Source organism: Chanos chanos, chromosome 13 (assembly GCF_902362185.1).
Source record: "Chanos chanos chromosome 13, fChaCha1.1, whole genome shotgun sequence".
Taxonomy (NCBI): Eukaryota; Metazoa; Chordata; class Actinopteri; order Gonorynchiformes; family Chanidae; genus Chanos; species Chanos chanos.
Genome location: NC_044507.1, coordinates 22,514,405 through 22,584,881, shown reverse-complemented (window position 1 = coordinate 22,584,881; position 70,477 = coordinate 22,514,405). Strand labels below are relative to the sequence as shown.

Here is a 70,477-nt window from a genome sequence, read left to right as displayed (position 1 = left end):
AATAACAAGTGAGAGGGACAGCCTTCGTATACTGAGACACTGCGTTCTCTCCTGAGCCAAAAGTGAGGTCCTGTTGGGTACATCCCATATCTGAGCCATGCATCTGAGATTGAAACCACTCATGATCCGGGTGTGGGAGTAAGTATTTCATATAATTGTTATAAAAGACCTTTTTCTACAAAATCCAGCAAGAGGTCAGTTACAGGTATTATCTACCTCATCATAAAATTTCTAGTCAGTTACATTTCACTGTGTGTTTCTACAGAAAAATTAATAATTTGAGTAAAGGCAGTGTTCCTTGTCTAAGCATGAGGCCAGTGTGTGTAGACTCTCATTATGCACATCACATGGAATGAGTTGGTGAATGCATCCTCTGGTTCTTAATCTCTGTTGCATTGTGGGATAATGTATGCATGTGTTTGTTTCCAGTTTAATTATCTGGAAATTTCTTTTTCATTTTCTGTGATTTTTAAAAATCACACACACACACACACACACACACACACACACACACACACACACTCCATTCTCCTCACGTATCAAACTACCAAACACCTGTTGAGGTGCAACACTGTGACTTCAGATCTCTCTAAACAATGAATAGCTATTACAGATACACCATTAAAATAATGAAATGAAATCAAACGCCCAAAAAGAGGAGCTGGCCTTGCACTGGGTGCAGACAATACACATCAGCTGCAGAATCCACTGCCAATGAACACACATCTAAAAGAACAACAGTGCGACAACTTCAGGTAAGAATCTTCATCTTTATTATTTCACTCTTTCATGGAATCGCTGGATTGACATAGAACACATTGATAAGCCTTTAAAAAAAATCCTAGTGCAGCAGTTCGAGTAGAGATGTTTGAGGCTGGTGAAAGACCTGCAAACAAATACACTGACCAGTGAAATGACTTTTTAATGGGAATAAAAGAGGATGCTTAACCTTTGGAGATAATGACCATCTGAGCAAAGGCTATAAACTGTTTGACTCATTTCAGCTGAGTTTACACATTGCAGATTTCCATTTCATATTTGCTGCTAACTTGGGGCACTGGTAAAATATGTTTACCGCCTGCAGGATGTCATGTTTTCTAGACCCCTTACAGGGAGAATTGCCTTTAATTTCAAGATTTCTTCTCATTTTCATGGGTTACTGCCCACGCTAAACCACCAAGATGTTCAGTTTGAAATATTTATAAATTTGACTTAGCCATTTAGCTAGAAGCTTTCTGGTCTCTACCATAAACACGGCCTAAACGCCGATTATGTTTGTCTGTTACCATAACAACATAGTTTATGTGAGGACTGGATTGCACTTGGCTCGTTTAGGTAAGTAATAGAGACTTCTCGCCCATGTATAAGGGGAATAAACGATCAGTTGAATACTAAAAAAGCAGCAGAGAGTGAAATAAAAGTAAGTAGTTGTTGCTCGTGAATTCGTTAGATAAAAGGAAACCTGACCAGAGGCTTACTCTGCTCATGAGCTCCGCTCACGAATCAATGTGCTGAGATATCAGCATGTACGAATGTTTGTGGTGATATTGCGGTGAATATTGGATAAACGCACAGCTGGCCTTGCTTGTCTTACAGTTGTTTTCCACGTCTGCCAGTTAAACTGACACTTAAAAGCTGATGTCGCAAATTAAAGAAACCTCCATTTTCCCCAAACATAATGACGATCCAAAGACCGCTGCATTGTGTCATGGGCGACGAATGCTCCAAAGCGCCGTTACATTTGGTGACCAAACCAAGACAACGTACATCACGACACACGCACAAGTGCGGAGTAAATGAGAGAATCTCTATATATAAATTGTGTACTTTAAAAGTTAATGGCATCTGTTTCTCCATATGCTGCTACCTAAGTATATTTCTCTTCATGTCTCCTTCAATGGCTCTTGAAGAGCTACTCTGGGCTGAATGCCGATGGCCAGGCACTGATTTTTCTACCGCCGGATCCAAGTTTTCCATCGCTGCACTCCGGAACCCGGGACCAAAGCATTGTTCCTCATCTGACACAAACGCAGACACATAACAGAGAAATCTTCTGTCCCAAGACCGTCACTCCGGTAAGAACCATGACGGTTAATACACCGCGTGAGTCGTTTCGTTATGGACCTAATTTAGAGTTCATGCTACAAAGTTCAGCTGCTCAAACTGTAGCCTCTAGATGCAATACCTCAAATGAACAGTAGATGGTGGTTGTTAATTTACAATGGCAGCAGTGAGAATTTGGAATGGTGAAATTTACAGAGGTTGCACCACGGGGGTTAACAAAAATATTTTTGCAGACTAAGCAAAAGCACGTAACGTCTTTTTGTCCTCTCTTCATGCTGTGGAAAAGATTTTTTAGTAATGGAAATCGTATGAAATTACTGTTGTATTTTATGGTTCTGTTGACAGCAAAGTGTCCTCCATAGCACTGGAGTTAAAAACTGGATGAAAAATCAAGTGGGCTCAGCCATGAAAGAAGTGGTCAATCCACCAGATGCTACTGCTTACGACTCGCCTTATTGCACAGTGCATTCCAACACAGAGGGTGGGTCCAGTGCCACTGACCCCACTGGTCTGCCCACTCTCTGGCATCGACACAACATTATCACAGGTCTTTCAGCGCGCCGTATGCACACACACACACACACACACACACACACACACACACACACACACACACACAGAGTGTTGTGTGACGTATTTAAACTATATTGTTCGCCCTTCACTCAAAGTACCGTGGCCATACTGATAAATGTGATCTCTCTGTCTTTAGGCGAGGAGCGGGGGCCAGCGGGCCCTGGGAAGCCCAGGAGGCAGTCTGGAGAAAGGGCACTTTGGGCTTCCCGCCGCTGGGAAACCGACTGCTGTTCCCTTCGTCTGAGCTGAGCGGACGCCTGGGACCCACGCCACTCTCGAACCCTCACCTGGGAGAAAACAGTGCTTAAGATGTGTGCCAGAGCAAGAGCAATGACTCTGTTTAGTAAAGTAATGGTCCCAACAGCACCTAATCATTCAAGTAGCATTTCATATATGCATCAGTGAACATGGTGTTGGAGACAGAATTTATTGCTGGGAATAGCATTTGTGTTGAGAAAATTGCAAGACTTAACTGAGGACTGATAAAAGTCAAAACCGGTGAATGTTGGAAAGGTGAGAGTCCACAGGGAGGCAGGTGAATCCAGCGACACAGCTGAATTCTCAGTGAACCTTTGATACACTGATAAACACCAGAGACAACCAGCAGCTTTCCAGACAAAGCAACTGATGTGTGACCCATACTGGTGACTGCTGTGTGCAGTAAATATTGGAGTGAAATTTTCCAAATTTTAACCTGGATGTCCTGTGAACTCTCGTGTCCTTTATTTGTACGTCTCTGGGCCTCAGGCGACACTGGAGTGACATTCCTGGCATGTGGGTCAAAGTTAAATTTACGTAAGACTGTGACAGTATGTTCTATGAACAATTCTTTGGGTCATGAACTTTCTAAGGAATTTTACCATTTCATACAATCATAGACTGAAGGGGATGACAGAGGCAAAGGGGTGTGTCCTTCTCATCACAGGCTTCTAGTGGCCAACCACAGGTGCCTGGAAGCTCATTCCATCTTTTAATGATCTTTGGAGCTTAGTAACTTGGCCACGAATACGAAAATCTTTTCAAAGATTTTCCCTAACATTTGTTATGTGTAGTTATTTAAGAGATCTCCCCAAGATAACATGACATAATGCAGATTAAAAATAAACTTATAAATAAAATCATAAATAGTACTTTGAACAAAAGTACAACAACATTAAATATTAAAGTTTTGAGGAATGATGCAGTAAATTGAAACCTCTAAACATGGTTCAGACAAATTTTGTAACCATGTTTGGGCCTCTATATCTGTTCAACCATTCAATCCAGCATGAAACTGATTTGGAATCCCCTGGAAATTTTGAATCAGCATGCTCATTTTCAGAACTCTGGTCGTATTTATGGCCAAGTTACTAAACTCCAAAGATCAGAGAAATGCCCGTGACTGAAAAAACTTTAAAGGTAGTTTCCAAGAGTACTAAATAAATTCTAAACAGACAAGTTTTGGGAGTAGGAAACTAAAACTTTGGGATATGTCATGTCAGAGTGTATTTTTCAAGGGAAAAAAATTATCAGCCAATTCTGAGATGCTGTGGTGGAGAGATTTTCCCAGTTTGGTTGAAATGACACGGAATGACACGGAATGACATGGAATGACTCTGGAGTCTCTTTTGTGGCCTCTGTAACGTTCAAACGTCAACATCTCGAAACGTTCTTCAGACATTATTTCGTTTAACTCTTTTCATCAAACTTCTCCATTTAAATTGACAGATGCTCCAAATTATTCATGTCTATTGGAGGATAATTAAGCAACAAATGTTAACGACACAGTATTTTCCTACACTTGGTGTTGGAGCCGTTTTGAAATATTGTTTGCCGGGTAAATGCCGAGTAATTTTCATGATCACTGAACTAATTGTTATGTTTTGGTGAATATTCATAAGTGACATCTTGCCTGGGCATTTAGTTTAACGCAACCATTAAATGGGCGTGGTTGTCCTCTATAGGTCAGAGTAACAGGGGGCACAGGAGGGGATTAAAGGCTAACAGTTATTTGACTGTGTATATACAACCCTGCAAATTCAAATACAAAATTCTTCTGTCATCCCGCTGTGCTGTTTCTTCCATTATTGTAAATAAACCCACATAAAATGAGCACACGCGTAAACTGCACTGAACCACCCTCAGACGTAGCGTTGGAAGGCCACTACACTTGTGTTCAGGTCCGTGAGGTTAAAACAGCAGAATTTCAAACCGTGCAGTAATAGTCTCTCCAAAGAGACTGATGAACTCATATGGCAATAGTTTGACCTTCACAGATTCTCACCCATTTAAAAAAAAAAAACAAAAACCCAACAGTCAGTGGAACCTGTTTGATCCAGACTTTATTACTTTAATAGAGAGCAGAGTGACAGTTGAAATGAAGGAAAGTAGACAGGTAATAGGCATGGCCTAGACAGAAAAAAACCCACACACACACGCACACACATACACAGATAAACAGAAAAGGAGCATTGAGAAAGTGTATATTTACAGCGGTGACCAGCAGGTATGAGGGGGATCAGAAGCCAGGATAAAATAGCTAAGTCCAGAGGGCAGGCATACAGCAGAATGTTCTCAAAACCCCTCACACAAGTTCAAATGTCACCAGACAACAGCTTCTCACTCTGGTTATCTCTACAGTTTCAGTGCAATCTACAAACAGACATAATCAGCTAAAAGTCTCAGCTGATATGACTAAGGGTGAACATGAAACAGTTTCATAGCCATCCAAATCAAAGAGCAGGCTACAGTCCACTTAAAAATGACCTTTTCAATAAACAATGTCCTCTTACTTCTAATCTTCCAATGCTACAGCGTGATTGTTCAGTGGCTTGCTCTCTCCGAGAGAGAACAACTTTTAAAGCACATTATTCACCACAAGAGTTTGCACAGATCCATAAAGACTACAAAACATAAACAGGGAAAATGTCATTAATGTGAACTAGACTCATCGGTGTGGAGAGACAGCCAACAGCAATGTGAAACCTAATGAAATGCCAGCATGATTTCTGCTCACTCTGCAGGCCCAGTCCAGCGCGGGGCTGGCGTATGCTGGAGCACTGGCCAGTGCTTTACTTGGTCTTGTTCTGTGCACAGGTTATGGGTTAGGAGAAGGGGCAAAGCTCAATTCTTTATGTTTCCATCCGTCTTCCTCTTTCTCAGCACTTTCTTTTACTCATTCTTTTTCTCTTTCTGTTTGAGGAGTTTGTTGATCTCTCTCTTGGCCATGCCTGCGTACTTGGATATGATGCCGTGCTGGTTGAGGCCGGGCAGGAGGAGGAGGAAACTCACTGTAACACAGAGAGAGAGAGAGAGAGAGAGAGAGAGAGAGAGAGAGAGAGAGAGAGAGAGAGAGAGAGAGAGAGAGAGAGAGAGAGAGAGAGAGAGAGAGAGAGGCGAAATGAGAAGGCAAGTCTGAGCTCCTCACCCTACAGGCTATAACACACACACACACACACACACACACACACACACACACACACACACACACAACATCCCGTCTGACTCCTTTACCTTCCAATGTGCCTGTGTTCCCACAACAATAATGAATGTCTTACTCACTGACTCATTTGGTGACACATAAGAAAGAGACACAAAACCAAATAATCACACCTCATCAAACAAGTCCACTTGCATCTATTCAGGTGAAGTGCATGTGGATAATCTTACAGTTTTCATGACTGCTCCAGTCTCTGTCTTTTGTTAATATATATGTGTGTGTGTGTGTGTGTGTGTACACACACACAAAGGTGTGAGAGCAGCGAAAGTAGCTTGTTAAATTAGCTATGCGTGAGCCTTTTTTTGTCAGGGTGGATCAGTCCGTTTTTGGTATGTGGGGCCTGTTAAGTGGGGTGTGACACGCATGAAAGCGTGAAGAACCAGAGCAGAGAGACAGGTTCTCCTGGAAGTACTCCCATGGGGAGATGGATTGGTTGCTATAAATTTTTCTTCAGAAAATGTTGCACCCTGTCTGTTATAGATACCTGACAGATAATGCCAGATTTTACCATCACTGTTTAGATGCTTAAAATCCACAACTGAAAACAGTCTGTACAGGCTACAACCATAATCCAAACATGGCATCTATCATGCTGGCCTGCTGGTTTTTGTCAATGATTTTGTCCATTCAGTAACGAGTGATAACCATGTGAACGCATTTCAAAACACTGCTGTAAATCAGTGTCAAATCTTAATCACAAATATAACTCATCCCAGGCTAGCACTCAAACAGCCAGGTGGAGTTCTTTATTTAAAGTTAGTATCCAACTAAATACCCCCTTGTTGAATTCAAGTAGAAACTGGAACAGACAAGTCTTTTCCTTTGGGCATCATCACGGAATGTCACTGCACCACATAACTGTCTGATTTTTTTTTTTTTCCATTATTGGGCAGTTTTAACATGACACTTGTCTACCTGTAAATTGATTACTTCATCATAAATAAATATGTATTCTTACATTTCATACTGATCATGTGAACTGGCTAGGCACTGTGAGTTGTGAATGAGAACAGAGGCAGTGTTCAGGAGCAGTTAGAGGAATGACCAGACGCGTGAGACACACTCACAATGTGAAATATGTCTGATCATTCATTCTAAATAAATGTCTTTTTCAGGAAAACAAACAATCTACTGTATATTCTGCATATTACTAAACATATTTCAGATAGGAAATCCTACTGTAAAAAAACAGGTACGCATTAAGGGACAAAATGGTTGGCATCTGATTAAACGGGGAAATCATTGGCTAAATCTTGTGATTCCCATCAACCGCAATACAAAAAAAAAAAAAAGGGGACTTCCTTTCCTTAGTAGACAAGATGGGCTTAAGTCTGTCCTAATATCGTCATTACTGAAACTACAGCAACAGACACTCCCACTCATCTGGAAAATGTGTATGTCTCCACCCACTGAGCTATTCCCACAAGGGCTGAAAAAAAAAAATGCATACTATGACCTTAGACAATCCACTGAGCTGAGAGGATCTACACCTTGAAGTAATACAGACAACTTCAGCCTACTGATGAGCAAAGAGCTGTCTCCTCCATTGTTTGCTTTATCCGACACTGACTCAGACAGGGGAGTAAACATACCAATCAGATATGTGAGGAAGAGGTTATGGACTTGCTGTCCAATCCAGGCCACCACCAAGAGGCTGCTGATCACAGACAGGAAGTACTGCAGAGAAAGGAAACGAAACCATTAGAGAACAGAAACATTCTGTGTCAGGCAAAATCTGTACTTTCAAAGCTGTAATGATTGTATTTAACGTTCATTTTCACACTGCTTTCACAGCCACAAATAAACGGGGCGGATCAGCTGAACTCTTTAGCGTCTGTGATCTGATAACAAGGCCGCGGCTGTAAAGGAAACTATGCAGCAAACTGACTTCCTGAGTCAGCGCCACGTTTACAAAAGCGGTGTTTTGTGCGTTGTGAGAACCTGAGACGCTCTGTGCCTGCCCAGCTCTCACATTAGCCAAATCTAGAGGACAATGACTGTTTTCAGTCAGTCAATCTCTCCACATACCATTTTAGGCTTCTCCTCCTTCAGCGCAAACAGGCGCTTGCCCCATCCAAGCACACGGCGCTGGGTCTTCACCAGATTCCCACAGATCTCATGGAAACGCTGCTGCTGCTCGGTGGTCCTGGGGAACACAGTGTACGGACAGTTTTACACACACACACACACACACACACACACACACACACACACACACACACACACACACACACTCTCACATCCATCAATATGATCAACATAAGGACAACTCTTCAAGGCTGTCATCTTCCAATGTTAGAAAAAGCTTAGCTTCAAAAAAAGGTGGTTGTTTTTTTGTGGGGGGTTTTTGGCCAAAAAACCCTCAGGACCCATGTTTTAATGAATACCACAAATGATTAGTTCTGGGAAATCAGGGAGTTTTTTTAGTAGCCTGCATCTTGTCAATCAAATCCCAAAGTCGCTGTTGAGTGAAAATCTTGATCTTAGATTTAAAAAAATAATCAAATGACATTTAAAATGTCATTTGCTCTTCTTTGAGATGTAGTTCAAACTAATGTGAGAATTAAAAAAAAGTCTGCGACGCCAAACTCAACACACAGACTCAAAACCAAATGACTACAAACTAGTGACATACATGTCAGTGTCACTTCCTGATTACCACATACAGACGCCCATGTCCCTTTTCTCTCATTTGTATAGAGCACAGAAGCAAAGTACAGCTGTTCAAGACAACAGAGATTCGGCATTAATCAAAAAAAAAACCCCAAAACCTGCTAATCTACCTAAAACACACATATACGTTTCCCAAAAGATGACACAGGGAACACTAAAGGTGGTCCATTGACTTGAACCTTAAAGCAGAATAAGAAGCAGTGATTTTTTTTTAGAAAGTGTATTTAAAGTATTCCTTAGCTCCCCTTCACATCACACAGCCCTATAAATGTAGATCATAAACCAAATATATGCACAATCATATGCAAATATATGCACAATCTGTACGGTTTCTATGATCATACTCCATGCTTCATTCCACTGGCTCAGGGAACAAACCCAACACACCAGCAAAGCAAACAAAAGAACTGGTCTTTACTGGTCTTAAGGACCCGGTCTTACATTTCTGAACAGTGCACGTTACTGTATACATGTGGCTATAGCCAAGGACACGGAGCTCTGCCCGACTCTAAAATAACCCGCTGGGATCTGATCTGGACGGTCAGCACTCTGTAAGGGGACCAGAGGAGCAATTCACGGCTTGCCTTATGTCTGAGGGTTACACAGTAAGCATGCTGAGTCAGACTAAGGCTGTGTCTGACACAAGATACTCAACAACAACTGACCACTATCACTTAACACTGCTGCCAGGCAGAGCACACTAAACACCACCTCCACCAACGTGCAAGAGTCACAGGCAAATGTCACATTTTCACGAGGAAACTGCGGTTAAACACGTTAAAGCTGTAAAGAATTCAAACTCCAACCAATGTCTCATTTCATTCTCTAAACGACTTTGCTAACCTACAGTGCTGATTCGGACACAAAGAGCTGACACAAGATCCAACAGCAAACAGTGCAGGTGTAACTTTATATAAGCACTGGAACAGCAGTAAGGGCCGACCTGCTCTGGTTGACGACCTGATCCCTACTGGAGACTATTTCAACATACTGACTTAATGTAAGGTCATTTCGCCACACAACTGGCTCAGTGTCACCCTGGCTCTCGGACATCTACTCACCATTTGTTGGAGCCAAAGACTCGGGGAGCAAGGGTGGGAACCAGATAGTCAGCCAGACACAGGATCATCACAGTACAGGATAGGCCGGTCAGCACAGACGGGTCCAAGTAGTAGATGAGTCTACCCAGGGAAAGACATGAAGCTTGAGCTCAAGGGCAGTTAGAGTCAGGCAAACGCAAATCACGAACACAGCTGCGGCTGGAGCAGTGAATTTGACACACGGCTTCAGCCCAGCAGAATGGCATCAGCCGTCAGGTCAGAGATAAGACAGGGCATTTGGAACGGTGGGTCCAGCCAGAGTCTGCTGTTATATCATCTCTAGGCCATAGCTGGTAGTGCAAACTGTTAAGGTTTTGCTCTCCTGCATTTGAAACGTTCAGATAGATTTGGATTAGGAAAGATGTGAGCCTGCACTGAGACAGACTGGATCTTTTTTTCTCTTTACTTAAATACAAGGACACAAGTGACCTACATACTAATTAAACTCTTTTCTAATTAGTTTCTATAAAACTGCTATTTGACAACTAGAGAGTGGAAACCCATCCTTGAAAAGAAGAGTGAGATGCTGGACCGCCAGTAAACAGTAGCCTACTATACTCACGTGAAGAGGAGCGTGGTAACCCCCATCAGGGCACCAGGGAACCAGGCCTTCTCCCAGCGCAAGAACTGATCAGCGGCCAGAATAACCTCGCCCCATCCTTGCAGCTGTTCCTCCAACTGAGCTGTCTCCTGAGCCTGGAGGTAAATCATGTTTAGTCAACAAAGAGAAATAACAGCATTCTCTTTACTACAGAACCATTTCTATTACAGGACCCAGTCTGGAATCATGACCTATGGACTACTGAGATCAACCTGCATATCAACATGTCAAGCTTGCTGAATGTAACTTCAAAATGACATATTTTCTGACATGTGAATACACACAACTACATAAATGCTATTTCCTCTTGTCCAATTATTGCAAATAGCACAAAATATTAAACTATGGTAGGCAAAGCATGAGTCACTCTGTCAACATTTAGGAGTATATGAGAGAAACGACTATGCCACCGAACATTTTACGAGAACATTTCTGTAACAACATGGCTTCTCCCGTCCCGGGAGGACATTCTTTGAATTACTACTGCCACCGCATTCTGTCTAGTACAAAACAACAGACTTATTTCTCTGGTGAAAAATGTAGCTGTGGTCAATAACATTGTGGTAGGGAATTGCAAAAAGCTCCCTGTGTGATAGATGGTTACAAGAAGGGGAACAGTTTGTTATTGTGCAGATGTAGGCCTAACGGTTTCTCACGAGCTCTTAACTTGCGCAGTTAAATTCCAAGGACACTACACATTTTAATACATGGCCTAAAATCATGCAAACAAATAAAACATTTAAAATGTGGTGAAATTCAATTCAGCTCATGTTAAAGCCAAACCCGTCGACTTTAATCGGCCATAGTCTGAGATGTCAGCTATAAATAACATAGACCATCGATTAAGCTAGCTCACAAATTCTGTCGCAAGCGTAGCAATCGCAGGGATCAACCGTTAAATATCAGCGTGCAGGAAGCCCGGAGAAAGCGTTGCCGATTGACATGGGGGTTAAACCTGAGAGTCTACCATTAACTACAGAAAAGGTAACTTAGCTAAAGCAGTTAAATTTACGAATCCTAACTTAACCCTAAACTAGATTTCGACAACCTTGACCGGCACCTGACTCTACGGGGTCTCTTAATTTCTGTAGGTAAATATCATTGACTGAAACACACCAAGTTGACATTATACCAGTCGGAGTCATCGACAACTTACTTGCTATACAAAAATCAAATATCGCTGCTGGGCACATAACTAGCTCACAACCACTCCTAGTTCGCTACATGGCTCAGACTATTGCCTAGCTTCTGCGGTAGCTCTGCAGCTAAAGCTACAGCTACAATTATGGCAGAAACGTCTCCATCAGTGCTCAATTTGGTTACAGCTACCACCACCTGGGAATACGAGGTGTACCACTTGTAATACTAGTTAGCACTGCTAACCATGTTACACTAATGGATTATGCAACCCCAGGAAAACGAGCTAGCCACATCTGATTAAATTCGGCTACGTATGGCGCTAGCTATGTAGTAAGCTAGCGTAGTAAAATTTTATAAATCATTACAGAATTTGCTACTTACTAGAAGATTCGCACTCTTGTTATCGCCCTCTGCCATGTCTGACGTTTCCAAACGCACTTGACTTATACAACTTGCTACTGTCCCACTATGCAGAGCACACACCTCCTAACCTTAGCTTCCGCACCCCACACAAAGCACTAACGGCAAACAACCAGCACTGGCAGGATGTTTTTATATAAAACTCGACAAGGTTGAAGGGCATGGCGCAATGCTTTGTAGGAAATGCAGTTCTCGTAAGTAAACCATACGGCCAACGGACGGAATGAAAAACACCCACTGATCTAACGCCTAAGGAATTTAAGGTGTGGAAATAGCTGAACAAACATACCCATTAACAAGGTGAATACTTTTATTACACCCTGTACGCGAACATTCCATTACTGAACCATGTTGAGGAGAGGCTGTTATGTGGACAGCCATGTTAGATGATTCACTGAATGTAACCATTTTTTAAGTAACACTAGGCCAGTGTTATTACTAAAAGAACAGAATTGTGTTGTTTAGGTACTACTCAGGCATATTCTAGGAGGCCTGTGCCATAATTTTCACAAAACTGAGACACTAACATGTTTGAGCATATTTCAGTATTTAAAATGTTACCTTATTAGTTAATAACATTAAGTACGCTAGATTCTGGATTTTGTGGTTAAGAAAAACGTCATATGCAAAAATACATTATTCTTACATCAAAAAAGAACCCAAGGTCGAGGAGAGGAATTGAAAGGCTCAGTTCAGTCTTAATGGACCCAGAACAGTGTAGATACCAAGACACAGTACCACTCATCAGGCATTGAACACCTTATATTCACGTTTATTTGGCAAAAAACAAACAAAAAACTGAGAATAAAATCTTTAAGAAACAATTTGCACCGTCACCACACGTCACTATTTCTAAGGTCTCCCACTAAAAATGTAAAACTAGGTCAAGATCAGTAAAACGCAAGCTCAACAGGGAACACACCTAAGCACTGATGCGCTTCCACAGGTAATGCAAAACAAAGCTGCAGTCTAAACAGGTATTTAAAGAAGGGAAGGGAGAAAATACCTACAATACACAACAAATATTACAGATGCATATTAAGGGAAAAAAAGCATTTAGAAAAATCAACGGTCACATTTCATTGTGGACTGATTCTTGGCCTCCTATTTCAGAGTTCCTTTTCCACCTTTCCTTTTCTTCATTTAGGTCTTCATCCAGAAATCAAAGAAACTTCAGATAGTGAATTGGCAAACTGGAAGCACGCAATACATTGTGCCAAAACATTCATAAACACATTACAGTGAATTTCTCTTTCCAGAACCATCATGGTAATTCTCTCTTTAATTTTGAATTCTGTGAGATACATTTTAGATCAGTGTAAAATAAGTTTTTCTTCAATCTTTGAGAAATATGCAAGGGGCTGAAAAAAGGGTCTTAATTACATTTTTTGCAAGGATGCAATGACCCTCGGGTTGGCCGAAGCCGCTCCGGCTGTTAATGCAGTCCTGTGTTCCTGGTCATTCCTCAGCCAATCAGCCGTCTACAACCGTCCAGGTACACGTCAGCTCTGCTGCCGCTCGGTGACCATCAACGTGCCACCCCAAAAGAACAGACCCGAATATCCATGTCTCCAGGTACCTCCTAGAAGTAGTCCAGAGCCATGCTATGCTGGTCAGTACAGAGCTCTGCTCTAATCATGGGATCAGGATAAACTGGGCATTTAGTGACCCCACTTCCTGCAAATTCCCTACAGCAAACACTTTTTTTGATTGCTGATGGTGGTGTATTATTGTTGTTGTTGTTGTTGATAATACAGGGATGTGCCTTGTCCCTCCCCATCCCCAACACCCCCCCCCCCCTCCCTCCCAATCTCAGTGAGGTGCCCACACACTTTGAGGAGACAGGTGCAGACCCATTGCGTTGTGTTCGCTGGATCGCCAGGTACAGCTGTGCTGCTGTGTGGGGGGGGGGTGATCCCGTGTGGGCCCAGGGGAGGGTCTCTACACTCTCTCTCCACCCGCCCCACCCCCCCCCCCGTTTCCCGCATGGTGCTCTGTGGCTCTGTTGCCCCAGACCCAGAGGATTCTGGTGGATTTCTTCCCTCGCTGAACCAAAAGAGATCTTCAGGGATCCTGTTCACACCCATGCAGTCCACCCTTCATACAGCTGGGCCAGATTATCCATATTGGTCGCCTCTTTGATGACATAATCCACCTGAGAAGAGAGGACAAACAGCATGAGCTGACTGCAAGTCTTCACACACCTTCCTCAAACATCAGATTATCCAAGAAGGGAAAACCTAATGGAGTTGGCTAAAGAAAAGGCTTCAGAGACACACCTGCTCAGAGACACTCATTCTTCTGCTGGGATCCACATCCCTCCCCTCCAGCTTGGCCTTCACCCTCTTCCACACACTCACAGCATAGGAGTTCCTCTCTTGTACCGCTGTAGATTACACGTTTTTAATGGTTAATCTCACAGCATTACAAGAGCAGCACATTTATACCTTCTGTATACAAAGAGGAGTTGTAAGAGTAATGCCTGAGTGAACAACAAAGTTTGAAGTCTTAACTGTTTAGAGACAAATGTTGCTGCGTTATGATTTTGAAACACGCGTCACGTCTCTGAGTGCAGAGTATGCCAGCAGGCTTGTTCATTATATCTCACATCTCTGAGCACCACATCCTCACAAGCAGGTTTTAGAGACAAAATGACCAGTCATCGTTAGCAACTACTCATGGTGACTGACCTCTTCCTGTCTTGGGGTCGCGCGCAGCACGTTTGGGACTGGGGGCCAGGCCTTTGGTGGTGAGCTGCAGCGTGCTAGGGGGAGTGTCAGCTGGGGTCGCCAGGTTTCGGGGGAAGTTTTTGCGAGCGTTCTGGGACATGTTGTCCGGTTGGGTTTTCAGTCCACTGTAGCGCACCGCTATGTGTCAGATGAAAAATTTACACGTGAGTGAGTTGACTGAGTATAAAAACACAGGAGTGGTGGAAGAGAGAGTGAATGCAGTACCTGCAGCAAAACTGGTCTGAGCCGTAGAAGTGGGACTGACACAGTCACTTCCTCTCTCAGTCACCAGAGGAGACGCGAAGCTCACTAACCCATTATAGATGCTACAGAGAGAGAGAGAAAGAGAAAGATCATGATATAGGTACAGTGCACTAAGACACACTTAGTGTTGAACCTCAAATGAAAGCCAAACCGTGGCCCAGATATTGACTGAGTGGTCTGTTATGTGGCCTCTGGCCCAGGCCAACACATCTGTAACTCAACCATTTCAGACATTAAATAGTCCGATTATTCTGCCTCCCTCCTCAAACTTTGTCTTTACCTTCCAGCATGTAGCGTGCGGTATGTATTCACATGCTTCTCTGAAGAACTAGGGGAACTGGGACAAACCATTCTGTTAATACATTTACGTGAGTGGGTGGGTCTAAAATGAGTCCCCACCTCTGGCTCTGTCCTTTAAGCTCCTTCAGAGTGGCAGGGATCTCCTGCATTAGCTCCACCTGCTCCTGGCTTCGCGGCTGCCCTGTCGCCTGCACCACCGTGAAAAGCACAATCTGCACGTTGTCCTGCCAAGCTTTGTACTCAGACAGGAACTGACGCACGCTGCCTTCATATGTCACTTCCTCTCCCTCAGCTAGGGCGTTTTCCTCATCCTGTAAAACACACAGTTCAGTGAGGACCTTTCACTGACTCACCCTACCCTGGAGGAACACCTGAGGAATTTGATCATATCAACATTCACCTTTGCCATAGCACGCAGCAGGTGTTTGACATCAGCGAGTTGCCGGTTGTGATTGGACAGGATGCCTTTCATGGTGTCGATGAGGAGCTGCAGTGTCTCTGTGATGTTCTCCAGCTGCTGCTCCCTCTCCTCCTGCACAGCCCTCTGAGTCGACATCTCCTGCGTCAGGTGCTTCTGTGCACACACAAGCCAGTCGGGGCTGCTGATAGGCAGCTCCAAAGCAGGGCTCTGAAAAAGAAGAATGCTGTATTCAAACCCATGTTTTCCAGTTTTACTGCTTCAAAACCCCAACACCGAGTGAGCTGCTGACATGTACCACAATCACAAATTCCTATGCAAGATGACTGATCAGATTACAAGATGGCAAAGAGAGTGAGATTACAGCAGAGCACTCTATACTGCATTTACACAAGGCACTCTTAAACACAACATGAAAACACATTCTCGTTAGGGACTCACCAGCCTGTGCAGCAGCTGCAGTTCCAGGGGAGAGACTGACGTGCTGAACTGGGCGGCATAGGAACATGTTGCCTGGCAACGTTTGAGCAGGTCAAAGAGCGTGGCGTCCATGCTCAGAGCCTCTTGGGTGCGAGTGCGTAGCCCCTCAAAGTTCAGGATGGTGCTGCAGAGGAAGGTCACCTGACTGGTCCGCTGGCTCTCCTTCATCACCAGTGCCCGGCGCTCGTTAATGGTGCCCTCAAAGTCCTGCAGCACCGGTGCCAGCGCAGGGTTGGCACCGCCCGCCCACTTCAGCCGCTGCTCAATGCTGCCCTCCAATCCAGCCAACTTCTCCTGCACACAAGCACCAGCCAAAGTGAGCTCCATATACAATGGACATGTTACTGAACGCAGCGTGTTACCGAGCATGCTACTGAACGCAGTTAAAGGTATGATGAGAGTGAAGGTCCTACCTGAACAGCAGCAATAGCAGCCTCATCCTGGCTGAGTTTGAAGAGCTTTTTCTTCATGTTGCTGAGGATCATGGAGCGTGGGGGAGGACTGACAGTCATGGGCTGACTCCTGCTCCCCAAAACATCCTCATGCTGCCACTGTGATCAGAAAGACAGCAACTCAAAAACAAATACCAACCCAGAAGACTTTTCCAGAAAGGAAGGGTGCATTTAACCATAGAGCATGCAGACGTATGGTTTATAAAAAAAAGAGCTAAACAGCTAAAAACCAGTACCTTTCTGCTGATCTGGACTACCACGTCATTAACTACTGAGTATGTACACAGCTAATGAACTGAAGCATGTCTGTGTGTTTTAGACAGACGTGGTGTTGTGATTGGGCTGGGTCTTACCTGGAACATGGCTATGTGCAGCTGAGCCCTCTGAAGGCTGACCTTGCAGGCCTCAATGCTGACCTCTAGCCGCCGTACCAGGTCCAGCTTCTTCCAGGCTGTGTCATAGGAACTGGCGAGAACAGTGGCTCTGTTCAGCAGCAGCTGGGACAGCCGCCCGGCCTGCACCCCCTGCTCCACCGCTTTCTTACACAGGTCATCCAGTGCCACTTTCCCCTCTGCACCAAAATCTTTGGCCTCCACCTGAGCGATCAGGTCCATGCCCAAGGAGCTGAGGGCACTGCAGAGTGCCAGGCCCAGAGCCTGCGTGGGCAGACCCATCAGCATCTGCCTCACAAAGTCAGCGGTGAAGGCCTTGATCGGCCGCGTCAGCTGGTCCTCGCTCACCACGGCTGACCCGCGGTACAGGGGCTTGACCAGGGGCACGGGGCCGTTAGACGGGGGAGGCTCGTCTGTAGGCGAGGGGCACGTCCCTGTAAAAGAGGGTGAGGGAACATCAGAACCGGTCTGCTCAGCTCAAAGCAATTTAAAAATTAACAGCCTCTTAGAGGAAAAAAGCTGTCAATTAACAAGACTATGAGAGCCTTTTACAATAACACCATTGGTATTAATCTCAAGTTTATTGTGGTCTTACCAGACAAGGTTTGTGCGAAGCAGCCACAGAGGCGGAAGAAGTCCCGTATGGTCTGGAGCCTTTTTAAGAAGAAGATCTCATCCAGGATCTGTCTCGTCTCAGCGCTGTCGAAGAAATGGACCTGTGCGGCACGGGCCTCTCGGATCACGTCGACCTTCCTCCAGGCAGCAGGCACTTCCATGGAGTTCAGCTGAGGAGAGAGCACGTTCTACTTTACAGTCATTCACTGTTAGGGTAATAATACTGAAGACACGGAGAAGGGAATCCCTTTATTCTACAACAATGCACACCATTCCACAAGAACTCATAAAGCGTGATTTAATCACTGTGTGTTACTTTTCAGTGCATGAGAACCTGTAGCTCTGAGTTTACCTTCTCTGTCAGAAGCCCAAAAGCAGCCTCCAGCTGTGCAAACATCCCATCAAAGGCCACTAGCAGCATCTGGCCAGCGCTCATCTTAGGCGTGTCATGGACAGAACCATCCATGCTCCGCGGCTGGATCAGCTCCGAATACTGGACACGCAGCATCCTAGACCGCACACAAACACGGAGAAAAAGAGAGAGAAGAAAGAGTGATTAGTGGACATGCAGCAGAGCCTAACACACACAGACAGTGCTCTACACATTGAAGTTAAAAATGAGTGAGGTGGGCCTCTTAATGTAAAGGTTACTGTGTACCTGGTGACATCGAGGTAGTGAGCATCCACGTCCTCCTCCAGGCCCATGGTCGTGTTGCGAAGGTGAGTTTGCAGTCCCTCAACCAGCCCCTGCAGGGAGACCCCGTCAGCACACTGCTCAATGAGTGCGTCTAGCTCCGTCAGCATGGACTCCAGCGTGCTCTCGCCTTTCAGCATGCAGCGCAGTGCCTCTGGGAAGATGATCTGACGGAAGTTGGTGTTGAGCTCCTGTCAGGAACAGAGCATGGAAGTGGTAGAGGTTTTAAAACAGTGCAATCCCAGCTGTCTAAAGAGTAAGGGGACCAGTAAGGCGACTTCTAAAAAGTGAAGACAAGGGGTGTGTGGGTGGGACAGAAAACAAAGGAATCTAAACACTGTGTTGCCCTATTTAAAATAATAATTGCTCATTAGAGGAACTCTTTGGAAGGCTGCATACCTGCAGACAGGTGTATACGCTGTTGGCCAGGTAAACGGCCTGCGAGGTCTCAGAGGGACTGGGCACGTCCAGGTCGTGGGACAGAAGCTGGCACTGCTGCAGGAGCTGGACCAGGCAGGTGATGTTTCCACTCATGCTGCAGAGTTCCTCCAGGAACCAGGCTCCATCCCGAGACGTCAGCTCCACCAGCTGCTCTCCCGCACTGGCCGCTGCCCCCTCCATCACCAAATTACGCCTGTCAATCAAATCACACACACTCCAGCTCCATCACCAATGCTTTAACATAGTCAGTGAGACAAAATCAAAGCAGAACCAGGAAGAGAACAATATAAAGTTGTCAGCAAGCAATGTAATAAGACTATCCACAGGCAGTTTAGTTATGTAAACAGCTATTCTTCACACTGAAGTCAGAGGAACTGACCACACACCTTGTGAGGGAGGAGAGGGCAGAGACAATGATGCCCGCCAGGCTGAAGGAGCCAAGCTCAGCGTCTTCATGCAGGAAGACTTTAATACAACGCTCGATCTCTTGCAGCTGTTCCTCACACACGGGCACGCTGGCCCCCTCCGCCTTCAGACGCTCCACCTGCCGCAGGAGGCGCGTGTTGGTCTCAGCAGCGTGGTGCTGCAATGCCATCTCCATGTTGGACAGGAACTGACATGTGGCAGGAGGCGGCTGGGGGGCAAACTGCATTTCATACCTGTGAATAACACACGGCATCTGGGTTTGAGTTTGTGCTCCAGAGCTATGCTACAGCCAGGGGAGCTGGCATTTCTTCAGGCGGCTAAAACATACTTGTGGCCAGAGAAATGGTTATACGTGTGTAAACAGGCTATGAATGAATAACAACTGAAAGGCAGAGTTGGATGTCAGTTTCATTAAATTATAACTTTAATTTAGACTTGTTGGACTGATGTACGAGTGCAGGCATGCTTACTGGTGGTAGATGGTCTGACAGTGTTCCACGGTCATATCACACAGCAGTTCTTCCAGCCACTGTTTCCAGGCGTGGACTCTGTGTCTGTGGAGCACGGCGCGGGGGTACAGCAGGGCCACGGTGGCGTAGCTGTGCAGGTGCTCCAGACAGCCCCTCAGCACGGAACGCCGCTGCTGAAGCAGAGCCCCCACCTCCGCCTCCAGAGCCTCACACTGACTGATGAGGTGGGCCTGGCCGGCGTTCTGCAGGAAGGCCGTGGCCGGCACGTAGCTGGGCGGACCTGCCGCGAAAACACGACACTGATCAGCTCTCCCACATCACACAACGTTTTCATCAGAGGTCATGGGAAGGACATAGCTTACAAAGTCCCAGAACAAACAATGTGAACTATAGCACAGAGTGGGATATACAGTACAGCACACAGCACACCAACGGAGTAGACACCCTAAAGCAGTGACTGACAGGAATCAATGATTTACTTGTGCATTTCCAAACCAAAGAAGATCTGAATGCACACATAGGGAAAGGGGTCTTCACCTAAATCTATAGGGGTGCTGATCTCCTGGAGCAGGCTAGCCAGCTGTGTGGCTTCCAGGCTGGCGAAGGCTGCCTGGTACTGAGAGATCCACTGGTCCAGGTCTGACAGCTTCCCCTGGATGGCGTCCTGAACTGTCCTCTGTCTGGACTGAAGCTGCGTGTGCTCAGAGTACCTGAAGAGACAGAGGCCATCTGAGATTATGACCAAATAAGGCAAAGACTCATGTACAAACCAAGACATGCTGAGAAATCTTCCTGTATAGGAGGTGGCTGCAAAATGAATAAATGTAAATCACATCATTATAATCTTTATTCACTGGACAGTTCTGAACATGTTTAAAACCATGTCAGCGTCCCTGCTCCACCGTCCTCATCCTGTCCCTCTGACCTGTGCTCCAGTGTGTGGATTGGATGGTCAGGACGACTGTCTGCTCCTTCCAGGAACTCCATCTCCTCCAGCAGCTTTCCCTGCACTTTCTCCACCTGTGTCAGCTGCTCCTGCAGACTCAGATACTCCTCCACCGCAACCTCCACCTGTGGCAGCACGCCCAGCATCTCCTCACGGTTCTTAAACCAGTTCACCTGGTGAACAGGTCAACGACGACAGTGGTTAGTGAGAAAAACATTTTTTTGTTTAGGATGAGCACATTGTTGGGAAAATTATGAACAACCTACAAAGTGAAAAAAAAAAAAATACTGAGACCTGTTTCCAGTTGTAAGTCTTTACTTTCACTATACTTAAACCTTCATTAAAGAGAAATCCTACAGCAAAGAACATCAGTGGGTAGTGTTCAGTGAGAGAGAACATCAGTGGGTAGTGTTCAGTGAGAGAGGGGGTAGTGTTCAGTGAGAGAAGGACATGGAGCTGACCTTGATCTCTGCGACACGGGAGGAGAAGAGACTGCGGGTGATGTCTCTCTCCATCTCTCTTTTACTCTGTTTGCTTTCTGCCTGCTGTCCACCTCCTCCATACACAGCCCCAGCAAAGCCCACCTCACCCCCCGCCGTCCAGTCCACCAACGGGTCGTACACAAAGGCCTCCAGCAGGGTGAGCAGGGTCTCCCTGCCTCTACGCATCATCTGCACCACCTGCTCCACACAGCCAGAGCAATTAACCATACAACCTTCCTGTACAGTCTAATGTAAATACACCGTGTCTTTTCTGAAGTCATTAAGCAATACTGACCTGTTCACAGGACAGTCTGAAGATGCCTTCCACTCCAGTCACACCCAGAGCAGTCTCAATGTTATGAGTCATGCGGAACGGAACCTTCTCTGGCACTCTCAAACTCTTCCCTAAAAAACACAGAACGACCAATGTTCAGTGTACCAGCTCATGCATATTTAGCTACATTTTGGTAATGTCTGTTAATATAAAGACTCACCTTTCTCAAAGCAGACATTGTAATCAATGTGAACCACCTCCCCCGTCGTCATGTCGATGAGAACGTTGTCAAGGTGACGGTCGCCCAGTCCAATAATGTAACCCACCATCGACATCACAGCAGTGGATCTGGCATAAGACTAGAGAGAAGAGCCAAGATTGAGTATGGTACTGTTTCCCACAACACAAACACAGACCACAGGGCAGGGAGAACGTGCAACTTAATTGTAATTCTCTTATTTTCCTCTTTCTTCTCTTTCTATATCTTAAAATATTTCAACAACTTTACAGTAGTGCAAGACACACACTTCTCATTTTTATATCACACCTGGATACCTGTGTGACGATAACATTTGTGACAGGACTTGAGAGCGGCTCACCTGTGTCACACTCCACCACTCACTGGGCGTTGTGCATGAGCACCAGAGCTCCTTGGCCAGCAGGTTAGGGGGTGTGGCCTCCATCAGCTCTCGCAGCACATCCCTCATGACGCTGAGCGGCCAATCACGGCGAGACACATCAAGGCTCAGCCCCACAGCCTTCAGGGCGGGGCCTATCTTACTGTAGTAGAGCTCGCTAGGCCGGGGCACCATGGGAAGGTTCTGAGGCTGCTGGGGCGTGTCCTGCACCTGACACACGGCACACACACCTTAGGTTAACATGTCCTGCTCAGTCATTTTCAGCACTTTACAGCCAATAAATAACCACGCAGCTCTAATTTAAGATTCAGGAGTTAGACCAAAACACTGCCGAGGTGTCTGACTGACCTTCTGGGCCTGGAGCACTGCCTCCCTCTGCTGCCAGCGCTTATAAAGACCAAACAGGGGCGTGGCACCGTCCACCCACTGGATGAGCCCGGATCGGGTCCCTAGCGGAGTGACGGAGTAATGTCGGGCGTGGAAACATGGGCTCTCCTGCTGGTTCACCTTAGTGAACATGGTGTTGACAATGGAAAGGAACTGCATGATCCGCTCATCCAAATGCAAGTCCTCTAGTCCTGTGTGGAACACAAAATCACACTCATTACAGACTCTGTGGGTCCACTGGGAAATATGTAAAACAAATAAACAAACAAATCAGACTGACTGATACTAATGTCTGTTTGCTCACCTTTAAACAGGTATGGGTAGTTCTTCCCGTCCGAACCAAGGAAGTACAGCTTCTTGGGTTTGGTTTTCGTGGGCAGGATGGTGATGGTATTGCCGACATTCTGGATGGTGACGGCGTCTGTGGCAGAGACCTCTCCTGGCAGCGCTATTTCAGTGTTAGCCATAGCTGCCAGCCGCGGGCTAATCTCGTCCAGCCGCAGCAGGTAGCTGGTACGCTTCTGTGCTCGCTGCTGTAAACTCAGCATGATCTGTGGGGGGAGGGGATCCAGTTGGTCTGTTTAAAACTCAAATACCATCAAGAACACTCTGGATGTCCCTGTGCTAAAGTGACACATTTTCTCTTCCTGTTACACACACACAGACAGGAGGATAACCTGCTGACCTGTTTGAAGGGCATCCAGCTGCTGGCGGGGTTGGCAGGGTTGAGGGGACTCCTCAGTTTCTCCAGAGCGCTGTGGATGGCTTCTCCATACGTGTCCTGGAACAGGGTCTCGTGTGGCGTCTCTGCTGGCGCGGCCGTGATGCTGCGGACGTGATCCAGGGCGAACACCACGGGCCTCATGAGAGCAGAGTGTTTCTCCCGCATGATGGCCACCTTCTCGTCCCTGTGCAAACACACCCAGGGGTCAGCACACGTCATAATACTAAGTACACTCAGATTTGTGTTAAATATCAGTTTTGTGACGCGCGTTGAGGTTTAGCGGAAGAGACGGAGAGCCCTGAAGCAGCCGTCGCGACTCACTTGCGCAGCGTGTTGTTGTTCTGGACTCTCTTCACCTCGTCCTCCAGCTGCTGGATCCTGCGCAGGACGTGCATGTGCTGCTGCTGCAGGACACCCAACCACAACTCATCCCACAGCAGAGTGACACGCCGCAGCTCCCCGACCAACAGCTGCACCTACACACACACACACACACGGAGACAGAGACACACACACACACACACACACACACACAGACAGAGACAGACACACGAACAGAAACGTGCACGCACACACACACACACACACACACAGACAGAGAGAGAGAGAGAGACACACACACACACAGACAGAGAGACGCAGAGTGGAGAGAGACTTCTGTTTACAAGCCCATCTGCTTTGGGAACATCACAAATCTAGTAATGCAGACACTCAAGTAGTTCACAATTACATAGCCCCATTCTCCCACACATGCTCACACACCCCCACCCAAAAATTTACAAATGTAAGAGAGGCAGTTGTTTAAAGAGGGAGGAGGTACCTGAAGCACCATGGTAGGGTTGGCTGAGGAGAGCTTGTCCACTATCTTGCTGTAACAGTCCTGCATCATGGCCTGGTCCTGACTGGAGCAGAGCACCAGCTCCTCTCCACGGCTACTCTCCTGAGACGCAGGCCCACTGCCTGTCTCACTCTCTCCCTCACACAGAGCCTCACCCTGAATATTCCCCAGGAACGTAGGGAGAGCCGACGGCAGCTTGTTACCTGGCCGCAACAAGACGCGCATCATTAGTCAGAATCCACATCTGGTCCACATCTCAAACCAAGTAATATATTCACCACAAAGAAACGAGCTTCTGACAGCACGGAGAAAAGGCTATGTGACATCTGCACTCACTGCCGTGCAGGTTTACAGCAAAACACGAACATGTGAATGTAGCTGGTCAAAGCACTGGCGTGATAAGTTCAGTGCCAAGGTAGCTAGCTCATGTTAAAACAGATACATTTTGTCCTTTTGGCAAAGAAAATTATGCATTTTGCTCTTTTCCCCAAGAGTGTTTGACCATGCAGTCTGAATCACACTGTCCTCTCCCTTTAAATTTGACCAGGCACAGCAACCTGTGTGTTCATGAATGGTTTTTCTCATTGCATTTGACTATGGACAGGATATTGCTTTGCTGTATGCCACTGTTATCTGGTCAACACTTCAGGAGTGTGTGTAATTGTCATCAGACAAAGAGCGAATCCTTCTCGTTGCCCGATGTTTGTATTTCCAGAGCAGCTGAGCGAGCAGTGAGTCCATACCTGCGGCCTGTGCCTCTCCACCGAGGGAGATGGAGCCCACGATGGCAGGGTAGAGGATGAGATGGGGCGAGTCCTGGGCCACGCGGCACAGCAGGCTGCAGATGCTCTGGCGGATGTAGGCCTCTGGGTGGTTCAGCCTGGAGAACAGCTGAGGAATAATGCCTACAGCACAACAGACAAATTACACAAATCATACATGGGTCAACAAGATTAAAAAAAAACAAAAAAACAGCAATGTTCTCACTTCTGCGCAAAACCTACTCAACACCATCACAGCCTGAAATGATTTTTAACCAGTCAAAGTCTCGAATCACACATGGGCTAGCAGGAAAAAAAAAAGCTACCTCTCCAGGGAGCAGTTGGTGTGGAGGCCAGTCCCACCTCCAGGCCCTCCCGCAGCTCCCCAGCATGCTTCACCAACAGGCGTAGCACGCGCAGCGTTGCCATGACGATGACGTCGTCATTGCTCTGCTTGGTGGTCTGGTTGTTCAGCAGAAGTTTTGGATCATCCTCATCAATAGGCACCTACACCCAAACGACAACACAAAACACAAACATGAGCATGAGATGGTTCACTTAACAGAGGGAAAGAAAAGGCAAAGCTGGTATTTTCAGAATATTTCTATGGACTTAACCCAACTACTCAGCACATGAAGATTTTGTGAATGTTATGAATTTGTAAGACTTAACACTGGGGAGCTGTACTGAGCTGCTGTTGGACACTGCTTTAGGACTGACCTGTCCAGCGTTGAGCTTGAGAAAGGTGAAATATGCCTTGCAGGACACCCGGTACAGGCTGAAGATGCGGTCTACGACACGCCGCCAGACTCTGATGAGCCCCTCCATCACACTGTCCTCCACGTCAGACAGCCATGGGCAGGAGCCGAGAAGCTGTCTCCAGATGACATCCACCATATCATCTTCCTCATCCTCTTCATTCTGCAGGGCCATGTCTTCATCCTGGACACAGGCAGTCTCATTCAAACATGCTCTGCTCTTCACGCAGCACAGTTTTCCGGTTCCACAAGAATAAATGTATATTTGAAGGGATCAAGAATTAGGAATCTGTAAAACGGCAACACTTTCCCAACATTCTCCCCCAACCCTACTCAACCACACCTGAACCCTACTCAACCACACCTGAACCCTACTCAACCACACCTGAACCCTACTCAACCACACCTGAACCCTACTCAACCACACCTGAACTCAGCATTCAGACAGGGGTTTCTTTGGGATACTGATTAGCTAAAAAAGCACGTGTCTTTGTGTGTTTGTGTGGTACTGGGGCACTGTTTAAAAAACATCCGAGTCCTGTCTGAACGGTGCTAAAATGTCACTGCTCATACCTGGATCCCTGCAGGTCGACACATGGCCTGGCCCAGAATGCTGAATATGGTCTCCTTGTCCTCCTCACTGGTGCTTGAGGGAAGCAACTCCTCAATCTCCTTCTTCTCCACAGGGAGCAGAGGAACTCCCTCTCCTTGACTGCAGAGACACAGACCGGAGCATAAGGAGCAATGTGACGTCAGTGGATAAAGTTGGTGGTATTAAAAGAAGGCACGAGAGAAGTTTTGAGTGAAAACACAAACCTTGCATTATCCACAACCTTCCTGCCCCATCTGTAGGCCCAGCTGGCTAAAGCAGCCCAGGACTTGGCTACCTCCGGAGCCTGGCTGGTGGACAGTTGGTACAGCTGTCCGAGAACAAAGTCTGACTCTCCAACACCTACACTCACTGCACACCGACCACAAACAGAATGAAGATGTTTTCTAATTAAAAATCAATATTGTAAAAAGGGCAGAAAATATCAACTATGCTCCAGTTGTACAATGTACTAAAGGATCAGCTACTTTGTTCAAATGTTACAACTCAAGCACATTGATTCTGTTGACATTTTTAGAGGAAACTGGGTCAGTGGGGAAGAACTTATCCTCTGGATGAACCTGACACGTAAATGTACTGACCATCTGGGGCAGGATTACCTGTGGTTTCCGTGGTGATGCGTGGCATGCCCTGGTCCTCCAGCGGCAGCTCGAGAAGGCTGGCGATGTTCTTGCCCAACACGGACAGGTTGGCGGAACCCGAGTTTCGCTTCACCACCTGTTTGAGCTGAGGGGTCAGGTCCTTCCAGTCCGCCAGCAGCCACTTACACAGAGTGAGGATCGAGCGACTCGCCGCTCGCTCGCATTTTCCCGAACGACAGTACGAGAGCGCGCAGGAACTCAACATTTCCATCGCAGACGTGGACTGACCTGAGAACAGTGACAAAGATGACATTCGCTCTGATCTACAGCCCGTTTCCTGCTCTCTCACAATAAGGTGCCATTTTTCTGCTCTCCGCTATCAATGCTAATTTCAAATTTATTTACCATGGTCCCAAAAACAGACTTTACTGTTAAAAAAAAAAAAAAAGAAAAAAAAAGGGAGCTAGTGAACTACAGATGAATGAAATAAAACTGCATGTCCTGGCAACGCTCTACTGGACATTTATCAAGTCATGTCCACTTCACCTCAGCAGAGTTTGTAAGCCTGAGCAGAGCTAAGCTAAAACACTCAGTACATACTGACCTGCAGTGAACAGCACTTTGGCTTTTTCTATCTCCAGCTCTGGCCCCCACCTCTCCCCCACAGCCCCCTCCAGGTTCAGCTGCTTAAAGCTCTGGACCAGGTCCTGGTTCTCAGGCTCATCAGCAGAGGGCTGCCTGCACTGACTCAGGAGCCTGGTGGTGAGGCTGATGTTCCCCTGCTTCCGTGCAAACTTCACAGCCATCAGACAGAGCTCCACGAGGTGAGAGTCCACAGGGGCAGAGGAGCCTATGGGAGCAGAGAAGAGTACAAGAATAAAAACACTCTGCCGTGGGACTCCAGTGACGCACCCTCACTGAGGACAAAAACTGACCTTTCATTTTTAAGAGGAGCTGTCGTTGGAAGGTGGTGTATCGGAGAGCATGCAGCCATGGCTGGACGTCCTGCTGCTTACAGGTGCTGAGAGCCTCATTGTACAGAGGGATAACACAGTCCTACAGACCAGCAAACGACAGAAAGAGAGTGTCAATACCAAACAGTCCTTCAGACCAGCAAATGACAGAGAGTTAATGTCAGAGTATGATCAGTGTGCATGTGTGTCTGGGTAGTGTCTGACCTGAGGCGGGAGCTGGCCGCTCAGCGTGTTCTCCAGAGCGTAGGCACAGTGCAGCTGCAGAGTGCTCAGGGTGGGCAGAGAGTCGGACAGGGTGAGCGTGGACAGGCGCAGGGAACCCTGAGAGATACGGCCGGTCTGCTTAAGGTACTTCACCAGGGTGCTGCAAAGAGAGTGTAAATTATATCACGCAATAACACCAGGCAATACATCAGAGCCCATTCAGTTAACCAATCCTTCACCCAAAGCCAACAGTAATGACTTGCTGCAAGATCGTGTTCTGCTTAATCAGCAAATCCATATAACCAATCAAAAACTCAGGAATGCCAGTGCCTCCCGCCCGTTTAAGGTGCCTGCTGACTCACTCAGACGTGGGGGAAGCCTTCTGGTCCTGCTCTGGGTTGACAGAGGAGATCGCTCCCACAGCACTCCTCAGAAGCTGGACCTCGATGGCCTTCTGCAGTTCAGACGGGTCTGGGCTGAGCACAGCCGGCAGGAGCCTCTTCAGGTCTGTCACACACACACACACACACACACACACACACACCCTTCTATTACACACTAAACCAAATCTCTAGTCACAAGTGTTCACACATCTCTCCTACACTCTACCACATGCTAGACACAGGCATGAATACAGGTATGACATAAGTGTAAACAGGTGAGGTAGGAGACAACCGAACAGGTAAGGTGGGAAGTAACTGAATGTGGGAGGTGTTGTACCCAGCTTCTCTTTACTGGAGGAGTTGAGCAGACCATAGTCATCCCCAGGCAGGAGTTCTAACTGAGCCCGGCATTCTGCAAAATCTCCGTTCTCAAACCTGCTCAGAGCCCTGAAAGCACAGCACACAGAGAACACACACAGGACTCACAACAAAACACACTCATGAGCAAAGTCCCTCTCTGCCTGGGCCCCAGAGCTCTTTACACACCTGATGTAGTTGAAGTCAGTCTTGAGGTGAACAGCAGAGTTGCTGGAGTTCTTTTTGAGAGCGATCATGCTGGCCTGCCACTCCTGGACTGACGCCCAGTCACTCAGCGCCACGTAGCACTCACAGGCCTTATTGGCCAGGAAGTTCATCACCTCCTGAGAGCAGTCACTGGACTTCAGCAGGACCGTCTTCTTACCGTCTCCTGAAAGCCAGCAACCGCGTCAGTCAGCACTACAGCACGCCAAGACAGCAGCGCAAATGCCCTGGAGAATCTGGTAAGACGACCTCCACATAATCCCAAAAGCTTCCTTACCATTCCCCGTGTGTTTGGGGCTGACGGGATTGGTGCTGTTGGAGTTGGTGAGCTTGAGCAGGGAGCTATCAAAGCCTTTGATGGAACAGTCCATCCCTGTGACAGCACAAAGCTGCTCCTGATACTCCAACGCTGCCTTCTCAAACCTGACAGCGTAAAACACACACTTAAACAAGCCTGCCAACCTAAGGCCTAAACAAACCCGCTCACGTGAGGCCTGTAAACCACAGCACACATATAGCGCAAGTTTAATTACACTAAAATCTTCCATTTCAAATTAGTAGTAATCTGAGCTGTGCTTACTTTCCCTCAGCCTGAAGGGCGACGGAGCCCACCCATGCCAGGCTCTTCCCGCTGTTGGCCTGACTCCACGCTGCCAGGCCCTGTATGGCCTCTGGGCAGCGGAGCTCACACAGGGCCTCCACCAGCATAGTGATGGGCACCTCCATCTCTGGGCCCTACAGGACGAAGACAAGACTCACCATGTAAACCTGGATACAGACAACTATATTCATATTAAAAGGATTAAAACCCCACCAATAACAAAACCAAGTAGCTGCTATGAGCAGCGATCCGTCAGTCACTTGGTCTACAAACCATTAGAGGTTCACAGCAGTTGCTTTTCATGTTGGAGATCCATGCTAAAGAACACCTGTCACGCGATTTGGTGATCTTACCTGCACGTTGCTGTTCTTCATCTCAGTGAGCAAGTCGAAACCGTGGCGAACTGTGACAGCAGGCTGGCCTGACATAAGCCCCACCCTCATTAGTGCCATACGGATACGCGTCAGCCAATCCTGGCAGGTCTGACGATTAGTGTAGAAAAACGCTCGGATTCCCTACACACAAAACAAGAGGACGAGGGGAAAAAACGAATCCATTATCTAATCATGTCATCTAATGTTCTGTAATAACTAGATGACAGTGATAACAGACAGAGTGTGAGACTGAAAAACAAGGCATTTTTCTTTAATCTGTTTCCACTTGCTAATTTTCACAGGTTAGCGTCAGCTTGAGCAGGGCACTAAACCCCTGCACACTGGCCATGTGACTACACTGCTGCAGGTCTACCAGTGAAATGTGGTTTTAAGACCCAGGGCAGACCTTGGGAGGGGCGGTGAGGGCATTGGCGCAGCCCTCATACGCGTTGTACATGAGCTTCTCCAGATTCTCCAGGAACTGCAGCAGTAAAGCCAGCCTGAGCTGGTTAGTGTGATGGCCCTCATCGCTCTCCCCTCCACTCCACTGACTCAGCTCCTGCTCCGCGTTCAGGCTGTGAGCGGCCAGGCTCCGGATTATGCCTGCGGGACAAAACGCAACAACACAACACGTGACACTCACAATACAGGGCACTATGTCTGACCTGGCCATGCACCTGCTAACCCTGAATGAAGACACCTGAAAACAATTAAAAAGATCAAGATCCAAGGAAAAAAAAAAAAAAAAAAGCTTGGGTGTGTCTTAAAACATAACTGACCTTCGATGGTCTGGAAGGTGTCCTGTGCCCGGCCCAGTGGCGTGCGGAGTTTGGAGAGCACAGTGAACTGGGCGGCTTCCCACACAGCCCACTGCCACAGAACTGCCTCTGTTTTCAGGAGTGAACGAGGCACTGCAACCGAGTCCCGTTTCTCCAGCCTCTGGCAGCTGTGGTACAGCCTCTCCAACCACGGCTCCTTACTACACACACACACACACACACACACACACACACAGAGCATATTATGTACTGACACTTAAATTCCTGTCAATCAGTGGGGGCCAATATAGTTCTACCGACAGAGCACATGAATCAGTGCTGCTTTAGATCTGAACTGCCTCTGGGGCCATAGAGTATAACACAAACATATTGCATAACTGTTATGTAAATATTAGGTTCAGCTATTACTGACTGTGCCCATTCACCAGGCATCGCTGTGCAGCTTTGAAAACTAATCTTAAAAGCAAACAAATACCTATGAGTGAGGAAAACCCCATCTGAGTAGATCAAAACACAGTTTTTATCCTTAAAATAAGTCACAGGCGTGTCCACTGAATGTGAGCGCGTGCATTCTGCCCAGCGGGACTTGGAGCCTCTGACCGGTCTTCCCACTCACCCCCCGCGGTGCACGGTCCCATACAGGATGAAGCTGATCAGGTCAGAGAAGTCCTGTGGGTGGAAGGTGTTGCTTGGTGCTTTGCTCATGTGTCGGCAGATTGCCAGCGATATCTCCTGAATCTCAGAGTGGCTATGGTTACTGCTGTAGGGGAGACCAGAGGAGGGGTCATCGTGTGACCATGCCGACACTAAAGCCTTCATTATCAGAGCGAACGGAGGGAAGCGACTCACCTCAGGGCCGCGTGCAGCGGAACAGACCTCAGGAGCTTCCCATAGGCCTGCCTGACTCGGACAGCGGAGTGGACCAGTTGCACTCGACACACATCTACGCACCTGGACGAGACAGAAGGCGGGGTCAGCTGAGCAGACAGTGATAACACGGAGCAAACAGAGACTGCTCAGGGCTGTCCATGTCCCAGTGCATCAGTAAGACATAACAGGTGCTAATGTGGAGTGTGTCCGTACCTCTGAAGCAGCTCAGGGGACAGAGAGGAGGAGAGCACCTGCAGACAGTTGCAGGTTTGGAGGGAAATGACAGCATCTTCATTCAAAGCTGAAACAAACAAAACAAAACAAAGAACAGAATCTAGATTAGCAGTATAAATTACAAGGCAATCAAACACTGAATTATGATTTGAACTCAATCGCTTTCCCACAATCACTTCTTAGAAAGTCAGATTAAAATCCTTAAGCGGTTAGCGTTGTTGACTGGTGCAGGATTTCTGCAGTGTTCACTCTTACCGTTGGCAAGCAGGCCTCTACAGAAGCGGTGAAATGCAGGGAGAGAGAAGAGAGGAGCATAGGTCTCACATTTCTTCATTGTCTGGGACACTTCCAGAGACCAGGTGAGCAGCAGTCTCCTGCAGGACAAAGGGAAAAGAGACATAGCTCAGGAAACCAGAGAGAGGGGAAACTTTTCTTAATCACAGTGACACACAGTGAGTCAGAACATCAACACACAGCAACTGAGCAGTGAAGAGCTCCATGTTTAAATGATCTGTTTTAAACAAGGCCAGTGAGACTGGAGAGCTGGTCATATCAGGGCTCAGTGATTAACAGGAGGCATGACTGCTGTACCTGGCCTCTGGGTCCAGGTGCTCCTTGCTAAGAAGCATCCCCAGCAAATTGAGCAGAGTGCTAAAATGCTTCTTGGTTGCCGTGGTGACCGTGCTGATAACGGCACCGTCGAATAGGGAGGGGGAGGAGGAGCTAAGGCTGCTGGAGATGAAGTGGTCATGTCTGGGGAGAGAGAGAGAGAGAGAGAGAGAAAAAACATCTCACAAACAGAGCAATCTCATTTCTCAGTGGGCTGTTTATGCAGTACAGCAGGAAGCAGAGATGAAGAGGTGTGTACCTGGTACAGTGAGAGTAGAGTGTGTAGAGGACTGAGTATTGGACAGCAGGGTGATGGACAGCTAGCTCTGAGTGAACCACGACCAGGTTTTGACTGAGTAGAGCAAACACAGTGGGAGACAAGGCCCACATCTGCCAAACACACACGCAAAACGACAATCAAATCAGGTCTTTACGTGGTAGAAAACAAGCACTTATACAGCTCAATTACATTCTGAAATCAAGTCTTCTTGTGGCACGTTACACATTCAAATGTATTTTGACTAGAATCTGCATTTCACATTACAATTACAGTCTCTCAACATCTATGAATGTTAGATATCTCTTAAACAGAGTGGTGTGAGGTGCAGTGTGGGAGGTGTGTGCTGACCCCGATGAGTGAGTTTTTGGTGTTGCCGATGGTAGTGAGGGCGCTGAGGTTGAAGAGGAGGGCGAACTCTGCTCTCTCTGGGCTGAGCTGGAGCTGGCTGAACACAGGGTGCTGGATGTCAGGGCAGGCAGGGGGCAGGCCCAGCCGACTCAGCAGACTGTTCAGGGCACAGCTCATCTCTCCCAGTACCAACTTATACGCCGCCTCCAGTATGGGGATGTTCTTAAGGCTCAGTACAGCCTGGTACACACCAAGTGCCGCAGCCATCACCTGAGACAACACACACACACACACACACACACACACAGAGCGAGAGAGTGAAAGAGATAGAGTGTGTGTTTATGGTGTTGCTTTATGCTACGGAGAATTAGTCCATCTGAAACCAATGTAAAATTTAATTCTGTCCATTTTCTTTACCGCATACTCTTATAGCAGAAAACAAAACACGATTCTTTTCAGTGAGTAACCTTCATGAAGAACAAGGCAGAACCAGTGGATGCTCTAATATGACGTCTTAGGCCAGAGGATGGACAATACCTCTTTCTCTCTGTGAAAACGCAGCTCCAACAGCTGAGAGTTTGGAGCAAGTAGCTTCTCCACAAATGTTGCCGGGAGTTTGGTGTTTATCTGTTCAACAATCTATCATCAGAAGAGGGAAAAAAAAGCTGATCAGTTATTAGGCAATGAAGATTGTGATGATAATATTAGCACAGTATCACAGTAGTGGCACACTGAAGCCAGGGGGTGAGAGACCGGCCCTCACCACGGTGAGCAGGTTAAGGACAGTCATGCTGTACTCAGGCCCACAGAGCTGACAGCTCTCCAGCTGGTCCAGGCCGTACAAAATGACTGAGTCTGCCAGCTGGTTACTGGAGTCCATGCTTGCCAGCAGGACGCACACACACTCATTCCCTGCAGTCATCACAGCCTCGGAGAAGTACACCTGCTTGGCCGTGGTGACGCAGGACAGCACACGGTTCAGAACCTGCCAAAGAGGAGACACAGCATGACTCTGCTGGGCTCTCACAGACAGAGCCGCTGACTGAGCTTACAGACTGACTGAGCATTAACACACAGGTGGTACCAGCACCAATACCACAAACAGCACGCAAGTTTTTGGAAATACATGTGTGCAATGGACTTTCTTCATAGTTCAATGTCTAGTAGGCATTATACCCCAGTGAGAAATATATATAAACATGAATTCATTCGTGTCCATTCGTCTTTAAAACATCCGGTGGTGTAGCAGTGAAATAATTTATTTAGTTTGACGTTTGTGTGTCGATCACTCACATCTGCGACGTATGCCTCTGTGATGGGTGGGCCACGGATGGGGTTGAAACGCTCTCCAATGCTGCGCACCACCGTACTGAAGACACGTAGCAGCGCTGCTAGTTTGGGCAGAGACACTGTGGGAGGTGGGATGTCCTCGTCCAGTGCCTCTCCAGTCACCACATGACTCAGGTCCTAAAGATCAGATAATGCCACTTAAAACGCTTGACATCGTAGGACAGGAAACATGCAAATGCCAAAGAACCTCTCTCCACTCTACAAATCCTCAGACTGTGAACACGGGCATACTTTTGTTTGGCACACATAACCCCTGACGTACACAAGTCATTCCAGAACTACCCAGGACCACCGTTACTTTGTCCAAACGGCAGTGCCTTACCTCTGCATATGCTTCCATATCTTCCAAAAACTGACCCAGCAACGTCGTGGAAAAGGCAAGATCTGCCACCCAAAACTGCTCCAGGCTCTGCAGCCAACCTAGGGATGTACGACAGGCTGGCGTAAGACTTCAACATGTTCCCATCAGCTACAGACAACAAGCTGAAAGATCAGTGAGAAAGGGCTCCGTACCAGACACCTGCAGAGTGAGCAACTGCTTCTGTGTGTGGTCTATATGCCAGCCAACCAGAATATCCACTGTATCCTGAGCAAACACAAAGGAACGGTTTAACAGCTTGGACCGAGGCAGCGAAACACAACGGACACGGAGGGGGACTGTGGGATGCTTACTCTGAAGTTGGTGCTGAAGATGTGTGGGTAGCAGCGAGCCACCATCAGGATGCATTTCACACACTGACACAGGAGCTCTGGCGTGTCCAGGTTCTCCAGAATAGACTGGAGGCTACTCATAACCAGCTACATCACACAAAATACACAGCACGCCTCAGTAAGGCCAACAAAAGCTTACAGTAAACTCCTAAGTATCAAACGAAGATTTTCAGAAGCAGTCAGGCATGATAATACCTGCATCACAGGTGAGAAAGCCTTTTTCTCTCCAGCAGTCTCCAGAGCCTTGTAAGCTGCCATCAGGTACAGGTGCTTCACCTCATCTTTGGTGGATGCACTGAACTTGAGAAAAATCCACTTGAAGATCCTCTCTGCCTCGTAGCTGAGTGCAGCACAGAGCAGTCCCAGGCAGCATGCAGCCTCTTGTCTAAGCTCCTGCAGGAGCTTACTGCTGCAAGAAGCACAAAACATCCTTCAACATACTGCCTGTCTGCATCTCACCACACCTCACAGAACTGACCCCACTGCCTGTCTGCATCTCACCACACTTCACAGAACTGACCCCACTGCCTGTCTGCATCTCACCACACCTCACAGAGCTGACCCCACTGCCTGTCTGCATCTCACCACACCTCACAGAGCTGACCCCACTGCCTGTCTGCATCTCACCACACTTCACAGAACTGACCCCACTGCCTGTCTGCATCTCACCACACCTCACAGAGCTGAGCCCACTGCCTGTCTGCATCTCACCACACCTCACAGAGCTGAGCCCACTGCCTGTCTGCATCTCACCACACCTCACAGAGCTGAGCCCACTGCCTGTCTGCATCTCACCACACCTCACAGAGCTGAGCCCACTGCCTGTCTGCATCTCACCACACCTCACAGAGCTGACCCCACTGCCTGTCTGCATCTCACCACACCTCACAGAGCTGAGCCCACTGCCTGTCTGCATCTCACCACACCTCACAGAGCTGACCCCACTGCCTGTCTGCATCTCACCACACCTCACAGAACTGACCCCACTGCCTGTCTGCATCTCACCACACCTCACAGAACTGACACCACTGCCTGTCTGCATCTCACCACACCTCACAGAGCTGACCCCACTGCCTGTCTGCATCTCACCACACCTCACAGAGCTGACCCCACTGCCTGTCTGCATCTTACCACACCTCACAGAGCTGACCCCACTGCCTGTCTGCATCTCACCACACCTCACAGAGCTGACCCCACTGCCTGTCTGCATCTCACCACACCTCACAGAGCTGACCCCACTGCCTGTCTGCATCTCACCACACCTCACAGAGCTGAGCCCACTGCCTGTCTGCATCTTACCACACCTCACAGAGCTGACCCCACTGCCTGTCTGCATCTCACCACATCTCACAGAGCTGACCCCACTGCCTGTCTGCATCTCACCACACCTCACAGAGCTGACCCCACTGCCTGTCTGCATCTCACCACACCTCACAGAGCTGAGCCCACTGCCTGTCTGCATCTTACCACACCTCACAGAGCTGAGCCCACTGCCTGTCTGCATCTCACAACATCTCACAGAGCTGAGCCCACTGCCTGTCTCTATTTCATGTCTCACAGTGCTGGTATAGCCTGCAGGCTACTGCATACACATAAAAATAACTGGTTAGCTGGTACATTAAGAAGCCTCATTAGAGTGGCTGAGCACACACCATAACCACAATGTGCCAGCATTATCCATAAAGACAATGTGCTCAGGTGACAGTGATGTTGCTAAAAATAGAAGTAACGGGTGCATTGTCCTACCTTTCATTCAAAATGTCATTCAGCGTGCTCAGAATAGGATCCAACTGCTTCACTAGGACCTAACAAACAAATACATCAACACTTGGTTAAGTAAGGCCAGAAAAAAACAGACTAGCAATGAACAAGGTGAATGCACTGAAAATCAGTATTTGGTCTGACAGTACCCTCAAATCTATAAGTCTAAATAAATCGGAAGGTTTCTGATAAAAATTTGAGGATGTGTGACAAAAACCCATTCACACATGTAGTTTATCTGTAAATGTTCCAGAACTTTACCAGGAGAGGGTTGTGTGTGAAAACAAATAGGAGTCAAAAAGCTGGCAAATTTAGTCAAGCAACTGGAAACAGACCTAACAGACTTCCAGGCAATGTTCTGGGTAGACTCAAATGTAAACGAAAGCAAGAAAACTGTCAAACAAGTGGATGGCATTTTCGATGACAATTTGATGGCATTTTCCTGCAACTTGCTCGTGGCAAGCTGAGCAAGGAGATTCAAAGCAGTTAAACAAAAGCTACCATGCCAGCATCTCTGTGAACTTTGTATCATCTGTAGCAGCGTAAGTTGTCTACAAAACATTCTGTAAATAAACACTGTCAGCAAAACAGTGCTCGACAAGACCTGTCCACCTGCTATTTTGTTCAAAACAAAGTGTCTTCCACTGCGTGTATGAGACGTCACAGCCTTTCTTTCCAGGGCTGTTATATCATGTAGGAGCACGCTGGATCCAGATACACTATCAACAGACCGCAAGTGTGATCCCTACCGGCACTGCTGAAAAAATGAACCCAGCGATGCTCAGAGTTCTGCATGTGAAAAGGACTGAACAAGCCAAGTCAGTGCAGTGGACACAGGCCTGTCAGACACAGCCTGTGTACACTGCCACAAAATCAAACAGCTGGGCTACGTGGTTACGTGCACATGGGCATTTTGATATTCTGTAATTCTAACACCACCAGCCAATCACACAAAGCTCTGAGACTAAATGCTAGATTCAAAATCTTTGAGCAGCATTTGAAGTTTGAAGCATTTAACATTCTGAGAAAATGTGAAATTTCAACTGTGTTTGACATCAGACTGACTTGACTTAAAAAGAGTGCAAACTGGTAAGCGTTCGGTTGACGTGCACCACAGCACCGACTGTTCCCACACAGGAAATCACAGCCGTTGCATCTCTTTATCTGAACAGGGCAGAACAGAGCTTACCACTTGTCTTTATTACTTAACACCTTGTCATTTCATTTGCTTCATCACATCAACAGGTCTAAGACAGAAAACCACGGATGAGCAGGAGGACAGCGCTTACCACTTTGTTTTCAGAGTGCACAATAAACTCCCTCATTTGTTTGATGGTGGCCAGCCTGCGGTCCCGGTCATCTTCCCGGGACACTCTCCGCAGAAGGTTGGCAAGCCGAGACTCGTCGGAGTGAGCCAGCGGTCGGTCTGTGGGGGGCAGAACAGGGAAGGGAACCTTTATCAGGTTTAGTCTTAAAGTCAGCGCCTTAAGCTAACATGGACTTCACTACTTTCTCTGACAGCTGCCAGCAGCAGCCCTCAGTCACTTAACTCTCTGTGCTGTTTGGGCCTCTAGTTTCCCCACTCGCATTCTACTCCTACAGTCTATGAGATCAAGCAGATTCATTTGCAGGAAGAAAACAGAGATTAAGTGTGAAAACTCCCGTGGTGTTAAGTAGCACACAACATTGACACCAACATACTGCTGCCAGTGAAGGACTGTGACTGAAGACAGTTCGTGTAGAGAGTGTAAGAGTGCAGTGTCAAACTCCAGTCCTTCAGGGATGCCATGTGTTTTGTGGGAATTTCCACAAACCACACCTTCTGATTTCACTAATTCACCAATTCCCCCACCTCCAGTGATTTGTGAGATAAGAGGGTGTTGGCATAGTAAACACTGTGGGGCTGAAGTGTGACAGTAACACTATAAAGGCTATGACGCTGTGCATTCCACTCACCCTGTGATTTCCTCATGTCCTTAGTTGCTAAAGCACGGCTTCCATGCTGAAAACTCGTCAAATCAGTGCTCACATCTTTTATCCTCAACTCTTGCCCCAGCGACTTCCAACCAAAAGTAGTTTCACAGAGTCCTCCATCGACATCATATCCACCTGAAACAAGAACCAGAATTTCACACATCAGCTTAAAAGACAAATAGGAAAGGGGAAAAAAAAAATCAAAAACATTTTCTCGCTTATCAGGAACATAATATTTAGAGCCAATTGTGACAAATGCAAACAATCTGATGACCACCATTAAAATAAAAGACTCAACTACTTTAACTACATACCACAAAATAACGCAACACGTCAGGATTCTTTAGCATCTCTTATCTCTAACATTTCATTTACAAACTCCACAATAACACCAACTACTGAACCAAACAGAAAATCAAAAGTCATGGTCACCTCTAGGCTAAAACAATCTTCAGTCCTTCATGAGGAAAAAAAAAAAAGACCATGCTGTTTTTGAAATGGCATCAAAAAATAAGCTCCAGTCCACAGAAATGGAAAAACTAACACAGTCCAAAAAAAAAAAAAAAAAAAAATTAAGTCAGTGGCACAAACTGAGGTAAGCAAACGCTGGCATTAACAAATGAAACACTGGGGTTTCCAAAAAGAAGCGATGTGAAGAGGCACTGCTTAAGTTAGTTTCTCTTTCATTTTCCTGCCAGAAACATCCCTCCATTCACACATGAGCCAATGAGACCTGACTGCCTTTGCTTTACTGCAACAGTTGGTCATGACTCACAAAACACCACCTTTAACCTGGCAGGGACTGGAGACTGAGGCTGTTTACACGCAGCAGTCAGATGATAAGAGAGAACACCTACCTCCTTCTTCACGTGGGTCGGTGGCAGTATAAGTGTCATTGTGCAATGGTGGGGTGCCAGGCCGGACAGAGGGCGGAGTGTCGTAAAGAGCTGCTGAACTGTGGTCTCTCGAGACACTGCACTTCACACCGTCCTGGCTGGCTGACACGCTATCGCCTCTGGGGAATGTAAGGGGGGGGGGAGTATGACTAGATGTTGGCTTTGAGAGTCAAAGAAATCATTCTTAAGTGTAAATCATTCAAAAAGAACATAGATCTATGGTATAGCAGTGAACAAACTAAGCAACTGCTACACTTTGGAGAATCATTCACTCTTCTGTGGACTTTGAGGTCAAAGGTTGGTAGGATCGGATAAAACGGTCAAAACACACCAACTGTCATACCGTTTGTGACTTGTGCCCAATCTGTCTGGAGAAAACCCAAGTCCTCTAGCAGTTCTTGATAAAGTTGCATTGATAGAAGTTCTACACACATTTCAAAAGTTTTTATGAAGTTCCCAAATGGTGCATATTCAGTGTCATGATCCCTATGGTGACGAGCCAACTATGCCGTATGTAATCATTGCTTCAGACTTTGATATAACATGTTCGAGCAAGACCAGCTGATTGAGTCCACTATTTAAAAAAGGTTTGCAAAATGACTGATCAACAACAAAATGTAACATCCTGCATATAAAGCCAGCTACCCTGCAGCTGTCATTGCAATGTGTGGGACTCAAGTTTCTGATTATCAACGATTTTTTGGTAGCGTAGCTAGCAATCCACCGCGTTTTGACGGTGTTGCAGATCAATATTCAACAAGGACTGGTGTTCTTGCTTGGCAGAAATGTGAGAAATAACCAAACTGATCAGCTGAGGTAGCTCAAATAAGTCACATACTTAGTCCACACATTAATTTGTTATGGAACAAGGAACTAGGAAATGGTTGGCCACTTTTTATCTAGTTTGAAATAGGGCTAGCTAATAATGCTTGCTAACTTGCGCTGACCGGTTAGCAACAATCCTGCTGTTATCCCCGGTTCTGTTTACTGGCTGGGTTAGATTAGTTGCCAAACATAAAGTTGCTTAAGTAGCTCGTTACGTTAAGTTGACGCTACATCGGTTGGAACGAAAGTGTTCTAACTGTAACTAAGGTGTGTACTTGGCCACTTGCATACAAACTCGCCAAAACAGTTCTTTACGGTGACACAGGCCAATCTTACAACCAAAGTTCAGCAATGAGCACATTTTAAAGGTTGACGGCCAACACCTACCTAGGATTTCTACACATAACGTGCACACAGCAGCGTGCTGCCAGAGTGCCACGACGTGACACCAACATGCTAAGCTAATGCTTGCTTGTCGCAACAATTCAGACTTAAGCTAATTTTATTGAGCTGGCTGAGATACTTTCCCCGTTCGCACTTTAACAGTGTTTCACATGACTAGTTCCCACTTTAATATTGTTTTACACAGCCAGTGTTTCACATAACGAGAAGAAAGTTGCATGTATTTGACTAGCTGACTAACCTAGTGCGAGAGTAGCTAACGCTGGCTAACCACGACATTTCAGTAAGTGGCTAGCCTGCTACGCTGTCTCTTGCTGACATTTCAGACCATCATCTATTTACCCATGTTCTGAGCTAATTAGAGCCAATCAGAAAACGTTAAAACATCAGAAATTTAGAAAAGAAAGCCGCATCTTTGTCTGAATATAAATTTGCTTTAAACAAGAGATTTATATCTGGTTTATCCCTCACGTGGAGGGAGAGCTCTGTTATTGCCCTAGCTATAAATAGCTAGCGTTAGCTAGTCAGAGGTGAGGCCTTGTGGATCCTCCTTGTGTTTTAAGAAGACTCACCGACGGTGCAGTACCAACCTGGGCTGCCAATCATTCCAGTTTCGCTGCAGTTTGTGGGCGCTGCTAAGCCGAGACCCGAGGGCTTTGCGGCTCATTACCTTTGTGAAGACAGCATGACCCGCTCTCCACGGGAACAATCTGTCAGTAACCTAAACCTTAAGAATGTTCACTTTACGTCCATACGCAGACCGCTGAAACAGCAACCCCACCAGGGACAATACACGAAAATAACAGGTAGCGGCCCTGCTCTTCCCTCGATATCCACACTCTTTCCTTAGCTTGGCTGAGGGTGCGTTAGCTTTAATTCATTACAGCATCACCACCTGTCGGCAGAAAGTGAAATCTACACGACTGGTCTAGCATTGTTTGAACTACAACTCCCATTGTATTGATTTACAGCGTTCAAATGTTTAATTTATCTTTTCATTTCACCGAAAGACAATGACTCGTTTCACCGTCAGTGGCTACAGTGACGGCTGTTAAAACCGATTTACGCCGCTAATAGTAATGCTGTCATGAGAAGCTTCAATGTTACCACGAATTCTGGGCAATATATCTCAAAACATAAGAATATACTTTTCTGTGTGTTTTACTACTTGCCAAACGAGAGACATTTTCCCCATTTTGTTATATTGCCTTAACTGTCGTGTGCACCGAATGTGTGGTTGCCTAGTGACAACAGGATGTGTGGGAGTGAAGAAAGAGCTGCAGGTGGGGGAGCTGTCAAGGAAACAGGAGAATGCAATTCTAGGCAGATGTTCACTCAGCTAATTAATTGGGAGTCCTTCACAGTTTCAGGATTCCTTCCAGAGCAAATGCCTTAATTCTTAAATCCCAAGAAGAATTCCTTCTGGAGCAAAGGCTTTAATCCCAAATGCTCCAAACAAGATGTCTCACAGTTTACAGAGACTCTTTAGATTGTGCAGCAATATAACAGCAATCATCACCATTATCACCATGGAGGAGAGAGACGGAGAGAAAGAGTTAAAAAAAAAAACAACAACTCACTGTTTTTTTGCATGTTAAATCTTTGTAGTCACCGTGGTATAAAAAACACATTGAGCATCAACACAGTCTCTGCCTGCCTCACGGCCTTCTGCTAGACATTACAGCCTAGAAGAAGAGCTTTATCTAACTGCAGTTAAACTGGCCTTTTATTTCTGTCATTGTCAGAAGCTACCGTAGCGACAGTTTAAACTTGTGTTTAAACAGAACACATTACATTTTGCACAGAGCAGGGAAATGTCAAGAAACATTGGAACAATTTTTAATAACAGAACATATCTGTTTGTCATTTAACAAGAGTGACTGAAAAATTAATTTCACTCTGCATATACATTTTTTTAACTCTCTATATTTTTTCTCCGTTGGGTTTCCTCGGTCCAGCTGAGGCTGGTATATGTTGTTGGTGTTACGTTTCTGTGGAGGATATTAATGAACTAACCCAAGTAACAAATAGGGTTATGGGACAAACAATAAATATAATACCTACCACTCTTACTGTCAGGATTAAGTTACAGAATTAAATATCTCTGTATATTTCTGCAGGTTGTTTTTTCAAGGTCACCATGTTGTAGTTTCAAAGCTGTCAACCACACCCATTGAGTTAGTACAGGATCCTACCACATGATGGCAGCATGGAGCTGAAGAGGTTTTCAGATATATCATTGATGGACAAATCAGTGTGAATGATTTCAAACAGACATTTTATACACTGACCACATTTTTAGACAACTGAACAATGAAAAATGGATATTTTTGTCTGGTTTTGTTTGTGGGAAATGTCTAGACACATATGTTAAGTGGCATGTTCTCTACTCCCTTGTCTGGACCTCCACTTAACTTGCATATCAAGTTGCTAGGCAACAGCACTGCATAATAAACAAAGAGGCAGTCAAGAGTTTGTCTGACAAGAAAGGCAATGGAGATGACAGCTGATGACGGAAGAGAGGTTTTCACTGTCTCAGTGGCAGAGCAGCTGAGCTGTGTATGTCCCCATACTGAACATTTCTGATCCAACGGAGCTGACACTGAGAGGCATCAGTGTGGAAAAAGACCTCTGGACTGCATGCTATATGTGGGACTGTCTTTGTGCATCTGTGTTTATGGGTGGAAGTGCTTACTGGAGTTAGAGATATCATAATGAAATATGATTCCATTGCACAAGATCTTGACAAGTTTTATGATATAATGTTTTTAGGAAGAAATAAATGTAAATGAGCTTGTGTCCAGGCCAAGGGACTATTAACTTTAAATTTAAACAGACCTCTAATCCTCAGTGCCAATTATATCTGATACATTGCAAACAGCCCTGCACTGCTGCACTGTTTGCTTGGGCTTGCTTAATGAAATTCTGATGATATGGGAATCGGTAGCCGGAGCACAACAATATGACCTCATAATTAACAATACGTGCAGCTGTTCAATTAGCGTCCAGCAGAGGAAGGGCTTTGTAAGACCAGTCGTCCCCTGTCCCAGCCGCATGTCAGAACACATCACATCTGCCATCCATAACCACTGCAGTCCTCACCGCTCTGAACCTCTGGGAGGATGATTCCAGACCAAACGGATAAAATTCTTTCCTCCCTTATCAAAATGACTGACTTTGTGAGTGAGCTACTTCAGAATTCACTTGACATCACAGAAAATCATTTTTTTGGACCTAGAGCACTCAATTCTGGCCTTGTGCTCTCTCCTAAAACACAAGCCCAATGAAATAATCATATCGTCCAAGGTCACAAAGTAATTTTTGTTGTCTGGGAAACAGCGTTGGCTCAACTAACCCACTCCTACTTTAGCTTTATAGCCTGGATATTAACAATTCGGAGCAAATTAATGTGTACTGAATGTATAAAGGTCTAATGAGAGCCAAATAAAACCCGAGTATGAACCTGCCTAATGGAGAGACCGAAATTTCAGTCTTATCTGATATCTGGTCTATGGACAGGACAAGAGTAAAGCTAATCACAATCTTGAACTTAACTAAAAAATGTAATCTAAGCTGAAGCCTGAGTTTCACAGTCATATAAATATATATTAATATACAGTGCATTCAGAAAGTATTCAGACCCCTTCACTGTTTTCAAATTTTGTTATGCTACAGCCTTGTGCTAAATTCCTTAAAATCCTTTTTTTTTTTTTCCCCCCCTCTCATCAATCTACACTCAACACCCCGTAATAACAAAGCGAAAACAGAATTTTAGAATTTTTTTGGAAATTTATTACAAAGGAAAAACTGAAATATCACATCAACATAAGTATTCAGACCCTTTGCTAAGACACTTGAAATTTAGCTGAGATGTTTCTTCATCTTCTTGACTGGAGTCCACCTCTGGTAAATTCAGTTGATTGGACATGATTTGGAAAGGCACACACCTGTCTATATAAGGTCTCACAGCTGACAATACATATCAGAGCAAAAATCAAGCCATGATGTTGAAGGAACTGCCTGCAGGGCTCAGAGACAGGATTGCGTCCAGGCACAGATATGGGGAAGGCTGCAAAAAGTTTGTGCTGCATTGAAGGTTCCCAAGAGCACAGTGGCTTTCATAATTCTGAAATAGACGAAGTTTGGAACAAGCAGGATTCTTCCTAGAGCTGGCCGCCCAGCAAAACTGAGCAATCCAGGGGAGAATGACCTTGGTAAGAGAGGTGACAAAGAACCCGATGGTCACCCTGGCTGAGCTCCAGAGATCCTGCGTGGAGATGGGAGAAACTTCCAGAAGGACAACCGTCACTGCAATGCTCCACTGATCTGGGCTTTATGGCAGAGTGGCCAGACAGAAGCCTCTCCTCAGGGAAAGACACATGAAAGCCGACTTGGAGCTTGCAGAAAAGCACCTAAAGGACTCTCAGACTGTGAGAAACAAGATTCTCTCGTCTGATGAAGCAAAGATTGAACTGTTTGGCCTCAATTCTAAGTGTCATGTCTGAAGGAAACCAGGCACCGCTCATCACCTGCCCGATACCACTGAATCACGGTGGTGGCAGCATCACGCTGTGGGGGTGGTTGTCAGCGACAGGGACTGGGCGACTGGACAGGGTTGAGGGAAAACTGAACAGAACACAGTGCCGAGACATCCTTAATGAAAAATCTGGTTCAGAGCGCTCAGGACCTCGATCTGGGCCAAAGGTTCACCTTCCAACAGGACAGTGACCGTAAGCACACAGCCAAGACCATGCAGAAGTGGCTTAGGGACAACTCTGTGGATGTCCTTGAGTGACCCAGCCAGAGCCCTGACTCGAACCCAACTGAACATCTCTGGAGAGAACTGAAAATGGCTGTCCACTGACAGTCCCCATCCAACCTGACAGGGCTTGAGAGGATCTGCAGAGAAGAATGGCAGAAAATCCCCAAATCCAGGTGTGCAAAGCTTATCACATCATACCCAAAAATACTCGAGGCTGTAATCGCCACAAAAGGTGCTTTAAACTAAGTACTGAGTAAAGGGACTGAACGCTTATGTCAATGTGATTTCAGTTTTTCATTTTTAATAAATTTGCAAAAATTAACTTTGTTTTCGCTTTGTCATTATGGGGTACTGAGTGTAGACTGATGAGGGGGGGGGGAATGAATTTTAAAGGATCTTAGCATAAGGCTGCAACATAAGAAAGTGAAGGGGTCTTAATACTTTCTGAATGCACTATATATATAGCAAATGATGGATGGATAGATTTAGTTTTTGACAACGAATATTCATCTTGAATCGCTTCCATCAATAGCACAACCAAAACAGTGGTGACACATCTCATGTTTTCTCATCAAATTCATGTGTAATTCTCTGAGCTGACTTAAAATCAATTTCGAGCACCAAGAGGATATATTTAGCAAATGCACATGTCTGAGTTCATCTATCACACTTGGGTCGTGGTTACACCCAGTGATGCACTGGAAACGCAAATGATCTGATGTTTGCTGGTTTTGGGGCCAGGTGGTTTTTCGTCATGTCTGTGCCGTTGGAGACCGAGTCTGGGAGAGGATGTTCTAAAAGCTCTCTGAAGGAACAGCACTCCATGAGAGTACATTTAAAGAGTACACGCTGGGTGGTTTTATAGATCAGTGATGTCACATCAGTAAGACACAGAGAAAACCAGTGGGAGGAAATTTATAAACCAACCTCAAGAGCCTCTCAGTGACCTTTACACATTGGGCTGTAAATTACACCTACATTCTGTCTCCTCTATATATCAGCTGAATGCCAGCACACACTGTGTCACACCAGGGCTCAAACATCACGCAGTTCCCTAGAGAACTCTTCCAGATTCCTGCTTTGGTGAGTGGCACCAGACTGTCTCATATCTGCCTTTCTGGTCCCTTGCCGTGTCAAGGAGAAGTCCTTAAAAAGACGAGAAGAATCCAAGACTTCTCTGCAGGCATGGAGATAAAGCAGACAGGTCCATACACAGAAGATTTGACTGGGCTGAAGTATGCCTGAGTGCACAATGACAAGCACGACGATGATACGATCCTCTCAACTAAATGGACCTTGGGAAAGGTTTCATTTGCTTGTTACCAAAGGTGGTTCTTCCTTTAGCCGAATGTTTCCTAAAACCTTCTTTTAACTTTACATTACATATGAAATTTTGATAGCCTCTGAAATGGCATGGACTTACGATAGCAAAGCAGTATACATGGTAAACAGAAAGTATCTCAAGTACCTCTTGATGTTTCCTGCTGCCCAGAGTGAGATTAAGGGTGGCTGTGAGAAGTTGTGGGGTCAGAGGGGTTGAATTCCTCAGGTTAAAGGTCACATGTACCGCCTGCATATTTGCATGTCCGAGGAACAGAACAAGGTTAGGATGACAGCACCTTCAAAGAACTTCCTAGGAGAGAAGAGAAAAAATGGAAGACTGGCAGAAGAAAGAATGGAGATGAACAGAGGAAAGGGGAAATTTTGGCCTCCTGAGCAAATCTCTTCATTCACAATCTAGGCCAATGCGTTTAAGGTCTGGCCACAGACTTATTGACAGTCTTCGTCGTCACCATCATCATCTTCACCATCATCATCTTCACCATCCTTGTCGTTGTAATTTTCACCCTCATCATCGTTGTGGCCATCATCACTGTCATCTTTCACCAATGCTACTTAACCTTTCCTAGGCCGTATGAAAAGGCAGTCTGAAATGGGCAGGGATGGGAGTAAAAGTGTTTTGAACATGGAGACCTGTCTCCGGCAGTACGGTCAGATGAGAACATGCAGACAGGCGTGGTTCTGAAGATTAATTTACTGCTGTGGAAGCACTGTGGTGGAAGTATTTTCAGCAGTGCCAAGGGAAAGTCCAAGATGAGATATTCAAAATGTGTCCCTGTTAATCACCTTCTTTTGTGGGTACAAACACTATACATGATTTCACTCGAAAACAAGGGCCTCTTTGACAGAAGTAGGTCACTCCCAAAACTAGCTGTCATGCACCATGCAGGCCATGGCCAAGGGTCAAAACCTAGCCTGTCTCATTCGTCAAAAAGCTGTTTCCAATAAACGGCTGTCTTGGTGACACATTGAGGACCCCATGCTGAGAGTCTCCAAAAGACTAATGTTTCTGCAAGCATTGCCTCGCACGGACTCTCCTGTGGTATGTCTGTCATCTGACTCTTATAAAAACTATGTTAAGTACATGGTATCATGATAGTGGAAATGGACTAATACATAAAGTAAATGGGCTAAGTGTATGCGTAATAATCATCTTTTGTTGTAAACTGAAACGCAGATTATTGTTAATAAAAAATTCTAAGAGAATGACACAAGATGATTTAATTATTTGACCACTATATATCTGATCTCATCATCTTTTGATGAGCAAAATCAAACACAAGTTGCTTTATCTTCTCTTTCTCTCTCTCTCTTTCTTTCTCTCTTTCTCTCTCTCTCTTGCTCAGTCTGCACCCTGTGAAGTCAGAGAACTGGACTGGACCAAGTGGGAAGAGTCTGGCAAGAGGGAAGGGGCTGTGAGCGACTCAAACACACCCTCTAATCCCACCAAGCCTCCACACAGCTCTGCAGCACACATGAACACACACATACACACACACACACAAGCTGACACACACATGCTGCTCTCTCTCTCTCTCTTTCACTCGCTGAAAATGCTCTGTTGGGAATTGTTTTTGGGCCTGATTTTTGTGGGCCTCCATGTGTGTGCTCTGCCCTCAACCAATATCAAGATCACGCAAGGTGAGTACCAGGGGACCGTCTCAGCCTGTCACAGGCTCCCTCTTCTCCAGGCACGATCCTGACTGGACTACACTAGAAATAGCATCAAACATTTTATTAGCCTTAGATGTTGTGGTGTTTTCCTCGCCTCAGGTTTACCCTTTGATCTTGTCTCGTTTTCCTCTGTGAGGCTAAGAGTTCATTGCTTTTCGGTTTTCTATTTAAAACGTAAAGTCAGAACGTTTTTCTAGAAGATACTATGGCCAGATCCTTGTCATTTCATGAGAGAGTGTAGAGTGCTGATCTGGACATGGAGAGGACAGTGTGTGGTTTCAATTAGGAAGAGATGTTAAATGAGAGTCATTTGAAGGTCTGTGTGTTAATGCACAGTCCTGTTCTTGTCTGTGTTTCAAATAATAATCAGATCTTCCAGTAAATGCTTCTTATTCCAAGTTATGTGCCTGAAGTCAGACCACCTCTGAGGTGACAGCTGTTCTCATACATTCAGAACAAAGCTTTGTACTCCTTGTTTATTTGGCATAAGCATGTTCACCATATAATTTGCAATGTACTGCTTTAAAACATGGGCGAAATATTAACTTGCTGATGTATTTTATCGAAACCATTTGATCTGATTGGTGACAAGTAAGCATTACTTCTTTTCATTACTCTTTTTATTGACACGATTCTGTATGTTTAATATTGGTTTGTATGGAGAACGACTGATAATTCCCACTCAATCTGAAACAGGTTAGAATGAAGGTTTTGATAAAAACTATGAAAAAGTCAGTTTAGAAACCAGAGATTTTCATAACTGGTTTTGCAGTGGTAACGTCATATTACTGGTCCCAGTTTTGCCCCGAACACCGGTCTGCCAACACTGTTGTGTTCAGTGCTTTACCAGCTCAGATGACATCTGATGTAATGTGAAAATGGTTTTAACATCCGCCATAAGGGACGTGCTCCTCAATGAAAACATGATATCACTCTCCTCCCCCCAACAGCACTGCCTGTACAGCTGCCTGAGCCCAGCCAACCTGCCACCTGCCCACTCTTTTGGACCGAGTTTGAAGGCCACTGCTATCGTTTCTTCCCCCTTAACCGCACCTGGGCAGAAGCTGACCTGTACTGTGCAGAGTTCTCCAATGGCCACAAGTCCGCCAAGCTAACCTCTATACACAGGTAAGTGTTAGGTATGTCCTCATTAAGGTACTGGATTACACACTTCACACTGAACATTAGCCAAGTTGTGCTGTGTGTGTGTGTGTGTGTGTGTTTATGATTTGGGGGGTGGGTGGGTGGAGGAATGGAACTGGGATGATGAGGTTCTGACTGGTGAAATGTTACCCTCCTCCAGTGACAGTGGTTTGTGTTTTTCACAGCTGGGAAGAAAATGTGTTTGTTTATGATTTGGTGAACAGCCGTATCCCAGGAATTCCCACTGATATTTGGATTGGCCTTCATGACAGAAGACAGGTAAATATGAAAGTATAATTACATTTTTCAAGGATAAATAGGATCATGTTAATATTTTAGGTTATATCAGATAAATCGGTACACAAATGCCTTAATTACCCTACACTGGTATGTTTTAAATATTATATATTTAGACATTAATACACTCTTTTTCATAACAAGATTTAATGAGAAACTCATAACACCTATTCACATTGAATGGGCATTACCGAGTACTAAATGTTTCATTGTTTAGTTTTTTTTTTCAAGCAGATTTACTGAATTTATGGTGCCTCATAGAGTTCCCTAGAAAAGTCAGCTTATGCACATAAATGTAACACATAGCTTAAGAATGCAGTTAAGGCCAATTCTGCCCTACGAAACGTCGCAGCTGCCCCCTCACCCAACAGACGTGTGCACTCGACTTCACCCCACATCTAATCAACACTGAACTGTGACGAGAAAGGAAGCAAACTCAATACGTATCCCAAAGTTTTGTGTTGTGCTGGACCTCTCACCTCTGGATATCATTTATGATGAGTGTCAGTACTGGTGCTCTGGTCTGCATGGCAAATCTGTCTCAGCTTTCTCTTTCCCTTTGGTGTCTCGTTCCCGTAACGAATCGGTTTAAATAGTGGGGCTTAGCCCACAGTATGCGCTGGGTGTCAGGTCAGAATCAGGCAAGGGCACAGTGCAGAGGTCAGGGGAGAAGAGGTGATGGACCTGCTGGTTTGTGTGCATCCACAGGAGGGTACTCTCGAATGGACTGATGGGTCAGCGTATGAGTACAGTTACTGGGATGGGAACCAGCCTGACGACGGCATCCATCGCATTCCAGTGGAGGAGGACTGTGTAGAGATGTGGTACAGGCAAAACAGTGGTGAGTGAATAAGTAATATATCAACTACTACAGGATCCATCCAAATCAAACCCCATCTCTGAGAGCTGTTTTGGGTCTTGTCATATGGTTAATAAGTAATATATCAACCACGACAAGTTCCATCCAAATCAAATCCCATCTCTGAGAGCTGTTTTGGGTCTTGTCATATGGTATAACCTCAGACGTATTGACAGTCTGTCATCCATAGTGTTTGAAAACAGCAGATTCGATAATGTCCACACAGCTGCACTACCTCTGATTAGTTTGTCCTTATAATGTATGAAAATAGTACTGTACTAACAAAGAGATGTGCCTTGCTGTTGTTTTCTCACTCCTCCAACAGCACTGAGGTCCTGGAACGACAACAGCTGTGACAAGGCCTTTCCCTTCGTCTGTAAGATCCCCACGTTGGATAACTAGCCTCTTTGAATTCCCCCAAAACCCCACTCTACCCATTTCCTTGTAGTCATCACTGATTCTCAGTCACCTCCCAACTCCAGCAGACTTCCACCAGATGCTCTAATTCCTTCTCCATTCCTTTGGAGAGCAGTAACAATGGGCACCCTCCAATCTTCATCATAACCAGACTCATCTTCCTCTGCCTCTACTTCCTCATTTGCACTTCTCATCAAAAAGCACCAAAAACGGACACAAAGAGGACAATCCACACACCAGAGCTCGCCTTGTGCTCATCTGGGCCTCATTTAAACCTGTGAGTCACACACCATGTTCCTCTCACCTCATCTTTGGATGCCCCAGTTTAGATTTGGTGCTACCAAGCACTGCTGTACAAACTTGTGTATTGATATTGCTGTTGTTGCCATTGCTGTGAGTATGTGTTGAGTAAAGCCCGTGAAACACAGCCGTGTCTCATTCACACAGAGAGAGTGGGAGAGTTGAACCAGAGGGCATTGCTGATAGAGCAGTGAACAAAGCGTCATTGCGGATGTTTTTCCTCCAGCGTAGCAGCTCTGAGGACTCCACCCTCTTAAACAGCTGGAGTCTCACAGGCTGAGGACACTGTGTTCAGTCAGAGTTCAAACGCAGATGTTCCGATTTATCCATTTATGGCAACCATGCTCAAATATTCTTAACCTCACCGGCTAATCCACACCACGAGAAAGAGAGTACAGGTGTGAGTTGAGTTTGTAACTCTCAGATGTGTCCTGGCTGTGGACGTGTCCTGGGTTCATTCGGTGCTCCAGGCCTTGTGAGGGTTTGCCTGTGCAGGCCGATCAGGCGCTGACCTGGAAGGTGAGATTCCGACAGTGAAGGGATTTCAGTCTCAGGTACGACTGCATGCATCAAAAAGCAGAAGGAGCTTAACCTCAGCTTGGCGTCTGACCTTTGGATGTTCCTCTTTTTTTCAGCGTGTGGACTACACCAATTAGTGAGAGCAAAGTGTCAGGTCCAGCTCACACAGCCCTGTCCCTGATGCAGCTCCAGCCTGCACAGATTGGGTCAGTGAATAATGCATGAATCAGAAAATCACTCCACAATCCCATCAGTCGCTGTGGGCGTCTGTGGGAATGAGACCCCTGGGCTGTGATTGGCTGCGGTTGATTTGTTTATACTGAAATAGCTGAATGACAGTCAGAATCCGTGGCTTTCGTGGTTGAGCTAGAGCAGTGTTGGAGGGGTGAGGACCTGGGGGGGTAATGAGGGAGATACCACCCCTCTACCCATCATCCATCTATTTAGGAGCAAGTTCCACATTCGGATGGCTTCTCGCTCATCACACTCACTGCCCGGGGTAGGCCTATCACATGACAGAGTGAGAACCAAAATGTCAGCGAGGGGTTCGTGTACAGACAGGCAGCCCTGACACAACGGCTTCAGAACTCGGAGACTTTAATGTGCTTGATTTGGAGTGCAGGTCTCCAGCAGCGGGGTTAAGCAGTCCCCTGCAGTGGATGAGAGTAATTAAATGCCTAATCTCTGCGTTTATCAGCTCTCAGTGGAAACATCACTACACAAACAAGCACTGAATCATTTCTACATAGTGATTCAATTAGTGGGAAACGGGGCCTCCTCATTATTGCTATTGCAAAATATCTACTGTGCAACAGATATTCTGATCTGTCCTCACTCTCAATCGTAATCTGACTGGCATTGTCACATAATGAGTTGTGTACTAAGAATTAATGCAATGTGCAATTCTAAATGTTTTTTTTTTTTTTTTAAAGTAAATGTCATGTCAAAGTACACACTGTCTGAATTACCCGAGGTCATATTGCCGTAGCATATCTTCCCTTAGGACATGATTTTTCTCATTAACCGCTGGAAGAATCCTTCAGCAAGACATCAGCGCAGTAAAGTTATTAATATGTTCTCACTGGTCAAGGCGGACAAAGTTCACCTCATGACTTGGACGCTACAGCATCTCCGTCAGCTACACAATTTGCACTGAGGAATGCCAGAATGTTTGTATTAGCGGGGCCAAAAGATAAAAAATCACATTAGTTGCATAATTGTTGTGATGAATCATGACTAATCACAATCAAGAATTTGGTCAAATGTAGCTCTGATCCAATGCTAATTCATTGAAATAAACTCTGTTTTAGGCTCTATTTGTTCATCAGCTTTCTTTCAGTCTGACTCAAACAGATAGACCAGTGATTCTTTCTAGCATAGTCAAAAAATGTTTTGTTTGAAAATAGTGTTTTAAATCTGTTGTAGCCTACAGAGATGAAAACTAAAATAAGAGCTGGACTTCATTTTAAATTACATTCTCCCTTTAGCATCATATTTTCATTGTTTTTGCCACGCTTGCTGGTGGGTCACACCAATAACTATCAGCAAATAACTCAAGGGAGGCCAGGGGCGTATGCAGGTCTTGCATAGTACGCTGTCTTGCCGTATCTCTATCTGAATAATAACACTGACACGCTTACCCATATGAGCGTTGTTTTCCGATGCCATGTGTTAATGGCATTGAAAAAAAGAACAGTGGCATGCAGTGATTTTAACAACATAGGTCAACATTTTTATGCTCTCAAAACTAGCTTAAGTGGTACGGCAGGAGCACAGCAAAGTGCTGCCCTGTGGAAATGACTCAGAGACACAGCATATCTCTAACATAACGTAACATGTTTGTATTTAAGTCTTTTCTGTAAATGAACTCAAGCCATGACAGAACCATCAATACATTCATTTATACAGGAGAAATTGATTAGCACAATACAGACAAATAAACATTGAGGACATTAGTGTTTATATAGCTTAGTACCAATAACCAGTAACTTAGACCAACGGAATGCATTGTAAATGACCTTGGCAAAACACAACACAGTGGTGTCACCAATAACAGTGCTCTTGAGAAACTCAGCAACACACTTTTCACTAGATTAAAGCAGATGCCGCTGCCATCTTATGTCTTCAGGTCTTTTAAGTTTGTCCAAAATACAGGAGTTTCTGAAGAGAGAGGTTTGTAGGAATTGTAGTCCATCCAGGCATAACAATTCAGGAACAATCCAGGCATATCCCATGTTGGTGTTGAGGTGCAGCAAAGGTGTGCCCATTTTCCCTCTTTGGTAAATCCCAACCCGTAGACTGATTTTCCCAAAGCAGCACATGACAGAGAGTACATGGTGCAGGAAGCTTCAAAGTGTAGCAGGTGATGATGATGTGGTTGGGTTTTTTTTCTGCTTTCTGACTGAAGATAAACAAACAGGGTTTAAATTCTACCCAGCGTAAACAAAGTCTCAGCGAAGAAAATATTTGAAAAGTTTTCCTTTTATTCCTGCTCTTCACCCTCTGTATACTGCTCTCTATTTTTACAGTGTCTCAACACACTTTTGTTCAGTTCATATTCATTTTACACATCAAAAGTAATACATATTTACACATATATTTGTAGAGATAAACATATAGATATATCTGTAAGTATAAGTATATGCTTTAATTTCTTATATCTAAATAAATAAATATTTTCACTGGCACAGTTTATTACTCTCATGTATTTGAAACCACTGGAATTATTTTCACACTGTTAGGTCGTCTAAACTAACGTTGACAGCGGCAGAATCGTACCGTCGACAATTGACCCTAAATGGTTCACCACGAGGCACACACAGGTCACACAAGAAGGCAAGGAGGAGACAGATACAATAATCCACTCAGGTCCCTACGACAAAGCAACACACCGTCAGAACTGAGCAACATTTTCTATGTCTATCTGTGGATAAGAATGAGAGAGCGACGCGGACACTCCTCAGACAGGACAGTAAGTGAGGTGTGACTGGCCGAGCGGAGCTCAGCAGGCTAACCAAGGCGACAGAGGAGGAGAAAGGAGATTTCTGTGCTTTTCTGTGCCCTGCTTGTGGTTCCTTGCATCAAACGTCACTGTATGAAACCTGTGTTAGCATGTTAGCTGGCAGGGCTACAAACAACTACAAATTCTCAAACGGACACAGCTGGGACCTCAGATTCAAGCAGCGAAACACAGAACTATACACACACGTGGAAACACAGAAATGTAGACACACACACACCGGAATACAGACATACTGGTTTCTCAGTAAGCGTCTCACATGGTGTGATTAAACAACTCCTGTTGTATACGGTCACTTACTGTCAAATACACGTATACACACTCACACATAAACACACAACACCCAGAGGTTCGGGCTGCGCACAGAGGTCATAAACTTTGGTGTAGTTATTCCAGTTAATTAAAAAATGAGAAACCTAAAAACAACAGTTTAGTGGCTTTAGAATTGGATTAATTTCCATGTACTTATGAAAAACTGACTATCAGCAACTGTTTTAAAGTTTGAAAGAAAGAAATAGTGTCATCAGTGGAACGAGGCATCCCAGACTGATAGGTGTGTGTGTGTCTGTGTCTGTGTGTGTGTGTGTGTGTGTCTGTGTCTGTGTGTGTGTGTGTGTGTGTCTGTGTCTGTGTGTGTGTGTGTGTGTGTCTGTGTTTGTGTGTGTGTGTGTGTGTGTGTCTGTATCTGTGTGTCTGTGCATGTGAGTTTGCACGCGCGCGTGTGTCTGTGTGTGTGAGTGTGTGTCTGTGTGTCTGTGTGTCTGTGCATGTGAGTTTGCACGCGCGCGTGTGTCTGTGTGTGTGAGTGTGTGTCTGTGTGTCTGTGCGTGTGAGTTTGCACGTGTGTGTGTGTGTGTGTGTGTGTTTCACAGCTGGCCCTCAGAGCACACCTGAGCAAGCCAGGCTGCAGTTCTGAGGTTGGCTGACGTTTATTGAGCTTTCCAGTAAGATAGTATCAATGTGATAAAAAAAATATGGACAGCAGGCGTCTGCCTCTGTTATCATCAGTGGAAAAACACTCCAAGGCCTTTTTTTTTTTCGATTTTAGTGTCCCTAGCCAAGAGAATGAGGTTTAGAAGCACAGACATAATCTGAGGACTAATGATAAAATCTCTCATAAAAGGTAGGTCCCTCTCAACCACTGTGCAATATAATCCTTCAATATTCCCCCCTCCCCCACCCCAAAGTTTACTGTTGGTGTTTTAGGCAAAGCCCTATGAAGTCACTCTCTGCAGCGCTCCAGTGCCCTGCTTTTCTCAAAACACCTCCTCCATCATGTGACTTCAAGGGAGGCGGGGGAGACCCTGTCGCACTCAGCCCGTGAGCGGAGACTGTGCCACTGCTCCACGGCCGTACGCTGCGAGTTGAGCAGGCGCCTCCAGTGCGTCATCTCCGGCGGTCCTGTGGAGAACTGTCCAATCACGATCCGGCCCACAAAGTCGTTGCTGCTCTTCACGTTGTGTCCGTACACTAAAGAGAACAGGAGAAGTGAGAACCTATATCAACATCAGTGAACTCCACTGAGAGTGTTCACCACTTTACAGACAGGCTGTTCTATCTGAGTGCATTTAACAGACCATACACTGTCCAGGCACTTTCACAGTAGACTACATTTCCCAATGTCCCCCTACTACTCTGAGACTTTGGAAAAAAAAAAAAACGTCTGAATTGAAGAGCCAGTTGGGTTGTGTCTCTTCATTCCACTCAGGGCTGTTCATCTTTTTTGTCAATCTGTTTATCTTCACCACAACTTAATTTAGCTAATGGAAAAAGGATGGGGTATAAGTCCCTGTTAATTTCATCAGCTCACTTATAAAAATGATTGAAGAGCCCCCCCCATGATAGCACTGTGCCAGGAAATACTGAGAGTCCATGGATGTTTGTCACATGTGACCTCAGAGTGGAAGGGCGTGGCCCCAGACCAGACCTCGCCCAAGCCTTACATAGCGACCTCATCAGTGTTGGTTTGTCAAGCCAGTCAGGCAGTAGCCGATGGCATGCTGTCTCCTGTTCATCCCAACAGAGTGTACCAAGGACTCCTTCACGTTGGTCTTAAGCTGCAGTTAGGGCTAGCAGGATCGTATGCAAGGTTAAGCTTTCTCTCATCTCTCTTAGAGGGGAATTTACCAGCAAGGTCTGTGAAAATCAAAGACGGACATATTCTCATATCCGTTATAATAATCTTTAAAGTTATTTTCTTTATGGGGATGCATTTAGAGATCAGTCCATGAAAATGTATCTGAGTAATAAGATGGAGTTTTTATTCTAGCCATGCAGGAAACGACTTCATATAACATATTTATGATGTATTTATAATTTAGAGACTGACTAATTCCCAGTGTCAGATATGGACTGTTTGTTAGCAGTAGATTATGAGTGTGGTAAGGCCAACTGTGCCACAGCAAAAAGTGGTGTGGAATTGATGACATCACCACCCTGTGTCTCCATGCTCCTCTGACTTAATGCACTTCCTCTCTGTGCTTTGGGTCTCATGTATATTTCATTTTAGGCTCTGTTACGTTCAAACTCTGGCATTCTGCACGGGAAATAGAGCAAGGCTCAGAGGACGTTGTTATATTCGATGAGTCGGTGATGCATTAACATCTCTGGTACTGGATGGGTAAGAAAAGCAGTGAATTTCAGGAAGACTGCACAACATGTCAAAACCTCCCGCAGCAAAGCCGCCCTCAGGCCAAGATGAGTGGAGTTTCGGCTCTTCACAGACACTGATAAGAGTTTCTAAAAGGGTATGAGGTGTGTAAAAGGTGATGTGTGATGGGGCAGCCTGGATTGTCTCAGAGTTTCCTGTGCGATGTATAGACAGAGCTGAAAGCAGAGAGAGCTGAGTGATGATATAAAAGGAGTGTGACCCTAAGAAAAGAACAGAGAGAGATGACGGGGCCAGGTTTAACCAGACATGGAGGTCTGCTTTCAGTCAATGCCCCAGACCGCTAATGGAAATAAAAAGGCACCATTACACTGGAAATGAGGGAGAGAGAGAGAGAGAGAGAGAGAGAGAGAGAGAGAGAGAGAGAGAGATGTGAGATGGTGAACAGAATTGATTGAGGCTCTTTGTAGTGGGGAACTTCAGAGAGAAAAAGTGTGTGCATGAGAACAGCATGCGAAAGGTTGGGATCATGTCCCTAAACAGCACAGCCAGCGAAACAGCCCTCACATCTGACCATAAGACAACGTCTGCTTTATGCGCTGGGATGAGACGACTGCATTCACATCCAGATTACACAAAAGCATACATCTCCAGCACAAGGTCGAGGTCACAGCCTGACCTCACATGCATGGGGATCACAGACCAGGTCACTCTGGTCTCCTCCCAGCCGCAGGAGGAAAGTTCACCTTCATGACAAGCGATGCTAGCCCCTTCATCCAGAGAAAAACTAAATGTCAGAGTGTGTCTGTGCATGGTAACTCAGCTGGAGCTGGAGTCCAGCTCAATGCTGACTGGCAGCCATTTTAATCAGGTAAATGCTGTTGGCATTTAAATGAAGCTTAATGAGGAGCCCAGTGGCAGCCCCAGGTCACCACACAGATTAGTCTAATTGCAAGGAAGTGTCAGCCAGTGACAAGCTGTTGAAGACAAGCCTGTGTGTTTTTTCTTTTCTACTGACATGACAGCTTAAGTTTGAAAATGATCATACTGTTTCTACTTCTGGGATCCAATTAACCAGTGGTTGAATGTTGTGTGGTATAGTGTAAGCTATCTGACTGGGGGATAGGGAGTCTGGGCCAGTGGGATAGTGTAAGTTCTCTGACTGGGGGATAGGTAGTCTGGGCCAGTGTGCGATAGTGTAAACTCTCTGACTGGGGGATAGGTAATCTGAACCAGTGTGCGATAGTGTAAGCTATCTGACTGGGGGACAGGTAGTCTGGGCCAGTGGGATAGTGTAAGTTCTCTCACTGGGGGACAGGTAGTCTGGACCAGTATGGGATAGTGTGAGCTCTCTCACTGGGGGATAGGTAGTCTGGACCAGTGTGAGACAGTGTAAGCTCTCTGACTGGGGGATAGGTAATCTGGACCAGTGTGCGATAGTGTAAGCTCTCTCACTGGGGGATAGGTAGTCTGGACCAGTGTTGGACAGTGTAAGCTCTCTCACTGGGGGACAGGTAGTCTGGACCAGTATGGGATAGTGTGAGCTCTCTCACTGGGGGACAGGTAGTCTGGGCCAGTGGGATAGTGTAAGCTCTCTCACTGGGGGATAGGTAGTCTGGACCAGTGTTGGACAGTGTAAGCTCTCTCACTGGGGGACAGGTAGTCTGGGCCAGTGGGATAGTGTAAGCTCTCTCACTGGGGGTCTGATGGTGGTGGGGGGTAGTGTTTGTGTGCATGAGGTGGTGTGAACACATGAGCGAGTGTGTGTGAGCATACATCTGTGTGTGGTATGTGTGTCGGTACACTTTTGTGTCAGTGGGTATGTATGCGTGAATGTGTGTTGTACATGCAATTGCATACGAGTTTGTTTGTGTGTGTGTGCATGCGTGCGTGTGTGATCACATTAGCAGAGGCAGTACCTGTGAAAACAAGGCTGACTTCATTCAGGTCCTCCTGAGGCACACGGAAGCTGAAAGACTCGTTGTAGAAGGGGTCGATGGTGCCCCTCATACAGGACGTCTTTTTGGTCTTCACCAGTTTCAGCCCCGTCACCAGCTGCACTTTCACAAAAGGATCTGGAGAATGTGAGACGTGACTATGAGGAGATTAAACAAGACCGCAAACTAACATAATGGCAGCTCTTCTAGACATGTCCCATGCACGTCGGGTTTCTTGTGTTAAGTAGACATTGTATATAGCGGACATCTAAAAAAGAAAACAATAAAAAAAATGAAAATGTTCTGTATAGAGAGAAATGGAGAAATCAAAAGAGTGATAAACAAGTTATATACTAAATATTATAATAATAATAATAATAATAATATTTATTTAGAGCCCAGTATCACTATTTATAGTCTCAAATGGCTTTACATGTCTATAACAAAGTCAAATATAAATTTTATCATGCATAAGTTCGAGAAAATAGATAAGTCTTTAGTTTTGTTTTAAAGGTATTGAGAGAGTTTGCCTCTCTAACTTCTTTAGGTAAACCATTCCAGAGGAAGGGAGAGCGGTAGGAAAAGAAATATCCACATTCATTATCAGTGTTGAGAAATGACTAGCAGCAGGTGAAGAGCACATGTTATTTATTCAGCAGAGTGGGCAACTGGTTGGCATGTGTTGAACAGGGATAGCGGGCAGGATGTTGCCCATGTCAGCTGGCAGTACCTGAGCCTTGGCACATGTCTGTCTGAAGCAACTGCTTGGCTCGAATAATGTCGACATTGAGCCTGCCAGCGCTGGGCAGGTAATTAAGAGACAGGAGCAATTCTCCGAGCTCCACCTCATTCTGAGAAATGAAAAAATAAATAAACATCAGTAGACCATCTGTGATATCTCCAGCAGTTATTACACACTCTGAGAACTGTAACTAAACGCCAGCAGGGCCTGGCTTCTACTACTCTGGAGTTTACTCTGAGTAAAAAGTCAGAATCCTGTATTTTTGTGACATGACTGGAGAGAATTTGAGAGCAGTTCAAAATTTCAAAATATGAAATAAATTAGTTATGTAACAAATGGCTCTGCAATGATATTTTTTCTCCAAAGCTTACGTCGCCCTTCTTGTCATGACATCTGTTGTTCCTCTATTGTTTAAGAAACACAAAACTGCTGGTGTCAAATCCGTTTATGGCAATGTTCGTACATTCCATTTTTGGGGGGCTTTTGTGACATTTCACAAACAACACAAGCTCCAAAAGCAGATGTTTCCAAACAACCAACAGTTTTACAACAGCATGATCAGTCTGACCTGAGAGCTGGGTACCAGGGCCTTCCACCAGTGTCCTCCTTTAACCAGGTCCACCTCACTGAGGGGCAATGCCACCTTCCCGATGACACAATGTCGGGAAAACTTGTCAAAGTCGACCACAGAGAGTAGCAGCGTTCGACGTTGTGCCTCTAGGAAAGGCAGCTCGAAGGTGAACCGCTCCTCGAAGACGGGGTTCTGGGTTTTACGCTTGACCCCCGTCTGCCTGGAGTTTTTGTGGTCGGGGAGCAGGCTCATCTTGACGTAAGGGTTCGAGTGGGCCATGTCTTGGCGTGCTCCGTCGCAGGTGACTGGCAGAGGAAGGTCCCGTGCCTCGATGACACGCACGCTCAGATGACCGTTGATGAGGTCATACTGTGTGCTGAAGTGTAGCATGCCCAACTGGTAACGCATCAGGATCTCATCGTCCGTCAGCGAGTCCACGTCATCGCCGCATGAGTCCAAGGAGTAGAGTCGAGGCTCCAGCTTGCGGAAATAGTCGTCTTGTGGCGTCTGAGGCCTCCGCAAGGGCTGCACCACCTCTTTCCTGGGGCCCATGGCCCAGAATTCAATGGGCTTCACGTCCATCAACGGGGAACTGGGCCTACGGGCATCCAGATCTGAAAGAATTAAGATTCTGTTTGAACAATTCAGATCAAGAGAAGCAGTGAACAATGATAAACAGCACTGGCCTTTTTTTTTTCAATTTCAAACAGAATTAAAGCAAACAGGTAACTGAGAATGGACGATGCCGGAGGACTCACTGGAGAACTGGCGGACCAGGCTGAAGGTGGAGCGGGACATGTCCGAGCCGGAGTGCCGGTGGCTGGGACTGGTGGTGTTGTTGCGAGCAGGTGGAGATGTGTGGTCATTGGGCGTGACTTGGGAGTCTGTGCTCTTTTCTCCGTTACACTCATTAACACTACAGGAGAGCAGAATCAGAAGCATGACATCATAATGAGCAAATGTTTTCGTGTGAAAGATCCCACAGATAACAACAGTCGAGTTATTTATGTACAGGCCCCTCCCACATTTCGTTGATTGACATTGATGAGACTCTTCCCTCCTTAAGAAACATTACTGATGTACAAGGTAGGAGCACACATTCTGAATAATCTCATATGACCTGTCTCAGCCATATGATGCCAACGTAAGTAACAGGATAAAGGGTGGCAGTACACGCAGACAAAGGACACGTGTTTAAAAAATAGGGGGGCTTATGACATCAGAGTTAACATGTGACTCCCTTCATCTGTTGTTATCCCAAAACCCTGTGAGTTTGAAAATATCTGACCACAGGCACTGCGTGTCTCCAGAGAGGTCAACATCTAATCAAAGAGCTGGATTAATATCATTGCCAAATACTGTGTAATATCTGTCTAATTTTGTTGTTCTGTACCACTGGCCTAAATATTCCATGCAGGATTTCTTCGTGGAGGCCTGATTCCAAGCCGTCCCTTGGGGATCATCAAGGACCCTCTGTGTCCATGGCTACAGCTCACAGGGAGATAGTTGTCACAGCAACAGAGCAATCTAAAACATATGGCCTTACGAGGGAAGAGGAAGTGAAGGGCCTGAGAGGAGCAGGACTCCTGGCTACAGACAGAGAGACAAGTGCCACTCAGTGTCTGTGATAAGGGCAGGCAAAGAGAGGGAACAGACAGAATGAAAACCACTGTTTGTTATAATCATTTCCTTTGGAAAATACAAAACGGGACATTGTGTCTGTGAGTGAAGCAAGTGGTTCTGTATCTGAAACAGCATTGATGTGAATCCTGTTAATGAGACAATGTTGGAGTTGAGGCATTTCGGTGGTTGTTCTGTTCTGTTTTTCTGAATTCAGGGTGTGCACAGAAAAACAGAGATTCAGACTTCACTCCAGCTAACCTGACTGCCAAGAGGCTGCAGTTCAGTTCCAGTTTTACACAACATGGCCATGGGCTCACACACAATCACTGACCTCATTCTCCAATCTCAGGCAACTAAAGCAGTGAACTATCTATCAGACAAAAGGAGTGACTGAGGTCCTGCAGTTAAAAATACTGCATTAAGCAAGAGCATGTCGGCCTCGGTTATGAGAGTGCTCACAAAAGTGTAATTATTTAAGGACTATTTTTTTTTTTCAGATGACACCCATACAGGAAACTGAACACTATCTACCTATCTACCTATCTATGAATCTGTCTGTCTCTCTGTCTGCCTGTCTGTCTATCTATCTATCTGTCTATCTATCCGTCTGTCTGTTTGTTTGTCTGTCTATCTGTCTCTCTGTATGTCTCCTCTGTGTTTTGTAGAAATATTGAAGTAAATGGGCTTGACACTGTGATAAGTTTCTTTGGTTCAGACGTTTTCATTAAAAAAAAAAAGAAAAAAAAAGCTTCTTCAGTCACAGCCTGGTCACTTGAGCTTTTTACCTTCAACAAACCACTCAAACGTGAAACGGGCCATTTTTATTCAAACTCCAGTTCTCTCCCATTCTCTCCTCTTACTGTGGCAACAAGAATAGCCCCACACCCAAGAAATTATGGGTCTATGTAGAGTGACATTTTGGAAAACACCCTGAAACGCTCCATAAAAGAAAACAAAAAACACCCTGAAACACTCTATAAAAAAACCACCCTCCACCAACTATGTCTTATGCAACCCATGTGTGAGGCTAAGAGGGCTCCTTTGTTAGCTAAGAGCTCAGAAGAAAACAATACAGATCACAGGCTGCTTTACAGCGGTGGTGACTGCTGGAGACTGTAGTTGTGTCTGTTACGCTGCCCTCTTCTCTGCCTGCTCTGTGCTCTGGGCAGCAGTCACTGCAGGGTTCAGAGTGTGTCTTATGAGTCCCCTCAGCTGAATCCCAATGGTTGACTGATTAACACACCCCTCAAGTGTTTATGGGCTATCAAAACACACACACACACACTCACACACACACACACACACACACACACACACAGGCATACAGGCACACACATACGCATACACACATTCAGGCCAGTGCACATGTACTCATGCATACACACATTCATGTGCACACACATGCACTCATTCTCCCAAACACAAACCAGAAAGAAAAGGTTATGAGTCAAACCAGGGGAACTGTCAGAACCAGGGGAACTGTCAGAACCAGGGGAACTGTCAGAACCAGGGGAACTGTCAGAACGTGTTCTACTGTGTCAGACTGTCAGTCTGGTCTGTTTAACCAGCACACATGGTTAGATCATGGTACAAGGCACTCTTAGCCCTACTGTCTAACATTTCACTTTTAGTGATTCCAAAAAGCTCTCACCCTCTCTCCTTCTCTCTCCCACACTCTCTGTCTCTCTCTCTCTCTCTCTTTTGCTCTCCTTTTTAAAATGTTTCATTCATGATGCAGATGTCTGGGGACTCACAGCCATGAGGGGGTCTGAGCAGGAAAGGGGCCCAGTATCTCCACCTCCTCGTCACTGGTCTGACAGCAGCTACACTCCCAACACCACCGCCAGCACGAGCCACACGACCAGCGGCACAACAACAAGTTTGACAATCTGGACAGGAGACCCTGAGGAGAAACCCGACAGAGACAATGCACACACACAGGAGAAAAGAGGATCTTCAGATGATATCATTAAAAACATCATCTGTTGTAAGTCGGCCCAAGCCCTCGGGGCACCGTCCATCAGACCGCTCACATCGGGAGGTTAAAGACAGGGACTCCTCACGCGCTGAGGTGAATACAGGAGGTCCATGTATCTTGTGCTACATAATTACGACATTATCAGAGCTGTGTGGGAACACTACTGCAGCCCTTTAAACTTAACAACAGCATGCTTCGTTGAGGCTTCGCCACCCGATTAAAGGAAGAGGTCGTGGAATGAACCAGAAATAGAATTTTAAAATAAATAAATAGATAAATAAGCAGGATCTCGATGGCAGTTATGTGAAGTGGACCAGAGCCAGTCAGGCCTACATTTCGAAAAGAAGACCCAGATTTGAGGGAACCGGCTGGGATGATGTCATTGTAAGGGGGGAGGATTTCTTTTTTTTTTCCCAGCTCAGCTGTGGCTGAGCAATTCCAATCAAAACAAGGGAGAGACAAAACAAACCATGGAGTGATTGCCTTCAAAATGCAAAGTGCATATGCTCACCTTCAGCAGGATCAAAATAACAGCCGTGCATTACATAATGAATTCTTTGACAGCAGCGGGTTACGGTTGCATAAAAAAATCAGATGGAGAAATTCAGATGAATGGGAGTGAAACAAATGAGGTGAGAAGAATGGCTGTTAGATCAGTGGACACAAAGGCATCATCTCCCCTGAGCAAAGCATGTGATTCAATCTGGAAAAGCAGGCAGGCTTTGAGTGAAGAGGGGAATCTATTCACAAACGCAGTGATCAAATCCCGTACATTACGGCTCATGACTGGGAAAGCACATCACGCAGTAAACACACGGCAGAAACCTTTTCCTAAATGACCGTATGTGGCTCAGTGCAAGGATGATCATACCTACCTCATTGATGGGTTCCAGCTGTCCTTTTTCATTGGCAGATAGCAGGAGAGGACCAACACAGGACACATAAATGAAACAGAAACCAGAGCAGTTTAGCCTAAAGCACAAATGTACAATTCTACACAGCATTCAGGACAATCACAGGGGACCTCCTGGAGACTGAACAGACCAGAGACTTCACTAGGATGTCATCACGTGTGTAACTGATTAATCCCTCTATCAGAGATGAATCTGACCTTAATGTTTGGATTAAAGCCACATTAAGACAGAGAGAAAACTGCACAATGTGTGAAAATAAACATACATAACCCTGCTTTTGGGTGAAATATGTCATATGAAAATAAACATACATAACCCTGCTTTTGGGTGAAATATGTCATATGAAAATAAACATACATAACCCTGCTTTTGGGTGAAATATGTCATATGAAAATAAACATACATAACCCTGCTTTTGGGTGAAATATGTCATATGAAAATAAACATACATAACCCTGCTTTTGGGTGAAATATGTCATATGAAAATAAACATACATAACCCTGCTTTTGGGTGAAATATGTCATATGAAAATAAACATACATAACCCTGCTTTTGGGTGAAATATGTCCTGTGCCTAAAAATCACACTCATTCCCAGGAGAAGAGAAGAATAGATCAGAGAAGCCTGTGAGATCTTATGCTAGTGTATGACATGATTGAGACAGATGATGCTGACAGTCTGTGTCACTACCTCATCTCCACTTTATGGCAGATCAAGTTATTACTGGGCAATAACACAACCACTGTTATCATAGAGCAACTGGCTTTCATTTTATCTGAACATGAGTGACTAACTGTTTACACACACACACATACACACACACACACACACACACACACTTACACACAAGTCTGTTCCACACACAGTAATTTTTTTTTTTAAGTATTGTCCATGCTTTCTAAGTGTTGTGCGTCTGTTTCCATACATTTTATTGTGTACACACACATTTTGCCTGGCTTCTCTCCCTACAGTATGTGTGTGTGTGTGCGTGTGTGTGTGTGTGTGTGTGCATGTGTGTGCGAGCGCGCGCGCGCACGTGTGTGTGTGTACGTGTGTGTGTGTGTGTGCCTTCTTCTCTCCTCCCCCTCTCTGTCTCTGCCCAGCCCTGGCCCTACACTTCTCATCTACAGACCCATGTTGTCTAAGCAATTAGCGGTGGCTGTATCCATGGCAACAGCACTCGGAGCAGTGGCCCGGCCCTGGCTGCTCTGCCAGGGATGACGCATCAGGGTCAGGAAGGCAGAGAGGAGCAACTGCCACCAATAACTGGCACACTGCAAGGCCAGCATCTCATACACACTCACACATATTGCTAAATACACACACACACATACACCACTACACACATTCATCCACACACCTTTTCAACACACCAGCACACACACACACACACACACACTCACTCACACCACTAAACACATTCACACACACCACTACACACACTCACTCACACCGCTAAACACATTCACACACACCACTACACACACTCACACACACCGCTAAACACATTCACACACAGACAGTACACTGTACACAGACACACGCACATAAACATGCACAAACACACATACACACACACACACACACGTAAAACCTGATACCAAAATGCTGACATACTAATGAACAGTGTTATAGGTGATGAACAGGGCTAGGGTTAGGTTGCCGTGGTGATGTGTAGTACAAGCTGGTTAACACACGTCATGTTCTGTTCCAAGATTCACACGAACATGGACTGGATGATTATGTTTGCGCTGCTTTGTTTCAGATCAATATTACATTAGGATCATTTTGTGCATAATTATCTAACAGAAATGTATGGATTGCCCATATTCCTCACAGCACAAACTGCCCACAGGTAAAATAAAGTACAAATCATGTATAAGTAAGTAAGCAAAATATGTTCCATACATATAAATCTCCCAACAGGTGATTGCATCTCCAGATAACTGTGTCTGCAACAATAAAGACAGCTTTTTCTGAGTCTGAGCATCTGTGGAACTGAAGTAATAAAGGACCAGGATCACTGAAGTCTCTTAGGAGGCTCAATGCAGGAGATTTTACAACAACTGAAGATGAGGTAAGTAAGGCCTTACACAGATGAGGATTAATGAGAGGGCGTCATGGCCGGTGTATGCAAGAGAAATCTGGACAAATTAGAGTCAATAAAGTGCCATAAAGATGTGTGTGTGCGTGTGTGTGTGTGTGTGTGTGTGTGTGTGTGTGCGCGCGTGTGTGTTGTGGAGTACATTCTAGAATAATTCAAACAGGTGAGTGTGTGCTGATACAGTGACTGAGATTTACCTGTGTGTACGCCATCCTCTACTCAGTCTCTTCCCCCTGCCTCAGTCTCCAGCCACATCACGCTGCTCATCTGCTTCCACTTTCTCCCACAAAAACAGAGCGGAGATAAAAAAGAACCCTCACGCTCTGATTTAATCTCAGTGACAAAGTTTCACCACAGCCTCATCTTCCTCTTCCCCAAGTCTGCTCCAAAGGTGTGCTCAGCATCGTCCTCACAGAGCCAAACAACAACAACCACCCATACTCTCTCTCTCTCTCTCTCTCTCTCTCTCTCTCTCTCTCTCTCTCTCTCTTCGTTTTTCTCTCTCTCTCTCTCTCCCTGTCTTTCTGTCTGTTTCTCTCTCTCTTTCTCGTTTGTCTATCTCCCCCTCCCCCCCATCATTCTGAACCCCACCTACCCAGATACACACTCTCTCTCTCTCTCTCTCTCTCTCTCTCTCTCTCTCTCTCCTTCCTCTCCTCTCTGTTTCCAGTCTTGCCCAGACTTCAGTAAAGCTCTCTCTCTGTTTCCCCTGAGAGCATGGTCGCCCTCCTCCCTTCCTCTCTATCGTGCGTTTCTCACACAGACCAATGAGTCATCCAGGTTTGCAGAAGCACTGATGGGTATCAAATCTGTTATGAGCGTTCCTCTCCTGCTCCTGCCAGCCCCATTTCACAACGCCAGCCGCTGCCTACAACTACCTGTTGTTCTCTCAGTGACAGACACATACACACAGAGAACAGGGAGAGAGAGAGAGAGAGAGAGAGAGAGAGAACAGGGAGAGAGAGAGAGAGAGAGAGAGAGAAAACAGGGAGAGAGAGAGAGAGAGAGAGAAAACAGGGAGAGAGAGGGGGAGAGAACAGGGAGAGCGAGAGCGAGAGAGAGAGAGAGAGAGAGAGAGAGAACAGGGAGAGAGAGAGGGAGAGGGAGAGAGAGAGAGAGGGGGAGAGAGAGAGAACAGGGAGAGGGAGAGAGAGAGGGAGAGAACAGGGAGAGAGAGAGAGAGAGAGAGAGAGAGAGAGAGGGAGAGAGAGAGAGAGGGAGAGAGAGGGAGAGAACAGGGAGAGAGAGAGAGAGAGAGGGAGAGAGAGGGAGAGGGGGAAACCTGAGGGAAACAGGCGGATGGCAGGTGAATAGGGTAATTGCTGCCACGGCAACACACGCAGGAAGTTTACAGGAGTCAGTCTAGGAAGCTGCCACCTGCTACTCCCTCTCTGTGTAACAGCAACAATAATACACACACACACACACACACACACACACACACACACAAGATTCTAACATAAAAGTCAAACGACTCTATGCAGCAAAAGCCAATATGGACAAACTAGGATTTGTTACAGTGGTAGTAACATAATTTAAACTATGTAAAAGACAGGTATTGCTGTAGGAGTCACACACATTTAACTGTTTACACTATATACATTGTGTGTTAAGGGTGCAGGAAAGATGTTGAAGATAAACTAAATGTTGGTGGAAATCTATAACTTGAGAGAACGGACTACAGTGAAGTTAAAAATAAGTTTTCATTCAGAGACTCTGTGTGTGGAGAGTAGTCTGGCAAACAGGCCATGGGTCACAACAGTAACTTCTGCTCTCCTATCCAGCACTGTTAAATACAAAATGTGGAAATAAGGATATAATCCATATAACTGAAAACAGATAACAATCAAAACAGTTAATTAATCATTTGACACGTCTCAGATCAGAGCAGAAATCAGATCTGAGCATTTCACTGAGGCGATAGAAAGACACATGCACTGAAAACATGTCTGATTTCATGTCAATCTCATATATCTCCCATATTAATGGAAGATCAGTTTACTGATAGATAGATAGATAGATAGATAGATAGATAGATAGATAGATAGATAGATAGATAGATAGATAGATAGATAGATAGATAGATAGATAGATAGATAGATAGATAGATAGATAGATAGATAGATAGATAGATAGATAGATAGATAGATCAGTTCTGCAGAACACCTGTTGAACAGACAAATAGTGACAAAACACTAAAGGCAGACTTTTACTGACCTCTAGTGTTGGCAATTTCAAACATCTTCTGCTTTCACTGTTACGTGAACATGCTTCCACACACTGGGGATGTTTTTATGAAGTGACAGATATTACATATTCACATTTTTACATTTACATAACGAAAGGCCGAAGATATTGAGGTGAGATATTCACAGATTTAACCTACAGACAATGTGGAATAAACAGGTCTGAAACAACCTCAGTAAAAAGAATTGTCCTTTTGTTTTCTTCTGGTTTGTTGTTGTTTGCTTTTGTTTTGTTCAAATATAAATATCTGATAGCAAGTTGTTTGACATTACACATTAAAATAAATGCAATGGTCCTAGAAAAAAACATTACTGGAAAAAAAACAGTTGTCTCCACTGCTGTTACAATTAGTGCTGTAAATATAAAAGTTTAAAATAAATAAACAAATAAAAGAATCAACCACAGGCTCCAGCAGTAATAGTTTTCGGCAGGCCTCTGCCTCAGAGAGGGTCCACTGTGGAGAGGAACTAAACCATAATCACAGGGAACTAGACCAGGTCCTGCAGTCACAGGGTGGACACTGCTCCTCACTCAC

At 45.6% G+C, this 70,477-nt stretch overlaps 4 protein-coding genes across 5 annotated transcripts; 1 reads left to right on the top strand and 3 right to left on the bottom strand.

Annotated features, from left to right (window-relative positions):
* Window positions 1-4,935: 4,935 nt before the first annotated feature.
* Window positions 4,936-12,149, bottom strand: arl6ip1 (ARL6 interacting reticulophagy regulator 1). Its single transcript, XM_030790202.1, has 6 exons — window positions 12,011-12,149; window positions 10,451-10,584; window positions 9,850-9,969; window positions 8,144-8,261; window positions 7,708-7,792; window positions 4,936-5,906 (listed from the first exon to the last, which is right to left on the bottom strand). The coding sequence occupies exons 1-6, from the start codon at window positions 12,044-12,046 to the stop codon at window positions 5,788-5,790; spliced, it is 612 nt and encodes a 203-aa protein (XP_030646062.1). The 5' UTR covers window positions 12,047-12,149; the 3' UTR covers window positions 4,936-5,787.
* A 1,711-nt stretch (window positions 12,150-13,860) lies between these two features.
* smg1 (SMG1 nonsense mediated mRNA decay associated PI3K related kinase) lies at window positions 13,861-41,646 on the bottom strand. 2 transcript variants are annotated; one of them, XM_030789628.1, is made up of 62 exons: window positions 41,477-41,646; window positions 39,621-39,778; window positions 38,746-38,898; window positions 38,079-38,215; window positions 36,775-36,833; window positions 35,224-35,437; window positions 34,990-35,115; window positions 34,831-34,903; window positions 34,640-34,737; window positions 34,261-34,434; window positions 33,731-33,952; window positions 33,505-33,606; window positions 32,968-33,237; window positions 32,599-32,729; window positions 32,322-32,483; window positions 31,986-32,104; window positions 31,710-31,797; window positions 31,476-31,577; window positions 31,243-31,386; window positions 30,627-30,826; window positions 30,254-30,450; window positions 29,827-29,988; window positions 29,453-29,607; window positions 29,150-29,295; window positions 28,837-29,038; window positions 28,628-28,737; window positions 28,270-28,414; window positions 27,908-28,067; window positions 27,665-27,785; window positions 27,334-27,579; window positions 26,748-27,017; window positions 26,355-26,499; window positions 26,112-26,250; window positions 25,501-25,722; window positions 25,107-25,287; window positions 24,763-24,924; window positions 24,002-24,222; window positions 23,503-23,657; window positions 23,143-23,365; window positions 22,762-23,008; window positions 22,419-22,648; window positions 22,032-22,280; window positions 21,653-21,791; window positions 21,454-21,563; window positions 21,138-21,356; window positions 20,656-20,849; window positions 20,268-20,440; window positions 19,731-20,010; window positions 19,221-19,493; window positions 18,793-19,027; window positions 18,358-18,584; window positions 18,052-18,208; window positions 17,680-17,869; window positions 17,046-17,518; window positions 16,654-16,791; window positions 16,202-16,534; window positions 15,743-15,970; window positions 15,442-15,653; window positions 15,004-15,104; window positions 14,740-14,916; window positions 14,329-14,435; window positions 13,861-14,204 (listed from the first exon to the last, which is right to left on the bottom strand). In XM_030789628.1, exons 1-62 carry the CDS (start codon window positions 41,551-41,553, stop codon window positions 14,127-14,129), a joined length of 10,941 nt encoding a protein of 3,646 aa, XP_030645488.1. In that variant the 5' UTR covers window positions 41,554-41,646; the 3' UTR covers window positions 13,861-14,126. The 2 variants fall into 2 exon arrangements, with proteins under 2 accessions (XP_030645488.1, XP_030645489.1); XM_030789629.1 differs by having other exon boundaries at window positions 31,243-31,383; window positions 41,477-41,553.
* Window positions 41,647-48,507: 6,861 nt separating this feature from the next.
* clec19a (C-type lectin domain containing 19A) lies at window positions 48,508-52,198 on the top strand. Its single transcript, XM_030790866.1, has 5 exons — window positions 48,508-48,630; window positions 49,614-49,791; window positions 49,992-50,085; window positions 50,812-50,944; window positions 51,288-52,198. Exons 1-5 carry the CDS (start codon window positions 48,543-48,545, stop codon window positions 51,362-51,364), a joined length of 570 nt encoding a protein of 189 aa, XP_030646726.1. The 5' UTR covers window positions 48,508-48,542; the 3' UTR covers window positions 51,365-52,198.
* A 4,292-nt stretch (window positions 52,199-56,490) lies between these two features.
* On the bottom strand, window positions 56,491-67,931 carry syt17 (synaptotagmin XVII). The gene is made up of 8 exons (XM_030790867.1): window positions 67,893-67,931; window positions 65,552-65,569; window positions 64,453-64,601; window positions 61,834-61,991; window positions 61,073-61,689; window positions 60,493-60,613; window positions 59,745-59,900; window positions 56,491-56,687 (listed from the first exon to the last, which is right to left on the bottom strand). The coding sequence occupies exons 1-8, from the start codon at window positions 67,905-67,907 to the stop codon at window positions 56,491-56,493; spliced, it is 1,431 nt and encodes a 476-aa protein (XP_030646727.1). The 5' UTR covers window positions 67,908-67,931.
* Window positions 67,932-70,477: the final 2,546 nt, after the last annotated feature.

Excerpts from the sequence above, each read along its gene's own strand:
- arl6ip1 (XM_030790202.1), bottom strand. The coding sequence starts at position 12,046 with ATGGCAGAGGGCGATAACAAGAGTGCGAATCTTCTA. Across the intron at positions 10,585-12,010 it reads ACAAGAGTGCGAATCTTCTA|GCTCAGGAGACAGCTCAGTT; the intron begins GTAAGTAGCAAA and ends ATTTACCTCCAG. Across the intron at positions 9,970-10,450 it reads GTTACCACGCTCCTCTTCAC|ACTCATCTACTACTTGGACC; the intron begins GTGAGTATAGTA and ends TTCCCTGGGTAG.
- smg1 (XM_030789628.1), bottom strand. The coding sequence starts at position 41,553 with ATGAGCCGCAAAGCCCTCGGGTCTCGGCTTAGCAGCGCCCACAAACTG. Across the intron at positions 24,223-24,762 it reads TGGAGAGGCACAGGCCGCAG|GTAACAAGCTGCCGTCGGCT; the intron begins GTATGGACTCAC and ends TGTTGCGGCCAG. Across the intron at positions 22,281-22,418 it reads CAGTGCTCCAGGCCCAGAAG|GTGCAGGACACGCCCCAGCA; the intron begins GTCAGTCAGACA and ends GCCGTGTGTCAG.
- clec19a (XM_030790866.1), top strand. The coding sequence starts at position 48,543 with ATGCTCTGTTGGGAATTGTTTTTGGGCCTGATTTTTGTGGGCCTCCAT. Across the intron at positions 48,631-49,613 it reads CAATATCAAGATCACGCAAG|CACTGCCTGTACAGCTGCCT; the intron begins GTGAGTACCAGG and ends TCCCCCCAACAG. Across the intron at positions 50,945-51,287 it reads GTGGTACAGGCAAAACAGTG|CACTGAGGTCCTGGAACGAC; the intron begins GTGAGTGAATAA and ends CTCCTCCAACAG.
- syt17 (XM_030790867.1), bottom strand. Across the intron at positions 59,901-60,492 it reads AGACATGTGCCAAGGCTCAG|ATCCTTTTGTGAAAGTGCAG; the intron begins GTACTGCCAGCT and ends CACATTCTCCAG. Across the intron at positions 56,688-59,744 it reads AGTCAGCCTTGTTTTCACAG|TGTACGGACACAACGTGAAG; the intron begins GTACTGCCTCTG and ends TGTTCTCTTTAG.